This window comes from Tribolium madens, unplaced genomic scaffold, assembly GCF_015345945.1.
Source record: "Tribolium madens isolate multiple individuals breed KSU strain unplaced genomic scaffold, Tmad_KSU_1.1 Scaffold_3;HRSCAF=73;Tcas5.2_LG2, whole genome shotgun sequence".
Taxonomy (NCBI): Eukaryota; Metazoa; Arthropoda; class Insecta; order Coleoptera; family Tenebrionidae; genus Tribolium; species Tribolium madens.
In genome coordinates, this window is record NW_025401006.1 from 6,174,357 (window position 1) to 6,246,445 (window position 72,089).

The 72,089-nt window shown below is 36.7% G+C and overlaps 1 protein-coding gene across 1 annotated transcript; it reads right to left on the reverse strand.

Annotated features, from left to right (window-relative positions):
• Positions 1-3,097: 3,097 nt before the first annotated feature.
• LOC123006949 (transducin-like enhancer protein 4) lies at positions 3,098-56,890 on the reverse strand. Its single transcript, XM_044401903.1, has 13 exons — positions 56,651-56,890; positions 43,159-43,256; positions 42,733-42,796; positions 38,762-38,806; positions 29,126-29,263; positions 23,488-23,725; positions 19,534-19,559; positions 9,574-9,675; positions 7,499-7,844; positions 7,272-7,449; positions 5,140-5,389; positions 4,463-5,086; positions 3,098-4,161 (listed from the first exon to the last, which is right to left on the reverse strand). Exons 1-13 carry the CDS (start codon positions 56,711-56,713, stop codon positions 4,054-4,056), a joined length of 2,280 nt encoding a protein of 759 aa, XP_044257838.1. The 5' UTR covers positions 56,714-56,890; the 3' UTR covers positions 3,098-4,053.
• Between the last annotated feature and the right edge of the window lie 15,199 nt (positions 56,891-72,089).

Consider the following 72,089-nt stretch of genomic DNA (forward strand, 5'->3'; position numbering starts at 1 on the left):
AATGTTTTTAGAAATTTGCCGACAAAAGTGTATAAGGTAAAGAGGTAACTTAATTATACTACCTGAAAGTTAGTCGCCAGTTTGGTCTAAAAATAAAATTTCTCAAATGGAAAAATAGCAATTAATTTGACAAGATCTGGTAAACAACAATGAATATTTAGAATTTCGACACCGGAAAATGTAATTGTAAGTGACTAATCTGGGTTTAATGAAACCTTGTTAAAATCTAAGTGTCGATAAGAGCGCTCAACTACTGAAATGAATAATTCAAAAATAAAAATTATATACATATTTAAATTGCTGACGAAACCTTCCGGTTAAATTCCTGTAAATGTTTACAGATTTGTTAAAATCAGTGACTTTCAGGACACCTTTAGATCTCAGCTACTTAAGTTGCCTTAAACCCCCCATAAGGCGTTCGAAGAACGAAAGGTAGTAGAAATTCACATAAAATGCTAATTTCAAAATTTTCAAGGAAACCTTTATGGTATTTAACTTCCAGTCTTCAAATTAATTAAATAATTTAGTTATAACCTGTTTCAAATGTTCCAACTTAAGTAGGTATACAGATTTGTGTTGCGTTAGAGAGGCGTGAAAAGTGATTAATATTTGAATGAGAAGATCCGTCATTTCGCTGAAAGCTCTTTGTGCAATTTCCAATACGTTGAAAAATGGTCCCACGTGTCCCCCGAAGAATATCCTCCTCTTTTTGTTGTACAAAAGCTTACAGAAATCCGTAACGCTTCCCCACTAAAATTTCACAAAGAAGTAAACCGAAAAATAATTTTTTTGTTTGTGGAAGGCCAACAACCCTGCATTTTCCCTCATTGTCCTCGCTAAGTACATTGTGGACCAAGTACTTACCTTAGCTCCAGGTAAAAATACGATTTCACAATTCTTTTCATAAAGCTGTCCATTTTATTACCCGAACTTTAGTGAATAGTGGTCTCACAAGATGTAACAAAAGGCATAAATCCTCTCGTAAAACTTTTCCGTTATTCTTTAACGCCGCACTGCAATTAAATTAGCGGCGGTCCAGAGGTGTATTTTATAAATTTACTAATAAATTTTTCGGATATGTTCCAGTAGCGCCACAACGACTGTCATAAAATTAAAATTCTTCAACGCTAAAAATAATGCAGGATTCTAAAGAATTTTTGGCTAGTTTTGTTCTTCGTCCAGGTGGACCTGTGGTTAGTTGTACATTTCATAACTCGAATTAACTGTCTGCAATAAATTGTACGATTCAGCAGTGAAAAATATGCTAAACATGTAAACATTCAAATCGAGTGGAAGGAAACATTTAATAGCAAACATTAAAAAGTTTGCAAGTTGAGTGCCACTCAATTATGGCTATTACGGACCGTCAAACTCATTTTTTATGTTTTTTGATAACACGCAGGGATACAAAATACAACAGAAAGTTAATTGCTATAGCAATTTGAGGACATTGTAGGATGGAGCGCCATCTCTCAGCCAAAAGCTTAAGGTTTATGAAACACTTCACAAATTTCTGTATCAAGATAGCACAACTGCAGTGACTATATTAGACAACTTCGATAAACTTATGGGACCGATAGTTATCGGCTCGATAAAAAATGTTCTAGAAACCTGTCATTATACCACTATTCTTAATTTTATGACTCAATATCTCATAAACTATGCATCGTAGAGTATTCTAACTAGTTGAATCGTGTTCAGCGAGTAATTTTACGTCTAGAAAACCGCATTTCAAGCGTTTTTACGACTTAAAGTAAATTAATCGGCGTTTAAAAATGACTATGCTTATAGCCCTATTCTTGATTTTATTACTCGATATCTCAAAAACTACTCATCGTAGAAGATTTTTAACCTGTTCCAACGTATTCAGCGTGTAATTTCACGTTTAGAATACCATATTTACAGCATTCTTGCGACAAAAAGTTCCTCGACCATTTGCACGTTACAATCTACGAAAACCCAAACGATTTTTATTTAACTCGACCCTACAAGTCCTACAACATTTTGTACACATTTTTTACAGCGTTTTTGCACTTTTCTGAGTCTCTTTGGCCCCTTGGAGAGCATTTGGTTTAAATTCGAAGTTTTTAATTTTTTCAATTTTCTATGAAACTCCCAGTTTCATACTTTCAGTGCTTTCAACTCCCAACTCTTTTCAGAAATCAAAAATTTCTAAATTTCAGACATCAGAAAATAGAAAATCAAAACTCAGAATCCTATTAAAAAGAACTCCCAAAGAAAACGAAATAATATCACATGAGCAACAGAATTGTGATTCAGGGAGGGCCTTGAGAAGTTTTCGCGTATGTCTTCTATTAATTTTGAGTAGTAGAACTACTCGCAATTACTAGCCTGTGAATCTAATTAAGCAATCCACTTTTCTCCATATGTTAAATTTGGTTTAGATCTCGTAATGTCTTCAATTGTGTTAATAATTCATTGTAGATCACCAAATAAGCAACAGGAGTTGTTTTTTTTTTTTCAATTGTGGCCATAAAAAAGTCACAGGGGGTGATATCTTATTACCTCAGAGACCAAATTGTCTCTGTATTTAAACTAATAATGCATCTCTAAAGAATTGCCCAGAAAAGTAATGTTTTTTCACATGTGTCAAAAAGTTACAGTTGAAATAAACTACATATAAAAAACTTATATTTTTTTACTATATACATACTTTATTTTATACTTATACTATGTCAAAAACTTTGAATGCAAAGCTGAAGAAAAAAGTATTGACATTCAATATTTATTGTTGATAAAATTGTAAAAATTTTTTTTAATTAAGGTGCTGCAGAAAGTCTGGTATAAAATAACATATCGCCTTTGATTCTGAAAATTCTACTATGTGTATTTTATGCAACTTTACGTCGATTGTCTTTTTCTATACCTCATGAAATTTTTGCTGTAGATTGCGATAATTCTTGTCATGTTCAGTAGTCAATTATTGTGAAGAAAAAATAAATATTTTTTTAACCACAAACTTTCTTTTGATTCCCACAAATTACAATTTTTTTTACATCTACGTTATTCAGAATACAGTGGTTTACGGTAGTCTGAGGAATAAATGAGACTGGATTGTTGAAATAATACGACGGTATTAAAATGCAAGTAACATAAGTTTTATTTTCAATTGTATGATAAAAATACATTTGTTTGGGCTATTGTTTGCTTGTGTTGAGGTATGAAAAGTTCATGTAGTTGGTCTATTGTAAGTTTGTATCGTGAATGAACACACCATGAATTGACGTGTACATAATAACACGACACGTTAATCTGCGCGATGTTATCTTGTACACGCCACTGAACAACGTATTTATTTAGAAAGGTAAAGCATTACCTATTCGTCTCATATCTAGATATTAAAATTAAGATCTGTATTAAAACAATTGCATGTTAAATATTAAAAAATAAAAAACAATAATATATTTTTCCAATTATCTACAAATCTCTAACATAAATTTTTAGACGTATTAAATGCTATCTAAACGAACCGAAACACATTAATTTACACAAAGGTACTAAGTTTTGCACATGCAAAATTGGAGCAAATTTGTGTAGGCAACACTGAGATACTTTTTAAATTTTATTATCGACACTAGGATTAATTACAAATATATAGATAATATACATTTGTGTTCACGTTTCGTTTTATTCTTCAAGTCATGCTTCCTGCTACATATTAAATAACAAATAAAAAACAAAGTGCACAATGCTCTTATCGGTGCTATTTACAACCTCCTCAACGGAAAACTCTTACAAAATCATAAAAAAATTAAGTATTGATGTCGATTTAACAACATTCTTATTCAACAAGGTAGCTGTAAATCATGTCAAAGAATCGTTATTTACAATGAAGCATGGTTTTATTCAATTGTCATGGAGATCACTGAATCTAAGAATAAAATCTAGTATTTTCACATCAGATCACTAATCTTGCTGTGACTGTTTTCATATGTTTATTACACATAATTATCACATTTTTTTCTTCAATTTAAACTACACGGACTCAGCGTTCGGCACTGAAGTTATAGAAAAAAACTACTGGTTTATTCTTCAATAGATAACTTCGTACACTGTCGCCTTTTTGTCCCCGGATCCGGTCACAATGTACTTATCATCCGCAGAAATGTCACAACTCAGTACACTCGACGACTCTTTCGACTGAAACGAAACAAAGCAAATTAGATTACAATTGGTCAAAATAACAAGATATATACATACGTTGTCAATTAATAAAAGTTATTTCTGACACCGTATATCCGTATATCAAACCTAAACAGTTTGTTTATATTGGCAAAAAAGTGTCGATAATTATTTGACAAAAGTCTTAAAAATAGCCATTTTAATTGTACTTCAACAGTTAGTTAATTTTCAAAGAGTGTTATTTTTTTACTTTGTGAATAAACGGTTTCTGTTATAGTGTTTATCATTATCCAAGTTTTATCTGTGGCAACTTAATTACCTGGAATATGCTGGCCCCATAAGGCGTCCTCCACGCATTCAACAGATTATCCTTCCCGGTCGAGACAAACCACTTCCCGCAAGCGGCAAATCTCAAACTCAACACACAACTCTCGTGCAAATGTAACTGGTATTTGTCCGGTTTGGTGGCATGAAGCACTTCAACGTTCGAATTCTCCATTCCGACCGCCAACCACTCGCCCGTGGGACAATACCCCAATGAGAAAATCTGCGAGCTAAAGTCGTGCTGTTGCAATTGCCTTCCTTCCCTCAAATCCCAACTTCGGACCGTATTATCCAACCCTCCAGTCCACAACTTAGTGCCGTCGGCGGAAATGTCGATACAGGAGGCCCCATCGGTGTGTCCTTGGAACTGGCGAACGAGAGTCTGGTTGTGGAGATCCCACACGGCGATGTGACCATCCGAACAACAGCTGAAGCAGACTTTCGAGTCGGGGCTGATGGCCAGAGCGTAACAAGCCGGAGCACTCGATGTCAGTTCGGCTTTTATCCGGGGTGTGGGGCTAGCCAAGTCCCAAATCGACAAATTGCTGGCTTCGCCCCCCACGATGAGGGTGCGGCCATCGGGGAGAAGTTTCACAGATCGAATGTAATTATCACGTTGCTGCAAATAAATTAAATTACATTAATGATTAAAGACAGTAAGTCTCTACGAACCAAACAATCTAATTGTGATACCGGACTCTTGGATCCAGGCTGACTTATATCCCAGACTTTGACGCAGCCTTTACCACCGGTGTAAACGTATTTCGTTGGGTTGGATATTGTCACTGCACAAACCACTTCGCCATGACTCAAAGTGTTTATCTGGCGGGCGTGACGGGGAATTCCGGGACCTATTAACGCGTCCGGAGGGAACGGAACGGGCTGCATCTGGCCGTCGGCACTAACGTGGAACGAGTAAGCGCTGCAAAAATAATTTTTTGATTTATTGTTACAAAAAAAGAATATCAGATTATTTAAAAAGACAACACCACACTTTTTGCAGTCATACAGCCAACAGTTTTAAAAATTGCATTTTTTAAATGACACACCAAGTGCTTTGTTATGAAAAATAATAATTTTATAAATCTACCTTGACCTTGCTCCTAATTAAATTCTACAAACAAAGTCAGATTTAACAGCATCAAAACCAGAAGTAAAATAATAGTCCATTCAACGACGAAATTATAGAATAAAGGTCGAAAACAGAATTTTTGACTTCAAGATTGTATTTGGATTAGTTATTAAGAAGTAAACATACTCAAAGTCCCCGATCCACTAAAGGTCCCCAGAAAACGGTACGAGTTACGAAAAAAATGTTCAAAGTCTATAAAAATTTTTACAAGATCGTCTTCTCGGGTTTTTGTATCTCAAATTATTTTCGAAATATTCGCTAGTAAATATCGCACTCTAAAACTATTAATGAATTAACGTAAAGATTGCTAAAAAGTTGTAAGCATTGTGATTGGCCAGTTTAAAGTCGGCCATTATAATAATGTAAAAACCCAATCAGTTTAGATTTTTGGATTCATTCAAGAATTTAATGAAGTGATGTGATTGGTCCGTTTGAGGTCGGCCATTATAAAAACGTGAGAAGCCAATCACTTTAGATTTTGGGATTCATTCAAAATGTAGTGAAATTAATTCCGTTTTGCATTCATTCGTAAAAATAGTTAATTACAATTTTTAAAATGTTAGTGTGTGACTGTGTGCCCTTTATGCGCTCTGGGCTCTCTTTTGTGACCATTATGAGTAGGTATATTGTGACGGAAAGTCTGCACCTTACGTTTCATTGAACTGGATGTGGAAATAAACCGAAATATTTGTGTTTTACCCAACCTGTACGCTACAACATAAACTGGCGACGAGGATACAGAAGTGAAAATGTTTTTCGATTATGAACATTTGCAAGAAGTGAAACATAACCTCACTTTTTTGACTTCCTTGGGGCCATATAGGAAGATACGAAAAAACTGTTTTCTACAGTACAATTTGCAATCTGGAACTAATAATCCGTCACAACCCCTTTTCTGTAAACTTGATATTTAAGCACCATGATGCTAAGTGAGACAAAAAAAAGAGTAAGTACCTACGACTTTGCTATAGGATACCTCAAAAACTATTTAATATCGAGAAAAACGTCTTGTAGGAAATTTTATAAACTTTAATTTAGTGTATGACCATTTTTTCGTAACATGCATCGTTTTGAAAATATAAGAGAGAATCTAAGTATAAAACGGATAAGTATACTCTTTTTTATATTAATGTGCATCAATTAGGTTGTAAAAGTCTAAATGCATCTTTAATTTAAAGGCTACTTCATACAAAAAATGTCATTAATGTCATTCAGAACAAATTCAATCACATCAGTAATGACAAATATCTTTAAGTTTGCTACCCTATATTAATTACGCTGTTAATTTTAATAATTTTTTTGCTACCTGAGGTACATTTTTATTTGAAAAAATAATTTTTACGGATGATTGAGGTTAGAGTTGTTTGAATTTTCGCATGGTTGCCACCGTAAAATTATCCCTTTCAACGGTTACTTCGATGCACAGTAATATGAAAACGAGTATAGGTATTTCTGACTTTGCAATTCAAATTTTAAACTACTAAAATAAATATTATAATGGTATTGTAGATTTACTTTCAAACACTTATTTTTCCCCAATTAAAAATGTTACAGTACACCTACTTTGCGAATTTTTTTAGGAACATAATCTTTTTATCTGCATAACTTTATTTCTTTTGTGTTGTCTTTTTCAGTAAAGTACAGTTTACGGAAATGTCTTTTCAAAACTTACGGCTTTCCCCCGGGAATGCCCCCGAGGCCCGGCACCACGGGCGCCCTCATCTGCGAATGTGGATCATAGCCCACTTGCAACGGCGGCCGCGGATAATTATTCAAAGCAGGTGGAAGATTATTATGAAGTCCACTGTAAGCCCCCGCCGCCGCAGCTGCTTGTAGATCATGTGGCGCTCCTGAAACCATCAAATTATGCAAATGGTCACTCTTATACACCTCCATTACCATTCGACATGCCGGCGAGGTACGGCGGGTATTGTCCCAACGCTGGCGGTTTGACCACCGGTTTGAGGCCACTGGCGGCAGACGACGACCCCGCCGCCGACGTGGGAGTAACACTTTTCGAAATGGGAGTCGATGGTTTATCTCCGTCGAGTTTTTTCGTCGAAGGCGTTGAAGCGTTGCTGGAGGTACCCGAGCGCGGACTGTGGGGCCCTGGGTGCTCCTTTTTCGGGACGAGTTTATCGATACCGTTCTCTCGCGGGGACGTTGTGCCGTTAGGGGGCGAAACGGGGTCCTCGGAGGCGTCGTCCACCACCAGATCTTGATCGCTCTTTTCACCGTCGCTGTGCTGCAAGCCCAAACAGAAGTCAAAAACCGAAAATTAACTTGAAAAAATTTCGTGGAGAAATTTTTTCTTCACATTGCTTGTTTTAGTAAATTAGTTTTGGGTTTAGAAAGCCGAAGCTTGTTAAACGACTTTGAAGCATTCCATTTGTCTGTGATACTCGGATTAAAAAGTTAAATGAGAGATGTAGAATTTATAACGGTGGCGTGATATCAAGATATCAAACAGACACTGTAACGGCCTATTATATGGTAAATAGATCGTACTTGTCGCAAAATGTTAAGTAGCCTACGCGTTGTGCAGACGGCTGGCTGCAGGCGGGAGGTGCAGTCGTTGGGACTCCTCACGGACAGTTTTATCGTACTATCACAAATCACACGAATAGCTGCATGTCGTGTACTCCTGTCCTTAAATATACATTCATGAGACGAGAGAAATCACGACCGAGAAACGACTATTTGCTGATTAGAATTCGATTCAGGAAGCTGTCAAATGAGGAGACTTAATTCCAATATAATTTAAGGCCTGACTTCCCTAACTGGAAGACATTAGGTGGCGCCACTACTTATTACTCGCCAAATTAAGCGTTTCGTATACAGAAATGACCAATTATGCTAAACACAGGATTATAGTTTCCGTCGTTTATAACCTACAAGAAAATAAAGTTTCAGATAGAATCACAGAAAGTGATGTTAAGGAAAATTCAAATTTCCCGGCCTCTCAACAAAATAAATAAAATATGTGAAACTAGAGTTTAACCTCGACACTTTTAGATCATGATTCCTGATCTGATAACCAAAATTACAAAAATATGTAGTTTAAAGTAGAAGATTCACTTTACGATATGCCATGAGAAAAGTAAATACGACTCACGATTACATTATAAAAAAATTAATAAAATAAAAAATAAATAAAATTCCACACTCTGTTAACTGGCAGAGGTTAAAAATTTGAGAAAATATTTTTCCAGCTTGTGTCCTTGGTTATTTTGATTAAGTTGATATGAAAATAACAATCTGTGTTCCGCCTTCGCGTCGTCATAAAGTGTAAAAAATAATAATGTGTGAAAATTTTCGTAAAAAGCTTAATTTATTCGCGGCACATTTCAGCCAGCGCCTGAAAAAATCAACACTGTCATAAATAATAATCTTAATGGTTAAAATTATTCCTCTCAAAGTTTATGGTTTGACCATCGTAAAAATCAAAGCCCAACTTGTAATTAATTTCGCGGTGCAAACCTTGACAACATTTACATTTTAATAGCATTTTATATCGTCGTAAATAATTCTTTATTTTCACAAATGCCAAAGAAATTTATATAAAAATAATAGTTTCAATCTCCATTGCGGTAGTGCCATTTCGAGATGTGCAATGCAAGTGCATCTCACTTTTATTATTTAGGTCATGTGGCTTTGTAATTTCGAGATGTACTTTCTTGAAATGCTTGTTAGGCGAGTAGTGGTGACGTCTTTCCTGCAACCGTTTTACATTTTAATAAAACATTGAATGCATTTAGTGCACGTCTCGTTTATTTCATCTTATGTTTATGTCTCAAGCTGGGAACTGCATTACGTAAAAATAGAAACCAAGACTGCAATTTGAAATTTATCTTCGCAAATAAAACCGCGAGCCATCACATGACACTCATTTTTATTTAGCAACTAAATGAAAAATGAAACGTTGAGAAATTTATTAGTAGGTTAAAATTGAAACTACGTACTTTAATACTTACGTGTCCCATGTCTTTCTCCTCTTTCTTCGGTTTCTTGTGTTCAGATTCTTGAGGTGTTCGGGGGCGGTACTTCTCTCGCTCGGCAGGAGATATCGAATTCCGCTGCAAATTCAAACCAGATCTGTTTATAAGTGGTCAAACCAGTTTTGTTTTAACTAGTTATAATGTACTATACAAATTGTAGGAACTAGAAACCGGTTTTGCTAGTTTTGAGAAACTCGCGCCGCATTTGTGCATTATTAGTAAAAGTACCTATTCAATTAATTAACAAAAGCGTCGGAATGGCATTAAAGTAACCGGGAATTGTAGTCGCGAACGTACTGTTAATAATCCAGTAAATGAGGCGTCTGTCGCGATGAAATAGGTCATGGAAGCTTTGGAGTTTTACAACCCCTCTCCGTGTGTTCCGGGCAATTTCTCGTGCGAGCTTCGAGTCGATGAAGCTTTTATTTCCCCTGGGGAATTTGTCCAAGTCGAGAAATGAAACTATACCGAACCGAAACACGTATTTTGTCACCGGGATGTCTGAATCCGATCGAGAAAAAAACAGAGAGAAATGTTCACCTTCGGATCTACCGCATATGTTACCATCAAATATTTGTTCGCCAACTTTTGATATAATGGAAACGGAGATGGCCGTTCCAAACTTCGTAATTGCCAACAAGGATCGATAAAGTGACAAGATTTCTAATAAATATAAATATGGAAACATGATACATCACTGAGAATGGCACCGCGAGACGCCTTTACACCCCTTGAGTGCGGTTTTATACCCTCCCACAAGAGCACCACGTTTTCCAAGGCTTTATGTAACATTCAACTGTCACCTGTACCGCGCCGTCCCCGTAAATACCCCTAGATATATTGCGGAGTATCGCCGGAGAATACGAAAACGTCTGTTGGATATAAATTATGTGTTTATCCTTGTATTACCGATGTTCTTTTTGCATACAAACGTCCAACTTGTAGTTTTATTTCCACGAGATTTACTCAATATGCTGATTCGACTGCCGGCAAAAAACCCTTTCACAGCCAAATGGGTATTAACAACGATTAACATAATCGCCTTCAGTCGCGTAAATCGCTTCCATTCGCTATGTCTGTAAATTGGTTTCATGGCCTTAGCCAGGAGACTGATTATTGTCTTGTCCTCATTCCTGCCGCACAATTAATATGCGCAAATGTTCATTAAGCGTGTATGAGGCTTTTCCGAGTAGCTATTAATTTTTATTATCCCATTCAATGACGATCAAAGCAACTTTAATTCCAGTACTTGCAAGGTTAGATCAGTATTTCACTAAATGTTTAATTAAACGAAGATTAAAGATGTTTTAAATTGGAAACTAATCACGTCGACCTAAAAGTGTCATTTCTAATGAGAGCATACTATTTTAATTTTTGTTGCTGTCACATATCGAAAATTCAATTATTGAATTCGGAATCAAAGAGTAGGTAATTAATCCCGTCATGCGAGTGGTATATCGTTTGATTTGCAAATTCATAAATCATAGCACAATAAATCAATTCGATTAAAACTATAGCAAACACATAATGAACAGGTTTATCAAGCGCAATTTATACCCGTTTCGAGTGGAACCCAACATGTACCCAATGTGTACCAGGTAAATCGCAGCTGCCAACAAACCGTTTTCACGTCTGCAATAATCATTCGGCCGGACCACTGAACCGGAAAGATAGGGTGACGAACCGGCTTTAATACATACAAATATTGTGCGTATAAATTGTAAGTATGTCTCATTTCACTCCACACCGATTCGTAGTGCAGATCGCTTCGCTTATAATTAATCGACGATTTTTATAGTGGGGTTGGACGCGAAGCAGCGGTGAGATGTAAGTGATGGCGCCAATTTAGAATTTTCATTTTGGGTTTTACACCGACAGCTCTATTTCCTTCGAAAAGAGGGCGCTATAAAATGTGAAACTCATTGTCCTCCACCCGAGTGAAAATGTTTAATAGATAAAGATATCCCGGTCATAAAGCCTGAAAGCCGGTAGCAATGTTTATAGCTTTGCTAAAAACATAAACCATAACTTTAATATTTCTGCATATATACCGCAAGATGTAAGAACGTCGCTGAAAATACACACATTATTTTCGCATTCTTATTTTCATCGACATACTTTGTAATCTCCCGTCGGATTCGTGGGAGGAAACATCTACATAATGTAAATATTTTGTGATAAGTTTTAGATGAATTTCCAGACAGGAAATTGTTAATCGTTTCAGGGATAAATCATTTCGGTCAACATTTTAAAATGATGACAATGAATCCATAACAGGGCGCTAAACTAGTAAAGTGCACGACGAATGGGGAAAGCTAACTTTATTGCCGTGGCTGTACAATAGGGGCCATTCAAATGCGAGGCACATATAATAACGTGGACTTTATTGTTTGTAGTGCCATCCTGTTCGCTCTCTCGAGAAAATAAAACTGCCACAAATCTCCTGCTTCGCTCGAGGGTCCCTTCTTTTTCCTCTACACCCTTCACATTATCACGATGTGGAAACGACCAAACTCACGAGAGGCCTAATTCACACCCATCCAAAAAAATTAAAGCATTTCCAAAGTCAAAACATTCATTAAATCAGAAACAGTCGGAGAATATAAAGTGCAGTTTCGCTCGACCGCACAAAAGGTTCGTGATTTGAAACGGCGCTTAATATAGGGACGACGTACAACACACAATATAAAAGGGTCGGAAGCGGCCGGATTTAACAATAGATTAGAGCACGTCACTTTACAACGCGGTCTGCCTCTGGCAGAAGAATGTGCTAGTTTTTCCGCGGCCTGTAAATTGATTAGGGGCTGAAAGCCGGTGCGATTTTTCAGGGATGACTCGATTACTTTAGACGGTGCGTTTGAATGGATGCTATTCATTCTAATTTACTACAAGCAACTTTCCAGCCTGAAACTGAGGAGACTGTAATCGTATTAAGATAAATTAACGAAGGAGACTGACTCATCCACCAACTTACGCCACCAATTAATCTTAAAAATTACACTCCCTTTGAGAACACAATAAATTTTTATCACTCCAAAAATATCACCTAATTGTTGACGAATATTCGCGTATTCGCTTTTTGCCTTAACTCTCGTTGAATATTTAATTTGAAGTTATGTGATGTAAGTATAACGTGTTCGCAATGTCACTTCAGACGCCTTCCTCTGTATAACATATTCTTACAACACACGAGTGCAAGTCGTTTGACTTCGCTCCGTTACATCAAATATTTATGGTTCGTCGGAGCGTTTATATTCCTATGAGATTTTTACTGGAAAATTTACAGATGGTATAAAAACTCATTCATGTTATTACCTTTAAATATTTGGTATCTCTTTATTTCCTCTCGAATATATTCAAGTTTCTCGACGATAAAACATTTTACGGCTACCAATTCGTGTCAATAGTTTTAATGCTGCCATCATCGGAAATCGGTTTTAATTGAGTTTTCGGCGGTATTTTTCGGCGACTAATTGATTCGTTTAAATGGTTAAATATTCGCGTTGGATAAAATCGAGCTAATTAGCACATCGAGGCTGTGTAAAGTTAACAAAGAGCAAGCGTTTGGCATTTCGCGTGAGCGTTGAAAAATCGCAACACTAAGTTTGACATGTTTTAAGCAGACTGTGACCCTGTGTGCAAAAATGACGAGTAAAGTGTCACATTCTCGTGCTGTTTTGTGTACAAAATGAAAAAGCAACCAACTTTTTCAAAAGCCTTTGATCATTCGTACTCTCGACGCGGCACATAGAATGCAGTTCGCGCTCCAGCACATAGGAGGCGACAAATGCTCGCACAGATGAAAGAGCAGAATTCTGAAGGTTCAATTATGCTAACGTAATCACCCAAAAACACACACTTCGTTTTATAATAAGCCAGTGTGGATTATGGAATTCGCTCGCTGGTCGCTTTCAGTTCGCTCGCTCTTAAAGCCAATTTGCGATATGTATTACAAATTGCTTGATTTGGTTGCGTTGGCACTTGGCCAAACGAGATTTTTATGTAGTGTCGTTTAGGAATGTTGCCAGCAGTGCGACTGAATCCCAAAGTTGGGATTATTAGAAATTTCTCTGATAATGTTGAAGATAAAATTGATGACAGTGTGTTTGTGCTTTTAACAATTTTTGTTGAATAGTAAATAACGAAGTGCAGCCATGTCAGCGATAATTTATGGTTTACAAGAGTATTAACTATTATCTTTCAGGGCCCCCCATTAATTGAAAGTAGATAGCATCTATCATAAATTATGACTAAATTGTTATGTGTAAGTTAAAAGTGTTGCGAGTTAATTATACTGAGCGGTAACATAAATGAGTATTCCCGAAACTGATTAATGATAATGTATAGTTTAGTTGCCTCCCTTTAATAATTATCTCCGGTTATCAGGCAACTTGGAGTGGTTTTATTGCTGATAAAAATGCAGTCCGGAATCGGTTAAACAGCAGTTAATAGTCAGCGACACCGTGAGTCAATATTAATTATTCAATGATCTCAAATTGAAAACTGATTTGCGCTTGCGAGGGTTGTGTTTATGCGGTGCGCCCGATCTCTTAATCTCTCTCAATTACCCCCGGCGAGTTTCGCCGCTCCCAGTCATCTCACCCCTTGTTTCGCTCCCGCAACGCCCCCAATTAAAACTTGTTCCGTGCGCACTTTTCCGCCGCTGGTTATGCAACCAGGCATGTTGAGGGTCCCACAGTTTTTACTCGCAAAACACGGATCCATGAATAGTAACATGCGTCAGCAAAACACGCCACGAGAGCGTTATTAGTTATTACAAGGGGACAGGCTGCACCATTAAGCAACATATTGTCCATTATGGGGCATAAGCGAGTCACTTAGGGATGATTCACGCTCACCCTCGATTATGACAACGGCATGGAATTTTTTCTGTGTCGATGAGGAAACAAATTATTTTAATTTTCTCGTTTCACGCCGGAGCCAAATCTCGGCCGAGCCACCCTCCGTCGGGGATTAAAATCGCACCTTTTTATCATCGCTAGTTGTGTAATATTTTTTCATTCCCCCTGTCTGTATCTAATCCATTTAGAGTCCCTATCCGCCCTTGCCGGCTGTCAGCTACGCTTAATGCCGCGCTTTATTTCCATCCGACAAACCCCACAGCAACGGTAAATAAAGAACGAACCGAAGATGCTAGACCTGCACTTTCAATTTACTAAATTGAAACGCCGCATGTTTTCTCGGAGAGAAACGAAAAATACTGATTTCTACTGATAACAACATCACTTCAATATGTCTACAAGCAAAATCATCTGTCGTCGCATAAATAAAACCTACACGACATTTCATATTTTCCTCCTCAAGTTGGCGAAATATTTTTTTCAAAATATGCCAAATCCCCTTACAGTGACAATTGATTTTAGAACATAAAACAGAGTTAAGTATTAAAAATTTATGTAAATACAGTACAAAATTATAAATCGTTCAAAAATTCAGTGACAATTAAAATGCACTTATTGAAAAAAATGTATATTAAAAGTTCGGAGTTTTTGGGGTGGTAGTGTTTGCCTCATCTAAATTGGTGTGAAAAAGAACCATTCCAGAAATTAAACAAAAGACAAGGAAAAATCTGTAAATGGTGACTAAGACTCTTATGTAATCTGTAAAAAATGAATAAAAAGTGTTGGTCTTCTGGAGACCGGTTTCACGCATGGGGACGACAGGAGTTAAATGGTGTGTCGGTGTGAAGTGGAGCGAATAAATCTCTTGTGGCTGGCATAATGCAGCATAAACTATGCATAATAATAAAGGTCCGGATCGCGTCTTGCGTGCGGTATAAAATTTCTTGAAGGAGTTGTTGGTGTCGAGAATCGTCCTTAGCTTTAGGTCTGGCCGCAGCGCAACCGCGAAGCAACTACTCGCAGAGCGACTGTGAACAATTTACCCACTTTGCGAGTAGAAATTAGGACTGGGAAGTGCGACTCCTTTCATAAATTACACAATTACGGCGACGAGGGTGTGAACATCTCGAATGGGGTAAGGCAACGACACCCTCGAGGTGCAATTATACTCCAGATCCTTCAAACAACCCCTTACAAACCCATCTGGCTGCTACGAGCGCTTGGAAGACAAAAGGCCTCGTTACCGGCAAAAAATATTTTCTGGAATTCTAAACTCGAGAGCAGTTTTCTTAATTTAATTAAGGCTGAGTTATGGCAGCGCTCGCGAAGAAGAGGTTTCGTGAAATTTAATTTGGGTAACTTAGTATTGTCACAAGTTTAAATCGTATTCCCCTTCTTTGCGACTGGGGTTAATTTGGTAATTCACTGCGAGAATGCATTAGATTCTAAACTTTCAAATTCATTATTCATTTTACGTACTGTTTCTCATTTACATAAATGCGTTTCTTGCCTCAAATACGAATCGCAACACTCCAACATTCATTTTTATTAGCGCTCCCCAACATCAACAATCTACTCCTTTTTGCAAAAACTAAATTCAATCTTCGATGCTCTATTTGAAAATGAAAAATCAACATTGTTCTAATTACCAATGTACGTGCAATAAAAAAGATTAAATAAAATTCACTCCAGGTGGAAATTTGGACAGTTTCACACGATTGCACATTTATTTAGTTCATTTGATAGAGTCTAGTGTCCGCGGTCGGAGTGGGGGTGGTAGAGTGGGGAAGGTATCGCATACGTACTCGCTTGGTCGACTCCAGATAATTTCGTTCTTTAATTGGGAGAATAGTTGGTTGAAACTCAATATTTGTACGAACAAGTTGGAAGATTCCTGTTAAAATTCAGTTTAGTTGGCGAAATATTTGTGCATCTGAGAGCAAAATGCCGGATGTTTTCGAGAAGGCTGCGAGACGAGGGTGAGAAAACGGGGGTTGTAAGGGTTTAGAGACGTCTTGTGCAGCCGCGAGCACAGTAGAATGTAATTAAAGCAGCACCACTCTCTCGAGGAAGTCACACATTTAATTAACCCGAGTTGGCGCGTAATCGCGATGTTAATGGAGACGAATATTTAATTGCATCGTTATTGCTCTTGATGGATTTCTGTTGGATCGATTTCCGATGAAAAAAAAACGCGATGGTTGATTTTTAAATTTGTTAATCGGTTGTTGGTTTTTGTGTGTCGACTCCACCTGAAATGTAAAACAATATCGCAGCGTTCGGCAAGCAATAAAATCCCCATCGCTGTTTGGTCAATTATACGCACAGAATAATTAACGAATTTACAGGGAGATACCAGTGTAATAACATGTGGGCATGGAATGGTCGAATTGATTACTGCTTTTGTAGTCGATCAGTGTTTCCTGTCGGACCAGAAATTTATGACCCGGTAAATTAGGACCAATGCGCCACATTAACATCTGTCCACGCATATACCACAGCGTGTTTACGAGCCAACCGCATTTTAATGCCTCTTCTTAACGTTAATAATCTAAGCATGCGATCAGACGAAATTTGCTCTATAAAATGCAGGAGATAACGCCCTCTACAAGTAGAGACACATTTAATCACGCGACTTAAACACGAACAGAGTTGAGGAAGTCGCGGTTCTAACTCATTTACAAAGCGATATTAACTCGGGGGCGTGCGTGAGTGGACTTTCCACTCGATAATTACACTGCGTTAAAGTACATATCCATTTATTAATTATTTATAAATATGTAATGAACCGGGAACACGACAACTAATTAATATCAATAATAAATTCAGTTCGTTTAACTAACCTGTGTTTTGTTTCCCTTTCAATTGTAGAATTATACGTTATTTTCTATACCAATAATAATAATTGATCGTTTTCCATTTAACGACGAGAAATTATTGTCTGATCGGGAGTTGCGCAAACTTAAAAATTAATCAAATTTGTCTTTCGCTTTTGCCACGATGTTGCGAACGCTAATTGGACTAATTTAGAACCGTTATTAATGACAGCAGTGGCACTTGTTGAACTGTTACTTTCAACTCCACAGACGGCTCAAGAGATGGTTTATAAGACCTAGAAGTCAATATTTGGTAAGTCAAGATGTGTTTCGCTCGGTAAACATTTCTGTCGTATCCTACAATTTTTCTCAATGTCCAAACGAGAATATGAGTGATGACTCCCCCCACCAGTCTCTGTATAAGCGGACACAAGTCATCAGTTCGGCTTTGGTGCCAAAACCTCTTAACATTTCTGTCAGTATCGTCGGGTTGTCCCGCCGCCCCCAATAAAAATGTAATGTGCTGTGTAAACCGTCCGTAAGCGACGGCGTGGAGTGCAATGAACGGATAGCGCGCCCCCGACCGCAGCGCTCAACCCTAGCTGCGGTCGGGATGTAAACTTGTGTAGCGCCGCGGTCGAGTTGCGGTTTAGGGGAGAAACAAGACACCAGCGCTCAACTCCGCGTAGACAAATCCGGCCGCCGGCAGACGGGGATGTTAATAATTGTGAATGTAAACATCCACCATTCTCGTCCTTCTCTGATCCTCTTCGAAGATGTAGTTTGGGCCGTGATTCCGTGATCGCAAACTCTCACGGATGGATGTAGCTTGTTGCCTCGAGATTGGTGTGTTTTAGCATACAGATGTATGTAATATGTATACGTCTGTGCGGAAATCGTTCGGGTTGGGATTCGAATGGAATGCATATTAGAAGGAAGGTTTCCCAGAGCGGCAAGGCGACGATTTGAATGACCTTGGACGGTCCCCACTCCTAACACTCCCCCTATTGCATTATTAAAGTATAAAAAGATCAGCATCGGTGAGAAGCAATCAGTTTTGGAGTTTGTTTTGGTTCGGGGATTAATCCCCCCAATAAACCTCACCATCAATAATCCCGATACGCGGAATAAAAAGTCAATCAATAACCGTTCTCGCATCCTTCACTAACACGAACATAATGAACCATAAAACGTTCCTGCGGCCCAAATAAACTAAAATATAAAACCGGCAATATGTCTGTCGGTATATTGATACTATGGGAATCATCGTAAAACTTGAATGGCCTTATTCACTTTAACAATATGAAAAAGGGGGAAAAAGTGGTCGACAGTAAACCAGGGAGCCGAAACACGTAGCACGACAGCTGTAGAGGAGTGTGGGGCAGCCATGCCTTAGGGTTGTTAATGTTGTAATCGAGATCCAAGGGTGTGATTGCACGTGTCGAGGGTCGGCGCGGAAAGGGGATATTACGATCTGTCACTTGTCCAACCCTCCGAGGGCTAATTTGATCCCGAATTCAGGATAGCCTTTGTGTACATAATAGTTTCAAACCAGTGTAAATATTGAAACAACTCTTAGCTACCTCAGAACCGAAAAAAGTTTTCAAAGAAAAAAACCGTCGGATGTGAATAGGAAATGACTGAACGCTAGTTCAGTAAATTGTTTCAAGTCAATCGACACTGTCACCGATCATGCAACTCTCGAGGGTGGAAACTAGGGAATACTTCAATAAGGGGTGACAAATCACTGGCGGGATTACAAGCGAACGCGCTTCCAAGATTAAGCCCCCAGTCATTCGAGAAGATTACGATAGCGGTGGAACATCCAATAAAGAGTGTTACTTCAAATCTTCTCATAACTTTTTAAATTTGTTTTTCATATAATTAATTCATACAAAAAACACTTTCAAAGCTAACAGCGAAAACACTTTACGGAGAGATTGTCACGTTATAAATTTTTTAGCTTATGACCAATCATATTCTTCTGCAAATTTGGATTGTGAATAATTAATCCACTAATGCATCGACTAGAGTTTCAGTTTTTAAAATGCGAATTGAAGCGATCCCAGCGAATGAAAGCGATAATCGTTGACTCTTTATTTGAAATGTTTCTATAGTAAAACGGGGGAAGTGGTGGCGCCGCCCCCAGTCGTGCATGCTAAATAAATAAAAGCGTATCGCTCCAGATGTCTGTATAATGCAAAAAAGCGTGGCAAAAAGCGTAATATAATGAAATTACGTATTCAATTGGTACTCACGTGACGCTCTTCGGCGGAGTTGATACCTGCAGGATCCATGGCAACAGCATCCAACAGCAAGCATCGTCCAATCGGCAGCAACATGGAACAATCGAGACGAAAACAATTGAGATAAAATGTACAGAACGTGTCGGTGTTTTTATAGCGCGGTGCATCTGTGAGCTTGTCGGATCTATGCTTTTGTGATTTGTACAAAAAGTACGTGACATGGAAAATGCATGGGAGATTCTTTTATTTGCGCGCGCTGCGGATGCGGTGAAAATAGACGCGAAACTTTACAAATTAAAATGCATTAAGCTGCGGATCATGAATAATAAATAATGTAAGTGCACGATGGGAAGCTCGTAAAGCCTCGACGATTTTTCGCGGAAAATAATCACGATAATGATTTTAATCGTCATTAGGAGAGGGATCAAAGAAGTGCCTTGCGTGACGTTTCGTGTATGTGTGTGAGCGAAGATCAAAGGCTGCAACCTCGGTCGGTAATTAGTAGGAAGAACAATGCATCCGTGAAGACAAAGAGGTAGGCAGTTGACAAGCTCTTAACTTTATTAGAGAATAAAACATCAACAAGATTAAGCAAACATCTTATTGCAAGAGTTGCACCTGCCATAATGAAGATGTAGATTAAAACAAAGCTCCCAAGTCACAATCCAAATTAATTAGTAGTTCTGCAGTTACAAAGCTGCCGTAACTTAATTCTCAATTAGGAGCCGGTTACGCCTGGCAAATCTATGAGCGAATGAACTCGTCTTTATACGGGCGAGGGAAAATAAGGTGTACGTCTGCACCCTCGCATTTCATGATTATTCTTCGAAAGCGGTGCATTGGGGCGGAATGAGACGCTCCTTACAATATCTGGTTGGCATGACAACACAGGCTGGATCTCTTTTCGCTTGCTTGCTTCCACTACATCATTTATGATTATGACGGAATCGAGACGGATGCACCACTTTTTATCTTAACAAATTGTTACACTAATACCAAACAACAATAAATAAAACGAGAAAATAAAATATTAAGTCAACCGAGCGAGTACAACACCTTCCTCACTCGCTGCTCAACTCCATTCCTCCCAACGCTACAAACACTATAAGAAGTGCGGTGCGGTGTCACAACACATGGCAGTTAATGGTTCTCCTAAATAACATAATTTTTATAAAAAAAAAACATTATTTAGTGTGTTTAATGCTTTATTTTTAATTCAAAAATTTAGTAAATTTACCTTAATAACTTTAATAGTACTAAATTCTATTAACTGTACTGGCATTAAATATGTAATAAATTTGTTAAAATCAAAAATAAAACGTTTCAAATTTATTTCGTTATTTTATTTCATTTAAATCTACAATTCGGATATGATTAAAAATGATGATAGAGGAGCTTGTTGTTTGTTTAATTTCTTCCAGCACTGATGAGATTTTATGTACAATTTAGCCAACAAGATTTAAAGACAATCTATTGTCGGTAATTTTTCAAAGGGTTAAATAAAAAAAAATGTGCTCCTATTTCCGTGAATGAGTCCTCACAATCTGCTTGTTCATGGCTTAGAAAGTCTTTGCGCCCCTATTGAAGCCGCAAGGCGAAGATTGAATGGGACTCGGGAAGATCTGCAAACCACCCCTTCTGACATAAAAAGTGTTTTCGATCTTTGTCCGTTTCTCAACAAGTGCGTCGTTCCGTCCTTTGCGAGCCCTCTCAAAGTAAAGAAGAGCTGAAGAATCCGTCGGAGTGTCGGTAATAGAGGACTCTGCCTAACTACCGTACACAAACGTTCCAAAGACGGCGCCTTTCAATGCAAATAAATTACTTCCATGCGAGCTCCGTATGCTCGATGACTTATCAGATTCTTTGATCTCGTCCGGAAATCCCTTAAAATGTAAATTCGAAAGTTTCCCCAGTCTTACTTTGACTCGTATTTATTAAATTCGGGGGAGATCTAACCGCGATCCGATCATCCGCACGTTTAATAGTGTTAAATATGAAAGTAATAAAACATCAATAATATTTACCGGCAACAAAATCCCGAATCCAATTTCATTTTCCGCCCTTGCTAAAAACTCCGCCGTCAACCCTTATCCCATAATATATTCCGTCTGATTTGGGGTTGTCGGTATAAAACCACCCGTTCGTAACCCGAGATGGAAATTCTAAAAATAATGCAAAATGCTCTTCGTTTCGCAGCCGAAATCTGGAGTGGAAACAGAGAAAGAGAGGGAATAAGCCCGAACGAGCGGAATTTATAGACACATTAGGTAACTTCAGAGCTTGATTTGGAAGCACATAAATTCACCACACAAAATTAAACTTTTTCACTTCTTCACATTCTCCAAGGACTCATTCATAAATCATGTAAAAGAAATATCGGTATTTTACACGATACTCTTATTAGTTTCCGGCGTTCCCAATGCAGGAACATTTCCTATTTATTATTTATGACACAATTTAACTTTTACTACTCTTCATACGGCCACAATTTCAAAAAAATCGTCTTGACACTAGAAGTCTAGCCCGGCGCATCCACCAATTTTAACTCTACTACTACTATTATTTTAAGTCTATAGTCCATATGTTTTGTATACCGACTCAAGTGCAAAAATTGTTAATTTATTTATATACTCTGTATACATTTCTCAGCGTTAATAATAAATCGTAATAACGAGTCGTCTAATGATTTAACAATTTCTCCTCGCCTCGAGATGAGCAAAGGTTCCGTAAAGTTATTAAAATAAACTGTGCTGATGGCAATATTGAACCAAAGGGTGAAACTTAAATAAGGAAATATGGCGATAATAACGATCATTAGCATGATAAATATTTATCATGCAAACATGACCAGCCAAGGAAGCAATTATTAATTTCCTAGCTTAATAACCTGTTTATTCATCTTCCGCTTCGTTCAATTAAACTCGAATGGAATCCAAAAACCCGAATGGTGAGAGTAAAGAAAGCGAGTAAAAAGTGTCGTTATTGATCGGTTCAATAAAAGAGACGACGAGTTAAAGAACACCCCAACATATTTGCTGACTCGCGCCGCCAAGTAGCCTTGTTGAGGATGAAATTAAAATCTCAAGAGCGGTGGAACATCAAGTGGGAGATGGGGAAGTATTTTGAAGGGTATTTTCATGAAGCATTTGCAAGCGAGAGACCCCGGTAGTCATTCCCTCATATCTAATTACAGCGCTGTTGGAAGCGACTTGTAAAATAATGGAAAGCGACACCCCGTTGCGACATAAAACATTTTTATTACTTTTTCTATTCGCTTATTCTTTAATAAGATTGCGAGGGTTTATTACATTTTAATAATAACGCAATTAAACGAAAGCTGTTTAAGGAAGTCATAAACTAGTCAACTATATGGATTTTATAACACGCCATTATCTCATTAACGACGAAAATAAATTACACCGAGATTTATTGAGACATAAAAGCATCGTCGATGCAACAAATACTCATAATTGAGCGTTATCAAAAAACGCCTGACCTATTTTTCCCGAGCATATTTTCCGGATGTTTCAAGTAGTGCATGAGCCTCATCAAACCTGAAACGTTACAACGATATAAAAGAGTACTTTATCAAGCTTCCCATTGAAACTTTTCACACCAAAGCTTCAAAGACCTAGATCATTAAAATCTCACAGCTTACGCGCACAAAAACCCCGACTTTTTTCCCCCAATACGAAAACTAGCGATGTCTTCCAACATAACGCGATTTGTATCGCATGATAAATCATATTTACGATGAGCAAATCAATAGAGTAAAAGCTCTACGAAAAAGAAACGAAACATTTCAATATATCTTTTTTCCTGTGACAAACGTTCCCGTCTTGTTTTATTACTTGAACCACGGTTCACAAACCATAAAACCCGGTCGAATTTTGTAAGAAAATAGTTTCGCGCTAGTGCTCTATTTGAATAATTTTATGCCTGATGGAAGCCGCTTAATATACTAACCGCTGTTCGATTTCACGTCGTCGGGACGATGTAGGTCAGGCTTGGAGGCGAGCATCGAAAGGGGATGCTGGCCAGGAGCTCCCAAAGCCCCCGAAAGCCCAAGAAGACTAGCTGCTGTGCTTGGAGGTGCTCCGGCGAGCCCGGGGTGAGGCATCATGGGAATGGGGGGCGCCGCATGGGCCGGCAACTGCTGGGCATGCATCTGCTGGAGCAGCCGAGGAAGGTCCGGCCTCTGTTGCTAAAAAAAACAAAAATTAAGAGTGAATAAAAGAGTTAATATCAGTTATAATTTTTTGCAAAAAAAAGACCTTCAGGCAACTGCCCCTAATACGGGATAAACATTTCATTTCATTTTCGTAGTATGTCAAAGGATCTGCTAAGTCGGCACACACGCGGATGTGACATTCAGAGGGGATCAGAAATCGGCTTATCTGCTCACTCGACTTTGCGGGTGACTGCGTCTGAAATCTGGCGGATAAAGCGGTTAGAGTCACGTAAAGAAAGAGCGTTACTCTTTTGCCTCTCAAAGTTTTTATCTCGAACAATTGAGCTTGCATTTGGCAAATTAAAATCAATGTTAATGGTTAAAGAGAGTTTGAAGACGGTTTTTAATGAACAGTGTCGATTCGGAAAGAGCGAAAAAACGCTATTAGAATCGTAAAATATATCCAATCCAATTACAAAAACTAAGGGCTGATTGATCGTAAACGGAAGAAATGGTAGTTAGGAAGTCGTCGTAAAACAAAAGCGGCGATTTGAATCTTCAAAACGTACCGATGTTAAAGTAGCTCGTGAAGCGAGGATTGTGAGGGATGAGAGCTCCAGAGGGGTGGAATGATGGCTTCGCCTTTTTATAAACCCCACAGTACGCAGCGCTGCATGAATAACAAAAGATTCTCTTCGGGGAGCCGACAATCCGCTTCCAGAGTTTTGTGCAAATTTTAAACGTAAGAACACTACAACCAAATTTCGCCTGCGGGCACTTCTAATACTAATCTCCATCCCCATTACCATTTTTATGCAAAACGTACTTTTAACCCTCTCTGATCAATCGCACAACGACATCGTTTCCCAATTAAGCCAAAAACGCCTTTATTTATTCATACCCTCCGTATCATAACATTATTAAAAGCGGCGTTAAAAAGAACTTTTTTTTTCAGTTAATTAAACATCAGCTCAACGTTGGAAAAATGTAATTATAATGAAATCCATCAGCCCCAACCGGCGCAACCGCCTACAGAGAAGAGGAAAGAGGGTGCCAAAGAAATCAATTTGCAAGCTCTCAGCAATGCGAATTTTAAATAATGGCTGCTGCAGTCAGCCAGATAAGTGGATTGCTTGTGGCCAGAAAAGAATAAGGAAAAACCGCTTGGTCGAACACGTTTCTCCCTCGATAAAAATATAACTTCTTGTCACGTGTCTCGGATCCATTCTGCTCAATTTAAAGTTGAAGCTGTGTTTACACTACATTTGCAGCTCACGAGTACTTCACCCCCTTGAGCTCAGCGTCGACGAGACGGATTACGGCATTAGGCGACGTCACCCTCTCACGAGATGCCTTTCTAATTACTGCTAAATAATTAATGGATACGATGGGGAGCTAAATAATACCGCCAATTAAATATAAATCTGAAGGATCTTATTAATCACAAATTACTTACTTTGATTTTAACCATTATTCAGACAGTTTTCCCCCGCTTCAAGAAGACGATCATAATTAATTATATTCCGAAAATTCCTTCACAAATCTCACAGCTCTCACCTTTGACGAACCCTCGACTCCCTCAAAAACCATAGAAAAATAAAGACAAAGTGTTCAAAGAGACTTTACAAAGGAATTTTATGCAACCACAAACCGCAACACACTCCAGAATATTTAAGCAAGCTTTTGGAAAGATAACACTGTTAGCTCTACACATGCCGAGTTTCTCTATTCCTCGCCACTAAAAACGAGGAAAAGTAATATTTTATTACCCCGTCTTTTCGTTCTGCATCAGAATTAGTTAAATTTTCTTAAAATCATTTCGTAACTCCTCGAATCGGTATATGAGTGGCAAATAGTATTTAAAATCTTCGCTGTAAAAGGACAAAAACTGGCACTCAATTTTTAATCCGTTCGAACCGTTGGACTGGTTTGTTTGAAGCACAAAGGGAGCTGCCAGATGATGCCGCTATAAAAAGCACCAACCAGCGGGACCATCATAATCCAATTAGCATTCAATGTGAGTGACGCGACTCGCTACCGACAAGAGTGAACTTTTTAAATTAAAAGTCCTCGGGCTGCATGGGGAGCCCTGAGCTGACTGCATTAATGGGATTGTTGTTTCATGTTTGAGCTATTGATTAACGCTCGGCAATTTTTTTGCCAAAGGGTGTCCAATTTGCGCCCGAAGCAATCGTAAATTGCAATGATGCAAATCAGTGCACCCTCAAGACATGATGCAATTATGTAAACGTCTGGACGGGGCTTTATCGGTGATGACAGGCGACGTGGCATCAGCGGAAACTGCTCTACATCATGTTTCTCTTCCTGCTGAAGTGATAGAGATGCAAATACCCTGCGGTGAATCGCCAATGCATGCCTTTATTTGGTACGCGAGCGCCATCGTAAGCAAGGCACTTTCTTCGCTCTCCAGAGAGGTTCCGGGATACATTGATATGCAGGAGAGAGATTTCTATATCAGGTTTGCGAATTTTTGTTTTGCTGCATTACGACGGCACTGCTTGCCGCATCGAAAAATATCGTCAGAATAAAATAAGTCATGTTAAATGCAGAAGCTGGAAAACCCCAAAAACAATCTATTGTAGCAAATGTAGTTTTCCATTTCATTGCACACATAATCGCTTCTAGCTCAACGTCAATCAAAACGCTAAAAATTATTATTTTATTTGTGTCAGTCTCGGCTAAATATGTGAATCATAAAATTTTAGAAGGGTATATATTTGGAGTAAACATTTGAGTGGAGCGTCGAATTGATGTGAAAATTGCTACAAAGTACACGACACTTATGATAGAAAAGCCCGCAGAACTAAATTCTGATAAAAAGTCAATAAAAAGGTTGTTGTAAAACAGCAATGTAGCAAGTTTATGATCTTTTTGAACGCTTCCACCGTACTTCAACTTTATAAGACTTTTACGATAAACTTATGAAAGCTATAAAATATTAATATACTTTTTCCACCCTTGAGAAGGGCGAATCCCCAAGACATTCTTCTCTCTTCTCCACCTAATCAACATTCCAATCACCTTTAGACTTTATCGGGCGGAGGCCCGGCAATTCCCGCCAGGAAAATTAAGTGGAGTCGAGAAATTTCATCCCCCAGACACATGAGGGTTGGGAAAATCTTATTTTACGCTGCAATCGATCGGAATATATTGCAGACATGTAAGCCAGATGCTTTTCTGAATTCGATAGAAAAAAAAAACGAAGTGTACGATATGGCTGGAAACAACAAGCCAACAAATATCACCGAACTGTGCCAAAACAGGGGTTACTACACATAAACCCGCGCAATTAATCCTTCAACGACACAATCAAATTCTCTGCTCACAGAAAACGCTGCCCATTTATTTCTAGCCAATACAAATCACTAGCTACGTTCTAACAAGAATATTATTATTGACAAAAATTATCGTTTATGTGATATACGACTTTTAAAAAAATATGTAAAGTACCGTTGAAGAAAATTCTTTCGCCTACAGTAAACAAAAAAGTAAAAAATCACAATGTAGACTGTAAAAACCCCTTTCAATTTTTTGTACGTATAGAGAAAAAAAATGTTTTAGAAGTTAAAAGTTTTATTACTACCTGTATAATACCTTTTTGTACCAAAAGCAATAAAAAGCGATTCACCTAAATGATGAATTAATTAGAGGGCTAAATGCAAGAACATACCTATGTTACAACTTTTTTCTAAAAAGAGTAGTTTAGTCCAACTATTTAGATTATGATACGAGTATTCTACAATTTTGTGGCTGATTTGGTTAGTTAATTTTCCTTTTCAAAACCTAAAACTTTCTAGGCCCTTCAGGCAAAAACTTTACAGATCATTTCCAAGAATCATTTAAAGGATTTAGAACCTTGAAGAGCCTTTCTAGAACTTTGTGAAAATAATTACTGCCGTATTGGTAAAAAAACGAGTTTTCTCGTTCTGTGCAAATAAATCCTTTAATTCCTCAATCCAAATTATGTATGTTGGAGTAAATAGAGCGAGTTAATCAAAGCCCAGCTACTTCCGAAATATTTTACAATGCCTGTCCAATTTTCTTGTCCAATCTCCGGAGTCGGAGGGGTAAAACAATTTGGAATGTGCGTCCTGAATACAGAATCAGAGCTTACTGGGGATGAGTCGCATAGGAACAGTTGAGCTCCGGGAGATGCTCACATCCACTTACTTCACCACGGAGCGATTGGTCCGTGCTAGTATTTCGCTGCCGACAATCCACTTTCCTTCTTTTCATTCTTATCATAAGTTTGCACCGCAGACGTGCATGAAATATTTATATTTGCATTTTCACAACGTAATGAGAGAGCAAATCTTCGATGATATTTGCATTTCTCCTCACGAAAACATCTCGAATATTTCATCATAATATCGTGGCGTGTCAATCCACGGCCGGATAATGTTTTTCGATGTTATCCCCTAAGCCGAACTCAATAAGGACGAGCCATTTTGAAAATTCCCAAGAGAGAAAATCCCGCGGTATGGATAAGACGGCCGCAAAGCTCGACCACGTGCGCTCAACTTCCTCCACGCTTTCCAAAACCTCCTTTGGGGCGGGACGAGATTAAAGGACTGTGTTCTAACTCCTCTCGGAGAATTTCCGCTTCCTGTGCCGCCACCTTAATGGACATAGACTGATTGTTTTACCCTCTGAAACCATCGTCTCGTAAAGCGGAATGTTTTTCCTCTTCTTTTACGAGCTGTGAGAAACGACGCTCGTTCCACCTAATTCTTCTATCTTTGCACGGGTTTTTATATCGATCCGACAAGATCAAAAATCAACAACAGAGATTGTGAACACTCCCCAGTTTAGAAATACATAATTCAATCTACGGATAATCTCCGTCGGGTAAGTAATTCCAAAAAAGGAAAAAAAGTTTCCTGAGGATCACGTTAAAGTAGTTTTAAAATTGCAGTGCAGGCAAATTTTCAGGCGTATAATGAGCGATGTGCTAAACATCCATTTTAGCGCCTACATGCAATCTAAACAATGTTTACCCGCACCTCCGACTACGAGAAACCCAGAATGAGTCTAACGAATTAAGACAATTAGCGGTTTAACTTTGAGATGTTGGGAAGTGTTGAAACGTAGCCAGCGCGAAATTATCGAAAAGGTTCGATGTTAATTAGGAAAAAAGTTTGAGCGAAAAGTGCTCAATAATTCGTGTTTACTTGTCAGTTTCTTAGAATATGGGTTAGTTTTATGTTTGAGTAAACATAGAAGTAGTAAAATTGAAGTACAAACAAACACCAGCTTTGCTTAAAATATATTTTCTATTTACTATTCGTTTTTATTGAAAGTTTGTTCTTTTTATAAACACTGGCAATTTGTTGTACAAACGTTGTCCCTTTTAGTTGAGAAAAAATGGAATTATTCCGGTAGCGAGATTGTCATCTGTAACGAAATACTTACTCCTATTATGGCATTGAGTTCTGTCATGGTAACTTGTTTTGCTCTTTCAACAGCGGTTGCGACTTGTTGTTGATGTTCTTGTGACAAGAAAGGGAGTATTTGTGCGATGATGGCGTTCAGTCTCTTGGCGATTTCAGTCTGAAAAAGAGGAAAAAAACTAATTTAATAATGAATAAAAAGAAAAAAATATAATACAAGCAAATGTCAACACGTTTTATACGATTCAAAGTCGATGATGCATCTGCGAGTTCTGCGATCCTTGAAAAATAAATACGCCTGGCTATTGTAACTTTTTCTACTTTTTTCCCCAACTCCGAGCTTTCGCTGACGAGTGTTTACTTAGCTTTGTACAAACATTGTGTTCTCTGTTTGTTTTTCCAGTTCAGTGCAAGTCTGATTCCGCGTTTACAATATGCTGCTTTCCCGATATAATTGACAATTAGTTCGACAATCGCATCTTCCATTATAAATTATTTCGCACCTTTAAATCACCATCGACACATCAAATAACTGATAGATGTGTTTATTATGCATCGACTGAAACTATTACAAATGCATTATGTCAAATTGCTGGGGAACTACATATGTTAATGTTAATATGACCACAAACCGCAGGCCAGCGGTCAACCACGATGTGACGTCACTGTTGTCGCGGTTCGCCATCACGACCACATGCCCATCCCGGCCCCTTAACCACCGATGCAACTGCAGAATACATGATGCGTATCGGAAATGCGCCATTTCGACATTAATTGTATCGATTGCCCGCAAATAAATTAAACCGGTGAAAAACCCAAATAAACAGGTTGACCCGCCGAGGATTTCAGCGGGCTGTATCGTATGTAATTTCATAATTAAAAATGAAAAAAAAAAACACCTCTATAATTATGTATAATTATTTTATTCACTACAAACAATATGTGATAGTATACAATATTTTATAAATGACTTCATGAAATGCCGCATTTAAAAAAAATGTAAAGTATCAATCAGTCATCAAAAAATACCTTTTTGATGTAATAATGTAGTCTTCTATGTTAACAATATACACTTTTGACCCTTCTTAAATTTAAAATTTTTTTAAACATCAAAAATTTTTGTTACAAATGCAATCATGTAGAACAGTTTTTTTTTTCAAAAGCTTTTTAAATGTGGGAATTTTGCTGAAGGATTTTTTAATCTAGGTTTATTTTAAAATTAAATTTTATAGTTGGTCTTGCCTATTTTTCAGTCTTTTATAACATTTTTTTTAACCATTTCTTAAAATCGAAAATTTCTTTCTGTATAATTTTTTGCTATTAGGAATTGTTACCTATCTTACCTACCTCTCTGACTCTTTTACAAAAAAAGGCACAATATCAGGAAGAAAAAAACATAACTGTCATTTATTAAAAACTTTTTTGTCCATCTATAAAATGTATAAAAGAAAGAATGTGTGTGTTAAATGTAAATGCAATTGATTTATTTGTGTAAAAATCTTGAAGCATTGGTTCTAGAGAGAATCTGCTTTGGCACCTATTCTATCCCGGACTTTACGAAATAGAGCACCTTCGTATGGCGTAAATCCGGTTTTGATGACACCGTTGAAGGCAAGAGGAACGTCCTTGCGTGATATGTTTGTCAGGTTTTATCGGATCAAGTGGGTCTGGAGCGCAAGGGGTGGTTTCGGGTCGCTTCGTGACGTCTCCCGATAAGCCTTGCCATTGATATCGCAATCTTTTTTTCGTTACACGTTGACAGGTGAGAGAGAGAAAGACGCATACGTCGTAAGTTCAGTTGTTTGTAGATAAACGAGCCACATTTTCATCACAGATAATACTGAGGGTAAACACGAGGCCGTTAGTTTTGTTAGTTCAGCAACTCAAATAATTTACCCAATAGAGAACTGCAGCCGGTAGTTTGTTCAGGGTTGCTAGCTGGAAAAGCGGGAAGGGGACGACGCGACAGAATGTGTACCGACCACGAAGTGTCAATATTTGGTCATATAGAATGACGGCTGTTATTAGGACACAAGCGATGTGACTCGCATCTCCAAACCGACAAAGAAGGGAAGAAAGCGGATCAATCACGAAGATCACAGAATTAACGAGAGATCAATCGGGACATGTGGAATTTTAATCAGACGAGGGAACGAGTTTTACCTAAATTGTCCGCTGGGAACGAGCAGGTTTTTATCCAAAGGAAACTCTCACGAGATTTGTCATACATGCACCATCTGCACGCAGCATTCTCTTCGCTCTCAGGCATTTTCAAAATATTTCAAAAACATGTAGTCCATGTACCTACATTCAACAAATGTACAAAATAACCCGAATCAGAAGTCGTTCAAGAGTGATGGCTCTGGTTAGAGCAATTTGATTTTAATCAGAATTTTCGATTGATTCCGAGTATTTCCGAGGGATCGAACTTTTGTATTGATATATTTATCAATTTATTTGGCTTTGCACGTGATTAAGGCGAATTCCTCGTGCGTGAAAGTTGGGATCCATCTATAATTCATTGTGAAAGGGGTGGGTTTTTGAATCCCTCCGAGTGCGTTGTATTCAGTTGTATCTTGCATGGTGTTGGAAAATGTATTCACCCCAGGTTGGCAACTGCACGATTCGCTTCGGTCGTGTTTGGAATTCGTCAGTGGGGTCGAAATTGGCAGCCTAACCACGTCCTGAGCCCATTACGATCGGGGTTGCAACGGCTGCTTGATTATCGTATTATCAGGGTGTAGTGTAGCGCACTTAATGCTGCGAAACAGACTTTGTTTGTTCATGTGTGTTTTATTAAAGAGGGGAGGATTTTTTGTGACACCTCCGCCGTAATAAATCCCTCCCAAAATAATTACGGAGCACTTACATCGACAATTACGTAGCGAATCCGAGTTACAAGGCTACTTTACAAACGGCACGGGGGTTGTAAATCTTGGCGGATCTCTGTGAGTAACCGCACTGTAAACTTCCTCGCAACTCCCGGAAACGACTCCGGTTCCGGTCGCCAAGTCGCTACCGGAACTTTTATACCCCGGCGCGTTTATCAACTGTGCGCGATTGTTTGGAACACGAAAACTTTTTCAGACTTTGATTCTTGCGGACGCATTTTAACCGACCGTAATAAAATGGAACAAAAAAACACAAGTATTCGATGTCGTGCAAACAGTTATCGGACTTTCATCAAGGGCGGGCTTTAATCAAGCCATTATTATGGCGCTTTCGCCAAGGCTGCCATCAATTTTAACCTTTAGCCGTCACGAGACACCGAATTAAGCCCTTTTTCACCCGCCAACACGCGCACGAAATATCAAGATCCTTGTTTCAGTCTGTTTTTTTTTTTTTAATTCAGCCTTTCGTCATTTTCATAGTAATGACTACAAAAGGACTGTAGATCTTATCATTTGGGGAAAAAAAGTGGTTTGCCGTAGGTGCATTTCCCCTGTTTAATACTTTTCGGTGGCAGTTTGCGTCAGCCGCACGTATTCGTTAAAGTTATTATTGGTTGAAAAACTTCTTGGAGGGTGAATTCGTCGCTAATCCGTGTCGGGGTGGATGCGGGCATAATGATAGGTCACGTTTTGATGCTCGATAAGCCTCCCTCGTCGAGGGTTGCCTTACACCCCATCTAAATAACCCCTCAACATTTGTTGTGTTTCTCTCTCAACCCTATTCAACGACCCTCGATATTTACATATACGCGTATTTGAGTGCTCTGCGGTTAATAAAATTGCTGTTTTGCGTTATGACCTAACGCACGTACAAATCGCGTGTATTTAGACCGAAAGAGATGTTTATTTCGACAAAATTTCAAGAATTTGGATGAGAGAAGAGTGTCACCTGCTAAAACACCTGGTATATCAGATAACCGGAAACCGGTAATATATTCAGGGAGTGATCTTTCCAGCTGACGAAACAACTTTCGACAACCCCCATTTCTGACCCTTCAGAAGTATTTAATGGAACTATTGTGTTCACATATCGCTTAATCTGGCCATTGTATAATTGAAAGAGGGACATGCGGGGATGACACCCTTTAAATTTTATTACCTCGGTTTTGCCACCCTTTTTCAAACAAAGTTATTCTAATTTTTCACGTCACTCTTTCAAATCTCAATCTCGAACGAATAGACTTTTTCCATTCAGGAATTTCTTATCGGTGTGAATTGGATTTCGTGCTATTCGGAAAAATGAGTGCACGTGTCATTTTTCTGGGGTTTAACCCTCGCTGCTTTATTGCCGGAGCTGAAGTGGTATTTGGAAAGCATTTTATATGCTAGGATAGCCATTTTTTTGGCAAGAAATGGAGCACTTTGACACCCTAACCATGCCGTAAAAAAGAATACAAACAATGACCGCCCTTATACAGGGTGACCCTTGTACGAAACCTCGACTAATAAAATTATTAAACCCCCAAATCGTGTTTACAAATACACAATATCCACATTAAGCTGGCGTGATTTACACGAAATCGTATGTAAATTCGGTGGACTTTTTTCGGTCCGGCATGAAAATATTTCGGATGTGATTGCGTGAGGTCATAAAACAGGTTTCCGGTAAGTGATTAGGAGTTGGAAGGCCGGAAAAGTGCGAATAAGCAGAGTAATAAATCAACACCATTGTATCGCCGGACTTTGTCACGCTAGTTGCGCCCCCACAATATGTGCCAAACGATGACATGAAGCGGTGGCGGCGGTTACGACCCCTAACCTCTGATTGCGGGGCGAAAAAACGATACGAAAAACATTCGACGGGAACTAACGAGATTGTTCGCCGTGTTATGAAAGCGGACGAAATTTAATTGTCTGGTGGTGATTGGCCGGCAGGAAGAAAGCCAATTAAAATGTGCGAAGTACTGCGAACTAATGAGTTTCAGACAGATTTTCCGATTTTATGTAAATATGTGCTTTTTTGATATCTTTAATTGATAAACTTATGAACTAGTTATCTTGTAAGTTGAGTGGTGGTGTCGTGTAGATCTCTGCGTCATCTTTCGACTGGTTTTTTGTTGCTGTGACCTGTATTGATCTTTTCTGATTCTTTTTGTTATTTCATCCTTTTAATTTTCCCCTCTCCAAATATTTATTTTTTCTATCATCGCGTCCACCCCGAGATTAAACCCGAACACGTTCTTTGTTGACGTATTCTTTTTTCAAATGTTTCGTGTTTGTTCAGGTCTTGTCATATTGATGGAGTGCAATAGCTTAATTTGCTTCTGGTTTTCTTGGGTGTGAAAATAAATTTCAGGTTAAAATCTGTAGAGACTGAATGAGAACAAAACTCTAATTGAGATTTTAATTACTCTTGCTTAAACTCACACCGCGAACCGGCCTGTAATTGGCTGTCTAATTATCATGCAGCCCTGGTAGCAACGCTACTTCTCAAGCAGAAACCGCCTCTGAGCCAGTTTATTTTTTCTCACTCTCTTCCGTTATCAAAAGCACTGTTTACTGCAACTAACACAAGCTCGTTAGCTGATTCCTTGTAATGAACAAACGAACTACATAATTTATGGGGACTTTTCGCTTTTTAGAAACAAACAACTTAACTACTCGTTGTATAAATCAAACAAGACTTAATTGCGCTTCTTAGACGACGTTTTATTCGACTGTTTTTAATTTTTCAAAGAGATTTAAAGTTGAATAACGTAGTGGTGGCTAATCCGCGGTCTCATCTGGATTAAGTCCAATATTAGCACTAGCAATAACAGTAACCAAGGAGACCGCACATAGCAATCGCTTCCGATTCGGAATTAGAGCTTGTTTATTTAACGTCTGTTTGAAAAGGCGCTGAATGATGATAGCACTCTTCATTGCATTTCGTCCCGTATGTACCTTGGCTCGAATATCCTCCACTCTAGAGCTCTTAATGTCGTTCACTTTTTTCCTTAAATTTCAAGCGTCCAATAAAACCAAAGTAGTAATTTTTAATAGATTAGTCGGTAACGTGAGTAGATGCGGGGTTTAAGCGGGTTTAAAATGGCGAAATTTATTAAGTAAACTGGCGAAGGGGTGTGTTTATAAAAGCTTAATTATACCAGCGTAACGTTGCCACCCGTTAACAAGCGGTTCAATTATCTAAGCTTTTAGTGCGTCGACAGCGTCGAGACGTCTGTTTGTTCAGCGCGCCACTTCACAACCGCACGAAGAGCCCCACTCAAAGAAATTGGCTACATAAACAACACATAAATGTATGTAGGGCGTCGCGGCGTTTCTCTGATTGCATTTTTATGGAACTCGATGAAGTGTTAAAAATTTTCGAGAAAATTACACGAACGTGGGTGGGAAAATGCGGTCGGGTTAATTGACGACGACGGACGGAGCGCCGCTGGACGTCGGTTGTGGCGTCGAGGCGGCCGCGCATGTATAATTCAGCCGATCACCGTGGAGCAGATTAACTCGGCCGCAGCCCAGAACTTTATCTAATTACATCCATATATCTCCCCTGCGGTTTTGTCTTCGGCCGACGCTGTTCTGCGGTAATTCTATTCTGTTTTGCTACACTATTTTAGCCATTGTTGTGAACATACAGAGGCGGAGGCGCCGCCGAAACAAACTGGGGTTGCGCATCATCACCTCTCAAATCTAATTAATTACAAACTAAAATTCTTTTAATAAAATTCGCCTCAAATACTAATTGATACCAAAGCTTGTCAGAAATCCCTATTTTAAGCCTATCTTGTCATAAAACTATGAATTCCACAAAAAGTAATAAAAACTTTGCAAAACGTATTTGCCTTAAGCCAATAATTCGCCAATTATCGGTCATAGACCTAGCGGAGTATAGAATGAGCAAAGTATCATCAATCATCATAAAATGAGTAAAATAGTTGATTAAAATATTTTTTTATTTATTTTTCACTTTTTTTATTGATAATAGTGTTGTTTTTTTTTAATTTTATCAAAAATTGGTGTAGCAAAGACCTACTGTGCAAATCGCATACAAAACATAGGCCTTTCTGCTAACAGCGCTTGTCAAACATTGCCTTTCCCTTTCGATATTTTATTGGTAGAAATCGATTTCTTGAAGCGTGAGTAGAGGACTCTTGAGCGTCGGTCGCCAGTGGCGTCCTTTTTTTTTGTTTTCTTTTTTCAATCAAAAACGGGTCGTTATCTCCCCCTGCCACCTCTTCGTTCGAGGCAACGTTCCGGTGCTATGTGCCCCGTTAATAGGACGCAACGTTCGGCAAAGTGGCCCCCATATTAGCCAGTGTAACGTTTTGATCCGTTCCACGCCACTGGTCACCCCCAACCAAAAGGGATAGAGAAACCTTTGTGTAACGCCGAGCCCGCAGCCTCGGGGAAAGTGGCCACTGATGTGATCACGAGCCGTGCAAATCGATGTTCGTTTCACCCCTCGACCCCAGTCAAGTCGTCGGCGCGATTCTCGCCGAAATAAACCCACCCCTCATTTTTATCGCACGTTCGGGAGGATCACGAGAGGCTGTCTTTAATGGACGCAATTAATTTAAATGGATATCGATTATTTGACGATTTATGACATCGCCGGGCCAATTCTGGATTTACATTCAAGGGTTGGGGAGAGAAGTGGGTGGATGTGATGATTCGAAATATAGTTTTCAAGGAAATGAATGAGTTTTTACAATTTCGAAGATAAATACGACAACAAAGTTGATTAAATCGTCGATTACAGATTGGGGAGGAAAGAGCGAAGGAAGGATTTTAAAGCGATTTCAGTAGGGGTGGCTTCCGCCGCTTTATCTTGCGATTCTGGAGTTCTTCCAGAACCAATTTTACTTATTTCATCGATTGGGCTTTCTTAGACAGCTTTATAATCCACTCACGGCAATACCCACTTTCTACACAAACTGATCCAGAATTATTTAACATATGTTATAACAAATATTCAATGTGATGTTTTTTCTTAAATATCTCAAACAATAATAGTCATAACAGAATTAAAAGGACCTTAAGGGAATGTTGGTTTAGAATGTGAACGAGTTCATAGTACATAATCAACACATTCTAAAAACATTTAATTCAATGTTTCATCGATTGTAAAACTGGTTCAAAATGTGTATAAAATTAAATACGAAAACCTTTTTATTGAGATATAAACAGTTTTTCTATTTGTTTCAATTTATTATGACTTTAAAATCATTTCGATCTTTGCTTGACCTTTGCCTATTTGTTACGTTATTTTGTGTTTACCCTTTCATATCAATTTTTTAATTAATGTATTCATGACTTTATTTTTATAAATGTCGCTTCCCTTGTTCTTTTTTATGATTTCATTATTGTTTCTTTTTTGTTGGCATAAATATCATTATTTTTATAATATTTACATCTTATTCAATAACTTTTTTCACTTTTTTCCATTTCCTATTTGTTATTCTTTTTGACTCTACATTTTTTTTTGTAGGTATTTTTAAAGTTTGTAAGTTTCAGAATTTATTTATTTATTTAAAATATAATTCTAAAATAATAATAATTGTAAAATTAATTAATTTATTTTGTGTATTTATTTAGCGTAAAATTTCTTTTTTAATAGTTTCTTATTTTCTCACTTTTTTTGTGTATTTTTCAATATTCTTACTCTAAAGAAAGCGGCAAAACTTATTTCTTCCTCTGTATAAAAGAAAACCAACTGCTTTCCAGTTTAATTTTTCTAATAAATCTTGACTTTCTGGAATGAGACGACTGTGTAACCATCTGTTTATTCCGTTACACCAAAGGAAATATTAGACACGTTATCGTTCAATAAACACTAAATTGATTAGTTTTGGTGCACCCCAGCCAAAGAAATGTCTTAGGGTGCCAGATGTTGAAAAACGTGTCAAATTTTTGAAATACCGTGAATAAAAAAACATAAATTATTCTTCTTGATTCTTTATTAAATTGTTACAAATAATTCATACATGTCATGAAAATAATAAATCAGGAGCAATATCAAGAAAACAAAATTAATTAACACTTTTGAATGAATTTCTTCCAAAAAAACTAGTTGCAATTTTGTAAACTTTCGATTTAGGACGGATTTCTGGTCTAAAGCTTTGCAAGGCGAAATCAAGGATCGCCCTTTTATCCTAGCTCAAGCTGTTCGAGTAAACAACGCATGATGCTTACATATGCAAACATAAAGTGGGGAACAGTCGACAGCGACCGTACCGCTGGCAATTAACACACCCTCAATATTGCCGACCCTCCTCAAACAACCCAACCCCATACTCTACATCACACATGGAACGGACCCTCGCGCTATATAGCTTGATTTCAAATTCAAATAATTTTATTACTCAAGGGTTTCCTCCCGACATTTCCATATCTACAAAGTTTTATGCTTGTTATTTCGACACATTGCCTCGGAAAAAGCGAGCGTCCGGTTAAATCATCATGCGAATTTTTTATTCAAATGGAAAATGGAAACTGTATTTCGCTTCTAAATTGTATGACATAAACACAAGATAAAATATTTAACGTGAAGTAGTGGCTGTGTGCATTTGCCGATTATTAAAACAAGCGGAGATTACTCCAAAAAGTGGAAATTCATGTCGAGATTTAACAGCCGTACAATGGAAAATAATAATGCTGTTTCGCAAAACTAATGCACAGATTAAAATTTTACATTATTCTTCAAAAGGAAAATACGTGGAGAGATGAAAAGATAAACCTAATTTTTATAAGAATAAAATCCTTACCTGTTTGTGCATTTCGACGTTCAGTCCGTACGACATTTCGTAGTACTGAAACAGAAAAAAATCGAATTAAATTCCCCTAAAATCAAGACGTACATAAAAACAGAAATGTACCCAACAAACGACCGACATAATTGGTTTAATTAAAGTAAAAATAAAGCAGCCAGTAAACGACATAAACCGAATTCCTAAAAGTGAGCAAAAAAGTCAGTAATCCATTCCAAAATAGGTGGTCTAGTTAGTCTCTCCAGAAGAAGGAATGTGAATCTATTAGCATTAACACGACTCGGGACGTTTTTATTGATATACTTGTTTCTGCCGTTTTACATTCCGTCGGCACAAGAAATTTTCACAAATAAAAACTTGATCATTTTATAACAGCGATATTTGAAATTCCACTTGCCCAACGGGCTCCATAAATTTTCTCAAATTACCTCCGATGCACTCCAATGCAGGCGCACTTTAAAATGTTTTCATACACATACACGCGAATGAAAAATGTTCCAAAACGTCGCGACATAAAATTTCAATAAAACAACAATAAAATCAACATTTACAAACTCGTCAACACCATAAAATGGCGCAGGTTTGGAGAAAGTCCTATTCTATTTTTCTCTAATGGTACTGTTAGACCTGTCGACGTGTGGTTAGTCAGCAAACACTTGTCTTGTTTTTTTTAAACGGAAAATAGCGTGATAATAAACCATTACGGCTATAAATAACGATAATAACTTGTAGTGCAGGAAATAATTCAACTAGATTCTATCAAGGCAAGTTTTTAACAAATGTTGGTTTCAGCTGCATTCTTTTATCTTATCGTAACTGCATATTAGCATTCATTACCTTTTAGCACATACACATTAGCCAGAGGAAAATAAAATGACTAATGCTAATGATTCCACGGATATTAAACGTTCACTTATAACACACACCTGATAGCTTTTGGATGACAACCCGCATTCCAGGATCATTATATAGATCCGGTAACCGGAAAATACACTCACAAAGACCCAAAAACGACCATCCTTACAATCATTCAAAAAAAAAACAATAAAATATTGACTAACAAGATCAAATTTTTGCCAAGTTAATTACCTACTGAAATTAAAAATCGAAAGAGAAAAAAATATTTACTTGTTTATGTTGCAGATATTCAATTATAGTAGAACGATTGTTAATTTTTGATTCAATGATTTTTAACTCTTTTGTCAACAAAGTCAACAAAGAGAAACAAAACTTTAAATACATTCTAAAATAAATAATCAAAATCAGAATTAAAAGTGCAAAGACCTGAAGTAGTTAAAATAAGATAATTTTTTCGCTAGTGTGTCCTCCGCCGGTTAATTACGACTTAAAATTCTGTTGAAGTTCCCAACTACCGTTAAATTAGCTCCAGTGTAGCTAATTACCGCACCATTTTGTCGTAAATCCGTGTTTGTTTTATTTTCCCAAGTCAATTATCCACAAACAGAGCATCGCTCACCAGTTATAATAACCGGCACGAAAATTAAAAAATTTCATCGTTTAACGAGCAAACAGAGCTTGACTGAAATCAGAATAGGATCCGGCGAAAATCGTGAGCAATCCTGCTAAGACAATTTATCTGCGGTGCTAATTGCGGTGTTAAAACGGTAGCTAGTAAATCAATTAGAAATATTCAACGTCAAATTTCACAGTAATGCACTGACAATTATGGCCAATTACTTGTATACAATTTAGTAGACGTGCGTGTAATGAGGTGTTTCATCCAACAAGAGGCATGCAGTGAAACTAGCCGGAGTTGTTGAACGGAAACTTTAAGTTAGATGGCGCGTGAAGGACTCTAAATGCGTCTGATGGCTGATCATGAATACGGTGTAATGACCCCGGCGATTATTACACTTTCATGTAACTAATTGATTATACCGACCGGCAATTTAATTGTACATAAATTCGCCAAAATCCAAACAAAAGGATGAATTACAAACAACATCCATTTGCGATGTTTACAACGATACAAGAAAAAAATATTATAATTGCATCGTGTTGTAGGTAATCTAATAACCAGATAAATTACCAGACAACACGATTTTTTTTTAATTAATTTACAATGTCGTACTCGGATCGCTGAATTATTGTATTCGCAGCATGTATTTAGTGGTTTTGATAAATAAATCATTATGTTAAGTTTATTAAACCGCAAACGTTTTGTACAAGGACTGCGTGTTACACTGTTATTTACCGTTGCACTTCGATTTGCATTAATGGAGATACTAAAAAATTATGGTTTTTGCACAGACTTATTCCTGCTGAGCAGGAATGCAAGAAGTGAAGGGCACACTTGAAAAAAGTTTAATAGGTAGAAAAGTCAAGGAAAGAAGAAATACGAATCACTCAGAACACGACAAAAATGTAATATGTAAAAATTCCTGCTGAGCAAGAATAAAAAAATCTTTCTTAATAAAATTTTCAATTTAAATGGTAACAATTAAAACTAAAATTCGCAAAAAAAACACGGCAATAAATACTTTTGAGCAAATTCCTGCTTGCATAAGAAGTTAAAATGATTTTAAAACTCCCTCATTTTTTTGGTAGTAAATTAAATTTATTCATGTTTTGGAATAAAAGTTTTGTTTGGATTAAGCTTCTCTGAACTTTACGAGATTATAAAATCGAATCAAAGCTTTTGATCGAATTTAATTCCTGCTGCGTAAGAAAATGAGAAAACTCAAAACTGTTAAAAAGACAAATTTTAAGATGATGAAAAAAATATATTTAAAACATGTGATGGTGATAGGTCAAAGTTTATCCTAAAGACCACGTCCGTTGATTGCAAAACTCCCAAATTTTTACAACCAAGATATAAAATTAAAACATATTAGTTTCCAAGTCGAGTGAGTTTACTGACACTACATTTTTCCCAAAGACATTTATTAACGTCTTCTTGGAATGATTTGTCTACCTACGTTTTTGTCGTTTGATAACTTCCTTTATTGCTTCATTGATGAGTTTTTATTTTCGCAATTAATAATTTTCTTTTATTCGTCTTGGTGTATCCGGCGAGAAGTAATGATAAATAATGTCATCACTGATAAATAGCTACTGCCATAAATTTAATAATTGTATCATCCAGTAATAAAGCGTAGTCATCACTGCCATATCAACTAGGAATATATAATATTAATGTGTGAACTCATTAATTTTTATTATCAATAAATCGCCGGTTTATTTTATTAGAACGTCCGTTAAAATAAAATCAATTTTTATTGTTTTGAATTTAATTAGGGTCTCGGAAAAACAGAATAACGCATGCTAATAAATTCTATTTTATCAGGAAGAAAAACCAATAAAACTGCAAAACACTAACTAGCACAACTGGTAAATAAAATACGGCAAAAGTATCCTGTAAAATGTAAATAAAATAGATGGAAATTCCGAATTTGTGCATGGCGCAGTGCCCCCTAAAAAACGTGATAAATCCAAAGTGAGCTCCCTCATGCATAAATAAATCCTGTTATATTACAGATAATGGAAATTAAAATATGTTTTTCAATTAAAACTGCATCGACCAGTGATTGGAAGCGAAAATTTAAAATGCAATAAATTTACTCGAAATGCAAAATTTTAGTTAGCATTTATGAAAGCAAATGAATAGCCATTATTTCGTGCCCGTATTGTTGTGAAATACAATAACCAAATGTTGGAATTATAATTAAAACACGTAACTAGCAGTATTCGCATCGATTTCGGACGTTAATACAAGCATGAACTCATTACAAATAATTGCATTATCATGAAATAGCTTGTGACAGCAGGTGCATGTTCAAAATTAAAATTTATTGCGAATTCTTCCACCAGAAAATACCCAACATAAAGCTGCTATAAACACGACCGTTCAACGAATTTAATGAAACGCCGTTTTCAAATAAAGTGGGCTCAGTTTTAGCTTTATACAATTTGCAACTACATCAATTGACAGAAAAAAACAAACCTACCATCACGTAATGTCGCTGGATTTCGATTTTCTCACTCGCCAGTTTTTCGCACTCCAGTTTTAAACTGAAACAAAAATTTGCATAAATAACACTAATTGGTTTATTAATTAAGAAAAGAACAATAGCTGAAACTGGAGAATCGGTAGCTTGTAAGAAATGTTATCTTAAACGAGACGATTTGATGGCCATTTTTATGTTTTTGAAAGTGGAAATACAAGTTCTACTAGACAAGTAACCAAATACAAGTAGATAATTTTAATGGATGGAGTCGGATTGCCGAAAGCTCGAATATATTTAAGAAGCAATCACAATTTTTTCTGAATAAATATAAATTAGAGGAATTTAAAAGCATTCCTGAGATATTTACTCATAACTCAATGCTCCAATTCCCAAATCTCGTCTCGTTATGCAAATGATTTTACTTACTTGTGATACTGAGCTTGTAGAAAGTTAAACTCTTCTTTAATCCTGTCGCAGGATTCTCCTACTGTAAATTTGAACGGCTGCCCAGGCTGCGGGGGCCCCTGAAAATTCATAATTAAAACATGATATAATATGGATTTAATTAGTACACGCGGTCAAAATACATTTATGTTAAATACGACCCGATAAAACAAACACATGTTAAAATGAACCCCAACCGAATTGTTAATTGCAGATGATCGCTGCGATACATTCAAGCATCCAAATCAATCAATTCAAACTCTGTTATCATTAAATTGCATTCCCTATCCAAAACATAAATGAACAGCGAACGAGCGTCGAAATGAATTTAAATGCGAAAAAGGCAAAAGAGACTAGATGAGTTATAATAATTCAAAATTTTTGCCAAATCGAAATTTTTTATTATAGAAAAATATTAAATCATTTTTGTTTGGGTCCTCTCCCTTGGTTCACTCTGTATAATAAAACATCTCCATCTGCGCAGCTGCCTTATAAACGATATCTTTACAGCGAATTGTGATGCAAGTGCTGTCGTTGGCTCCTTTACAAAACCTGATAATTATTAACATTTGGCAGTTGTGGCTCCCAAATTGTACAGCTCGAAACACCTGTCTCGAATGAAAATGTGAGCGAATGTAGCGCTTAGTTTACGATAATTCGAGAATAATAATCCCGTGTGAAAAATGAAAAAATCCCGTCCGGATCGAAAGTAAGACATTAATAGTTGTGCGATTTGGTGTGACTGAAATCTAGAAGATTAAAGCGAAATAGCTGCCGGATATTACGTCACTGTATATTTATTTACTCGAGTAAATATTAGCATTCGCCCATTCATCAGGTGTGTACACAGGCTGCATATCATTTCCTTACAAATATTCGGGGCTTTCTGGAATAAATATTGATTTTGGAAGTAGTTTACACTTGGACAGTCATTTCGCCTGAAGCCCGAACCTCAATAAATTATTCATTAAAAAAAGCTGCATCGCTACAAATGTAGACAGCTAATTAAACATCGGAATTATTTTAAAATCGATGACAAATCAATTTCGTTCAACAAGTAATTAATTTCAACCTGCATATATTGGCCATTAAGTCATTACTTAAGTACCTCAGACTCTCAATTAAAACGACTCATTACCGACGAGCATCTGGTCAATGATGTAATGATAGTTCTCAAGAAAACCTATAATTTAAACGCAGTTCACTAACCCATCATATCACCTGGCATTAATTACACCAATTATTACTCATCAGACTTTCACGTACGACCAAAAGTGGCACTGATTTTACTCCTCCAATATTTGCATTCCAACAATGAGATAGATAAGCACACAAGTGACCATTAATTAAAATTATAATTACAGCCGTAAAAACTGTAATTATTGTTACAAATAGCATGATTAAAACTCATGTTCTAAATAATTAATGAAAACGTATAGAGAATGTTTATAATGCTATTAATTTTTTATTTCTCTTTTAATGAATCTCTCTTCTGGCGTAATGATCCGACTGTCATAATTTATTTACTACCCGGTGGGTAGATTGATAACGCAACAATGCTTTTTTCTTGTTCAAAATTACAATTTCAAAATTCAAGTTGCTTAAATAGCTCTAAATGGTTAGTCTGTTATTTTTTCTCTTTATTTATTTCATAAAGTTCCACGTTTAGCGTCCTTATCTAACACAACTCAATTCAAATCATCATAGCTTCTAAAAACTATCTCAACTTAATTTAAATTCTATGCTTGGCAGTAAGTGAGGCTGTGGTGCCCTCATGCATTGTGAAATAGTGTGTTGTGTGTTTTCAATTGTGTTGATGTGCGTGGCCATTGGTGTATTTCCTTGAACAAGAGCCGAATAAATTTGCATAGAAAGAAAGGAGTCGGCTGACAAAAACGTTAATAACACCGTTGATGGCGGTCTGTCATTCTAGCTTGTTCTCAGAAGTTGTTACACGTTCAATTAATTACAGATGAATAATGCATTTCGATTGTAACGTAATGCGGCAAATCGTGTTTTTATAATTCCTATTTACACACTCGGCCGATAGGATCTCGCCTTTTGGCCGGCATGAAAACTTTTTCGATTTATCACAAAACCCTCGAAACATGTCTCCGGAATGTTTTATGTCGCATGCGAGACTTTATCCTCGCCACTATCAATATTAGCGGAGTAAACGGCACAAACGGCCCTTCTAGACCATTGTTACCAATCTCAACCACGCACATGCACGCACACACATTTACATCCCAAGTCACGCCATTTCGGATTATCACCTACTTTGTTATTACGGCTGCGACTAATAATGGCTGACGACTTTATTTTTTTTAAGGCGAAAAGTACACGCGAACCCCGCATAAATACCACGACGAATGTTTACATAGATTGAAACGCGAGATAGAAATGAGACGACTGAACTTTACAAAGAATGATCCAAAAAAGTCATGAAACATTGTTAGACAAAGACGCATTCATACAAAACTTCATTAGGTAAACAAATATAGCGAAAATACCAATCTAATCCACTGTGATGAACGTCTCCTAAACTACTGGCGTGTCGTAACAAAACGCGTGGTTGTGGTCTTTCGTAAATTGCGTGAAGAACGTACAGATGTCTTGGCATAGAACACGGTGCAGAAGTTGTCGTCTCTGCCTACCATTGTATGCTAATATCGTCCCCTCTTCATATCCAGGCACAATCATGTTTGTACGTTTTACATAAATGATTCAGGATATGTTGTTGGTTAAATGTTGGCAGCGTGTTTATTTAAGCGATTTTGCGGTCGACGAAGCCAAATGAACGATTGCGTTATATTAACGACAAGAACTAATGAATTTAAATTGGCATGACAAGTATAGGTATCGACGAAATTCCACTCGAAATGTAGTCATGCAAATCTGACAAGACGTTCGAGCCAGATTTATTTAATTAAATCTGTTTGATTTTAAGGACGGTAATTTAGCACCTATTCGGATTAATTAATCATTGGAAACCTGTTATTAAACTGGACGATTTTTAATTTAAAATCGACGTGGAAAATCATAACGTAAAATAAGAGAATGTAATAGGTGTTTGTGCAATAATACCCGTAATTACGATATAATTGTGCAATTTAATCATGGAAAAAATTTAAATTAACATTCGAAAGCCATCACATTATTCGCTTAATTGGTTACTACGAATCAAATTTTCTATTTATTATTATTGGCCAAGCGGCTATAACACTAAATTCTTATTAATATTTTTTAATTTATGATGCTTCGAAACTTTTATTATACACGGATCTTTCTAAATCGATTAGTATACAGGAGGGTAAATAGGAAATGCGTGGATGAGGATAATTAACTCATAAATGAATAAATTGTGATTAATTTTAAAAGTATGCATTATTCATTTCGGTCTCAAGTGTCTATCAGTCACGCACTTTCTCGTTTCCTACTTAATAAATCACAATTAAGTACACAAAGCTTATCAATTTTATAAGATACAGCGCTCCCATCTTCAGACTCAGAAATTACCAAACAAATTCCTTTTTGCTTTAAATTTTTTCAAATAAACTTTTCCAAATTGCAACACATTTTGATAAGAATAAAGCAATCAATACTGTAATTAATTGTCATACCTACTTATACAAATAATTCTACTCCAACACGTTTGAACAATTGGGAATAAAAGTAGGTATATTATATATGTATGCACTCGACTCTACTGCAATAATATTTAACTGCAGCAAAAGGAGTTAGTTCTAAGTGATCCAGATTTTTTCAGACTTGCTCTGCTGGATAGGTTTTGAGACGGTGAAGTGTGGCACTCCCTGTTGCGTGGTGTTTACCTGTGATACGATTTGGTGTTCGCTATTGAGGACAAGCGTATCATCTTAATAGGCATGTTAATGTAACAAGCTCTGTTATGCATAGCTTGGAGCTATGAGATGAGATGACAATCACTGGTAGGTAATTACGTGTATGTACAATCTACCACGAATCAGTCGGTGACTAATAGCCAATCAACATGCTGAAACCGTTAACACTAAAACCTGGATGCTGTTACACGACCGAACAGCAGACACAACAGAAATAAATCTCTTTTTACGAAACCCGAGTTGCTATATAAACGCAATATTATCGATTTCGCGAAACTGTAGGAATTTTAATCGTCTCATGAACAATAACGTTGAAAGAAGTTTCTTGCTAGCACAAGTTGATAATTTCATTCGTGTAATTAAGGCGTGTGAAAAAACCTCGAACCTGGTTAAGTGCCTAATATAATTACACGTAATTACTCGAAGAATGTCAACGTTCGAAATAAAATTCGTATTCAAGCCAGCAAAGTACGTGATGAAATGCTGCATAATTATTTTAGTAGAGGAATGTCACGGCTAATTAATTTTCACCGAACGTAATATTCCGACGTTCTGCTTGTATTGGAATTATTCGAATAATTCAGTCGAAAAAACGAATTAAAATATATTTACATATTTTATTCTATGCCGAAACTTATTTCATTTTTCGGTCGAAGCTACCGTTGGTTTTTTAATCCTCGCAACCTTTTCACTTTGTATTTATTTTGTGAGCACAAGTCCAAGTGTACAAACAATCCTTCGCTCTTGTTTTAATTGTAAACGAAAGCATATGCCTTGTGTCGGACCACACCTTGTATTTATTTTATCTTGTTTCCATTCTTGTTCTCGACCGACACTTTTCTTCTTTTTTTAAAGTACGGGTTTTGCGGCAGCATGTGTGGGGGCAACATTATCTTGAGCATGTGTTCAGTTTAGTAGCGTCTCCCAGGTCGTGCCAGTAAATATATCGGCGCGAGCGCTCACGAAACTGCTAAATCAAGATCAAGACAGGTTTTAGGCACTTTCTGATGCACAAAAACAACTCCAACGACAAAGCCAAGCCTCCACACCACGAATTTGCTGCATGTAGATTTTTGCAAAAAAAACTACTATAGCTTTCTACAAATAAAATGAAAATGTGTTCTCTGCTACAAATTAATTTCAGAAAAAGCAGAATCGATTCATCGCTGCCCTACACTAATTTCATTTTCCCGAAACAATTACATTATTGTCATAAAATTAGGATCAATTAGTATTGATTAGTTTGAAAAAGTCGCTTCAAAGTAATTTAGTTTTATTTTATGGTTTTTTGTTATTGTGAGTTGCATACAAAATAATGGTTTGAAGCACGTCTCATTCCATTATCTAATGCACAAAAGTGCAACAAAGGAAGCTAATAAAGCGATGGTTCAAGTCCCATAAGTAACATTTCGTATTCATGCCGTCAGTAATTAAACAGCTACTGTGTAGCCGTATCGAGATTATTCAAATGTAGCCGAGCCTCCTCTACTAATTATCACTTCGCCTATAAAACGCAATTAAGTGATGAATGCCTTCTTCTTTCTCGTCGTAAAGTGAAAAAATCACGTGAGTAGAAAACCGTTTAAATTTGCAGAAGCTCCGGAACTATTTGGCCGGAATTTGTTACGACTCCTCGAAACCTTTTCGGTGAATGCACTTGATATAAACACGATCCCTTGCGGGTTGCAAAGCGACGTTGGGAGCCACCTGGCCCCTCGACCCTAAATTACAAGAGGAAATAGCTGTTCACGATCTGCCTCGCCTCTGGAGCAATTCAATTCGGACCGCCTAGCCGTTCTGCTGCGGCTTATTTACGGTCACATCTACCAAATGTCGTTCGATATTACCTGCCCTACGCCCCATTTCTCGCCCGAAGGGAAAAAATATCCAATTTTAATTAACTGAGAACGGTGGGTAAAAGCACGACTCGCGATTTTTCAATTCCGGGAAAATAATCCGGTAAAGAAACACGGATCATTCGAAGGAGATAAGTCAACCGCAACCATTCTTCGAAGAGGATTCCCGACTTTATCGGCCAATTAAATCAAATCGAAGCACTTCAACAGCATCCATACATCAAAGATCGCAGATACGAGATATTCAAAAGAATACAATGGATTTAGGATTGCCTCAAGCTACAACCGCAAATCCGGTAAATGTTGGATGGAATTTATCTGATTGTTCAAGACTGCTGAAACAATCTCGAGTGCCGCAAGAAGATATACGATGCGAGGGCAGATGAGAAGAAAGGGAAAGAGGGGCTAATGATGGGTTTAATCCGAAAGTGAAACTAAACAACGTTGCGCAACTTTTCCAACCGTTTCTCATCAACAAACTGAAAAAATCTCCTTATATGTAGCTTCCAAATATTATTTTTCACACTTAAATAAATATTTAACAGCCGACTGTTAAACAAAGATACATTAATACAAATTTCATTAGGGAGAGAAAACAACAGCACTTTTTTGTTATTGCTACGGCAGTGGAGTGCAGTGATGTTGGCGCAGTCCGAGGCCGCCGGTGGTCCAAAGAGAAATCTAATTGGTCAATCAAATTAAGTCACTTCCTGAGAAACTCCGACATTGTTTCTGTTCAATGAGATTGATAATTGTATTCGTGTACACTTTCACTGATGCGGCCATTAGAACAATCTTGAACGTAACCATCAGAAGCAGTGATAGTGTGAAACGAGGTGTATTTCCTCGCTCCAGCACTCCGTGACTAATTTGATACTTATTTTTCTTTGCAGAGATATCGTTTACATGCAACCGTGGAACTTGGTCATCAAAAATTACACAACATTTTGACGTTTTAACTCGTGTTTATTTTTCATTGCACCACCAAATAAGTTTGTTTATCTTTCGTTCTGTTTGTATATTTACTCGGAGAACATTTGCTTAACTATTAAAACACATCATAAATCCGTTCGAGACGTATTGCGGGTTGCGCACCGGTTCAAAATTCCTGCGACAGCAGGATTTAAGCCGATAATTAATATGGGGAAGATGATATAACAATGTGTAATGGTCGAGAATGGGTTCACTTCGTAGATAACATTCTAAAGCAGTTGTTTAGGAGTTTAAGCACCGTCCTGTATGATTAACTGTTCCAGCGGCCCACTAATCGTGGGAACATGGCGAACACCGTAATCTACTTAGCTACCGGATTACGAATATCAACCGGATTCCATCTGAGCAGAACGACGAATGACTCACGTTCCGATTACACTCTTCTCTTTAGGGATGCGATTTCATACTTCTTTAAATTCATGAATCACACTATCTCATTTTTCATCAACAAATACCCCAAGATTATCTAAATTACTTTGTCACGGTTATTCCTTCTAAATAACCCTTTAACGACCACGCGCTGATATCCATCTAATCTCGGTGAATATTTAAATCAGATTAGGATGGTTACAAAGTGAAAAGCTTGAGATTTTTTATTTGGAACACATTAATTATTGTCGACGAGTCGCCCCTGCGCGAGAAATAAAAGCCACCTGCAGGATTTTACAGCAAGAGCAATAACAATAATGAACAATATAACGATTGTAGGTAGGCGTCTGAAGAATTTAACGATTTTACAAATATGAAGAAGCAATAAAAGAGCTATTAGTCTGAAATACCTCAAATAAAATAACGAATTTCACTGCGGCTTTCGCCGAGAAATTACGACTCTCGTCTATTCGAACTTTATATCATTTCGGTATATTATAAGAGGGAAATAAACTCTCATCATCTTAATTGAATCGTGTTGGTCGGTAATGAAATCCGTCGAGTCAAAGGTTATTGCCATTTTAACAATGCACGATTAAGTTAAAAGTGTGAATTCTAACACAAAACTTGTCCCCGTTTTTGAATATAAGGTGCGAAAAGATTTTCTCAGAACTCGTGAAAATATTGACGCTAATTAAGTCAATTGTTGACTTACGCACATTTTCTTGCGAATATGTACTTAACAACGTTCCTACTTATTCTCTAAAACGTATTGACATTACCTAGTTGTTCAAGTGCTGGTTAAATATTGATCGATGAATCAAGGAATTTTTTCTGTTTTTGACAGATTATATGTTAAGCAAATAACATGCTAATACACTGGACAAACATTTAAAGTAATCTGTTATAAAGATAAAACAATTTACACTTTTAAAAGATAATATTCCGTATTGACTGTTCTTTAATTTATTTTACGGCGTCATACGATCGCGATTATTTACATACAGCAAATACTTTGTACATATTTGGTCGTTGTGTTTATCTAATAAGATTTATCGTACCATTTCGGAATATCTCCCTCTTATAACTCAACGACTTGAAGAGCCACAACACCCACCATATCTCAACCTTGAGAAACTCATATTCGCACCCTCGGGTCACTCGGAGTCTTAAAACTTGACGGATATAAATTTAAATGGCTTCAGTTTATGACCGGATAATATTACCGGTGGTCGAAGCCCTTACAAAAATATTTTTATTATGTTACCCGAACTTGGTTAAATCGTCACCACAAGCTTGACTCACTAGCCGCGATTCCAAAAATTAATTTCGAGGATATTGAGGTTTATTTATTTCCCGTCTCTACCATATCCTCGATTTTATCAACCGAAAAATTTACATTAAAATGACAAACGAGTCCCTGAAAGCATTAAAAGTTGCGCCGTAAATTCCTCGAAAGTGCATTAAAACGTTGATTGTGAAGAATAATCCCACGTTTGATAAGACTTGACAATATCTTGCTGAGTACTGTATTTAGAGTAGCAATATAATATTTCATCCTCTTGTAATCTTGGTATACGTGCTTTCTATATAAAGCAAAAACAACACAGACGCGACACTAGATCGTTCTCAAAAATAAAACACACGCTTGTAAGCCACCGGATTTCTTCTCGGAACGATAGGACATCCACTATTTACCAGCAGGTGAATCTTGTGTTGGCTTATCGACCAAGAAGAGCAGGTAAACGTGTGAATTCCTTGAAGAACTAATTGAAATTCCAACAGAACAGTTGGTCTTTTTATTTCCAAGGTGGTAGAAAAATGCAAATGTGATTAGCAAGCGACAAAAGCATAACCTCAAGCTTGTCACGTGATCGCATTGGACGAACCAAGCACGGCCACGTTGACTTGTCACTAATGGAATTCCTTCTTTGTTGGAAAATCAGTTTTTCCAGAGGAAGTGTGCATATGTGCATGAAGAGTTTAGAAATAATAACTGCTGTAATTAGTAATTACAAGCTGTCAGAATCTTATTAAAAGAATTATGACAATGCAGGAACAGTAATTAACTTTTTAAATAACCGGCAATTAGTTTATTCATGGAAGCTGGTATCTACAATTCAGCATCTGCTATCTTCGCAGGAAAAATCGGATGATATTTGAGGTCGTGTGTTAAAACTCGAATGATGTATCGATTAGTCATTAAGTGTTTGGTCGGTTAATGATAAAACTGATGGAGTCTATTGACTCTGATATTAATTTATATAATGATAATAAAATAAACAAGGTCATGAGTTAATTTATAGTGTTTACTGGACCATAATACTCGCGACTGCAAAAAACCGTTCCACTTTTACGAGTAACATGCTATTATGAACATCGATCTAAATTATCCTACGTGACTACAATATTACTGACATTTAAATAAATGGGTGTTGTAAATGATAGAGGCAAAAAGAATAATTCTATATTTTCGTCTCGTAATCTCTCGATATTTTCCTCATTAGTTGCGTAACGTCCCCGAGAATTAAAATTGTAGTTATTAAAATAATTTCAAGCATTTTTGATGTGAGCAAATAATAATAATAAACAAATCGCGTATTCATGTTGCACGCTCAGATGAGTTCGACTCCGTTGGAAAACCGCCACGGAACTTTTGCGCTAATTGAACACGCTGTCGTAATCGACCGGAATGTTAACACAGAGAGGAATCAAACGCTTCACTCCGGGAATAAAAGAGACGGTCTTGAAACCCGTCCAAGTGACACCACTTGAAAATAAAACGTCTCATCATTAGTTGACGTATTTATGGATTCGACTTAAGTATGTTTTGGCGTCTTCTTTCCGTCGTTAACTTAATGTTTTACGGACCGTTTGATGTTTTTATTTACGGAATTTCGATTTATAATTTGTCGACACCCACGCGTTTAGCACCACCTGGAGTTGGAGCGGAATGAAATTTCTAATCGGCTTTTCTCTTGAATCTTCCATCAAAGGACTATTTTGACACGCCTTCGATAATTTAAACCGCACATAATAGTCACTACGACCTTGTATTCAACCACGAAAAAAAAACATAATAAACAAATTTTATTATGTATGTGGCAATAATTAAATACGTTTGAATGGATTTCTTTATGCGGCCTAATTGCTTTAAACTTTCTATTAAGTCGGATCAATTAGCAGATGTTGTGAACCATTAGACTCTATATGTTAATAATAGAGTAATAAATAGAACTCAAATTGGACATAAAGCCGACCACTGTTTCTTCCTCGTTCTTTTTGGCCCTCTTCCACATAAACACATAACACCCTAATTATATTTTTAACAATGGAATTCTGTGCCAACTTTTACATCCGATAGCGCGTTAACTTTAAAAGCAACACAACACTACAATTTATTCGGAACTGTTTAGATTGCGACCATATGGCATACGCAAATGAACTAAATAAATATTTACAGTGCCGTCATTACAAACCTGAAACATTTTTTTTCACCACCTCGGTTCCTGATAAAGACTCCAGACACAATATTTAAGTACACACTTTATCATTTTTATCGGCCGTTGAGTGGCAAACTGTTAAAACCTCACATTTCCGTAAACAATTGTTTAATACCGAAATTTTTAAAACTAAACTATGTACAAACTTTTATCAACAATATAAAACAACATGTTTTACGTCCAAACAAATATCTAATGCTGATAAAATATTTACTCGATAAACAAAGTCGTTACTTAATTGAATATCTTCTTCCTGAAACGTTCCGGAAAAATTCAACCGGCTATACAGAATTCAACCAATTGGGAAAGTAATTAAGTTGCATAATTTATATCACAATTCTTAGAAGCAAGCACACAAGCAATCAATAGAAGAAACATCTTAAATTATTAAATACTTAAAATCAAACTATAACAAATGTTTTTGAAATCCTTTGAATTTATTTCGAAAATTAGCGAAATAAATAAATTAGTGTTGATATCGGTGAACATGCAAGCTAGTCGAAGTCGGTTCGTGTATTTGTAAAAGTTGACGGTTGTATTTTGCAAGTTACAAGAGTATGCAGTCATGAGTGGTTGATTTACAAAGTAATAACGAAGTGGTAAGGTCTGGGTTAATGTTGGAAATTCGTCGGCGATGATTAATCAAATTGAAAACGCCAACGCATGTAGATAACCGTAAAATCGTAAAGCGGCCGGTTGTAAAATTACACATCACGCTAGAAGAGGTAACAAAAATAGGTAATAGAAAAGAAAAGCCGTGAATAAATTACATAAACGTGTAACATTCAACACGCAAGCAATTTTGCCTACGCGTATAGAGGGCAGCTCGGGTTTACAAGAAGTCATTACTCAAAAGAATAATATTGTGGAGTTATGCTGCGTCGGCATTCTTTGAAGAGCGAGGAATTGGATATACCGCGAAATGCAATTTGTTGTTTATTGTGTTTGGTCTGATTTATGTTAAAATGATTGCACGTTTGTGAGATTAAAAAATCATAGGGTGGGAGATAATAAAAACAAACTTGGGGTGCTAATACCCATTATAACAATACACGACGGGACCCCTCGTTCAAGATGTGGGGAGTTTATAATTGTAAAGGCACATTCCCACCCTGAATTAAAGCTAAGCTCAGCGAGAGGCAGATTATGGGACGACCCCTACAATAAATAGCAGCTGATATGAATACATGCTCAAATACAAAGCGAACAGACAGCCTTTCTAATAGCAGGTATACAAACTCGGAAAAGAAAGTTTGACGTGGCCAACTCGGACATAATAAGACCAATTTCGAGGAAACTACACAAAGCAAAACTGATCTTTAGTGACTCTAATGACAAACGACATACTTATTAATTATTTCACGACGGTGCATTACCTCGTGCATATTTTATCTAAATTACAACGGACACAAAACGTTTTTCAATATTCTTACAATGTTGTAATTACAAGTCGGTACTCGAAAATTTAATAATTAATTACTCCTTCAAGTTTGATAACGACGTTATTGCCGGGACCAATACAACAACCGTGTAATTTCGGATAATAACAATAATTAGACAAGAAAACGGGATAGTGACGCCAGATGTCATTAGCTCAGGTTAGGGAGAAGCTTAATAATATAGGGCTTAACAAATAGGGGCGGTAACCCCTCGTCTTCCAACCCTAAAGAAAAGACCCATCGAGGAAGCGTATTTGGATTTAAGAGCCGATACTACGACGCTTATTACTCACTCAACACCCCTATACACTACACGAAAAATCACATAACCTGACTTGACTAGACTGTTTATTTCATTTTAATACAAAGAAAGACACCCAAAAAGCACCCCAGCTAAGATAATGAACAAAAGCAATACTTTGAAATAAACGCCTAATAAAATACTAGTATAAATGTCAATTGTTTGTTGTTTCGTGGAAAAATCACTTACATTCTATCATCTATCTTTGTCAGTTGTTACAAGAGAAATGTAATTTTACTCTAGGGGTTTTACTCAGAAGTGGATAGGATTCGTCACAATTCGTCGGTATACGCTGTCATTCGTGAATTACATTGATATTATTTCTTATTGTTATGCCTTTTTACTGCCTTTATTCTTAGTTTGTGTGAACTCAAATAATGTCGTGTAATCGTTTAATTGCAGCTACAATTAAAAATTTTTACTTTGTCATTATTGTTTTCAATTCCATAAATTACATAAAGACCGCAAAGGTCTTAGGTGGGGCACTGTACAAAATGGAAATAATTTTTTCATTCAAGTAATTTTACTTTTTATAAAATTATTTGATATTTTTGATTTGTCTGTAAGAGCTGTCCCAAGTTGGTAGGTAAAAAATGGAATTGGATATTCGGATATAGGTTTATTGTTATTCCATCGCCGCCCCCCTGTCCGGCTCGCATCCGTCGTCAATAAAAAGTTGGGTCTAACGACTTTACGTGTTAATCTTTGTAATGGTTTTCGTGAGCGTTGTCGTATCGGCACCACGGGCGGGTGTTTGTATCCAGTGAAGCACAACACGTCTATTAGCGTCGCTTGTCAAAGTATGCATTTCGCCTTGGAGCATATTCGGTCCGATCTTTAGAAAATCGCATGTCAAAGTATAAAGAGGTCCGTGAAGCGTGATATCCAAGAAGCCGTAAAATAATCTCAGCCGTGTTGTAGATAGAACAAGCACGAAAAACTCGATTACGGTAAAAGTAAAGTAAAACGTGTGAATTGCGTCTCGCACCCACGAAAGACGCTCATTACGGGGAATCCCGCGAGCGTCGACCCCGCGCGCATTGCGATGCTAAAATAGTCGTCGCTGAACGCCGCGCCGGCGAGAATAAATTTGCGGTTAATTACGGCCCGAATCCGGGAAGTCCAGGACTCCCGGAGTCACATGTCTTACCGGATGGCGCGCGGCTGCAACCGCTGCTGCTGCCGCCGCGTTCATTCCTGTACTTGGGTACATCTTACGTCAGCAACACATGGTACACTACCATTGGGCACCGTAATCCCGAAATGGGCACTCTTCACACACACTCACAGCACTCGCGGCCGTCGAGCTTCCCAGATTTGGTATTCACAAACTGGAACGACGTAGAATCAACAGCAACACCAACACGTCCGCTCGCTGCCGCGGTCCGCAAACGACTGACTCGGTTTCCCCCACCAGCGGCGCCCCCAAAACCGCTAACACACCCCACACTCCCTTACAAAAAGCCTACAACCCCTGAAAATACCGGCAGCTCGTACACTCCGCACGAAAAGGACTTCTCCGACAAATTGATCGGCCTGAAACGCACTAATTAGCGCCCTGGATTATTAAAAGTGGGTAATGAGCCAGTAACGGCCCACCACATATGAAACTTTACAACGGCCGTAAAAGACGCGAATTAATTCTTATGTGCAGAAATAACGACTCGTAAAATCGAATACTTAAGTCGGTCACAAACTGGGTCATGTTTTAATTGGCAGGACTGTGATTGCAATTAGCGTGAATGTAATACGGGTAAACTGTCGCGGCTTGTTGTGTATTCCCACATCGCCCGACCGGTGGTCACTCCACCTGCCCCCACTTTTACATTTGCTTGTACTCACACCCTAAAATGATCCGTACATGTTCGCAACAAAAAATACGAAAAAAAAATAAAAAACAAAAAACTACCCTCAAAATGGCTGCCTGGCAGAAAGCATCTCATTTTAGCTGAAACAGGGGTCGAATCCGTCCTTGTCCCACCCGCGTGATTTCACTTCAGCCCCTTTCACCCTTATAAATATGGCGCCCTGATTGCCAGTATACCAAGCTGGTCGCGAGTCCACGTTGACTCACCCGGCTCAGGATCCGTCCACCAATCCTCGTCTCTAAAACTCGCCACTTGCCCAATCGCCTCCCGAATTCCATAAACCCCACCTATTTTAAACGAGCCGGCTGCTCTGAGCCGTTCACAACCAATCGTTTCACGGTCTGAACCAATCAGCGGCCAGCCTTGCTCGTTCGTTGCCATGCAACAAGGCGACAGCTCTACTCAAGTCCACGTGGACTGCCGAGGTGCCAGTACATGGCTTGCAGGATCTGTACGCAGCGGGCAAACCAGCAAAAATAAGAGCCGACCAAAAAAAATATATATGAGTGCCGATAAAATCTAGTGGGTCGGGGTGCGGGCTCCATCCTAGCAGAACAAAAGCCGAGCCCGGCCTACCAGTTATTAGAGAGAGGCAGGTTTACAAAGGTCAAACTTTATGGCCGAATTACACTCGAAAAAAACGAGAAAACTACCATAACCTACAATTCACCCAGTCTAGTTTTACATGAAGTTTTACATAATATCATGTCATAAATAGTATTCACAAAATGGAAAGTAATACGTTTGTACCAAAATTAGAAATGTTACATCTATAAGCACTTTTTGACTAGCAGTACTACATGTAATTGTAGCACAGTTATATGTATGTTCTGTATTTATTTTGTAAAATTACACACATATGAAGTAAATGTAAAATTACATGATGCATTTTTGGGTGTAAGTAATTAGCTCTCTCCGCGCCGATTGATTATCGGGATTAAGGGAAAACTGGAATTTCTGGAACGCCTCCAGATACCGAGTCAATATTGGTGAGTGACAAGTCGCAAATCAGATAAGCCGCCGCCGTAGTGGTCGCTGCTATTCCCTGGATCTTCCTTTCCCGTTTCACTACATAAACGCTTCAACCTTCCACTTATCGCGACCAGTAAACAATATTACATCACGCTGCCGACAAATACCGTTCACGTTAATCTTCTCATACTTGTCATTTTTAGACAACGTTTGCTCTCGACGATTCCGTCACACTTTAATCGACAAAAAATTCGACATCACCTGGATGGTCATCAAAAACGACCATTTTCTTAGAAAATTTCAACAATAAAAGCTTCACGAAATACCAAAGAGTTTATCTCCAACAATAAAAATGTAGGTAATGACTTCCAAACAGCAAAAATTACACTAAGATTATTGAATTTATTGTAAGCAATGGGTCCCAGACGCTCTTTATTGCCCATATGGATAGTGACCAGTCGACCTTCGCCACCATGCACTCAAATTCGTAATCTTAATTTGTTGCTTGAGAGGCTTTAGCAATGGTTTTTCGTGGAAAACATACAGCGGTACAACCTGAAGTAACAAAAGCACATTGGACATTTTTATTGAGATTCTAATTTACAAGCTACTCACCGCAAAAATGCTTGCAAATATTGCACTTTTTTACTTTTTAATAATCAGACAGTTGAACTCTGGATGAATAAACAGTAATTATCTTAAAATGTGTTATTTTTTGTAAAAACAACAAAATGACTAAATCAAAATAACGGCAACAATAACGATTCTATTTTGAAAGACATCTCTAAAATATCAAAATAAAATGCATTGGCTTACATTTTGTAAACTTGTTGCTCCGTTCTCTGTACTCGATCATGTTTTACAATTTTAAGATTAAAATGTCTAATTATCAATTACCTTAATTTATTCTTTGTAATGTTATCGTTTTCGTCGTCGATTTTTATTAAAATATACTTACAGAATCGTAAAAAAATATAAAAATCTCAATGGCTGTTGAACGAAAAAACATTTTGAAGCAAAAATGAAGAAATTTGTGTTGTTTTATATAATTCTCACCGCAGACCAACAAAATAAATGAGGTTCTTTCAGTAACGAAATGAATAATAACTTCTGTAATCAAATAAAAGCTGCCCAATTTTTCACATTTATCAGTTTGAGTGTAAAACCGGATCCTTCACCAGATTATAAACAAAATTAATTGCACAAAATAATGTGGATTTATCTCCAGAATTTACTTTTTCAAAGAATCTAAAAATACTCGACTTTGTCTTGAAAAAACTTTGCAGAAATTTGTCTAGTCTGGAGCGGTTGTTATTTGAGTCCTAATGGGAAAACATTGAAACATTTAATAAGGTATCTCGAGAGCAAAAAGCGACGTCTCCTCCGAATTTGTTTTATTCATTCCGATCTAGTGAATAAGTAAGTGAGTGAATGATTAACGAAAACTCGTGCGCTACCTGCAGTAAAACACAAATAAATGTTTCTCGTTGCAACATTAAATACATCGTATTAAAATATTTAATCACGTCTGAAGTGAAATGCGGACTAGTTGAAGTCATTTGAGAAAAATAAATATGAAAGAGCGGCGGCAACGCCTCCTTCCACTCCGCCGTGTCTTGGGGCAAACTTTTAAATTACAAAATAAGAAGACAAGGAGAAAAATAAGCAGCTCTAGCCCAGTCTGCTAAATATTTAACATCGACTTTATTATGGCATCCAGGGAGGCTGCAACTGAAGAAAAACCCTCCGACGTCTCTAATATTCCGAAGCCGTTTCATTTGGGAATAATAAAACATCGGAAAATGAAAATGGACCGAAAATTCTTTTTAATTTATTTACATTCACACGCGTTACGCAACGCTTCAAAAATCGTGACTTTTCGGGTCATTATGACACCAATCGCCGCGATAAGAATAAATAATAATGATCTTTGACATTGAATGTTTTCGGATCGTTTAGTTTCTCCTTACGTTCATGTAAAAATTCTAAACGGTTTACTTTTAATTAAAACGCAGTCGCAGAAATAATTTATGGTAATAACAGTTGACGTGGCCGATGTAAATCCACGTTATCGTAATTATTGGCTGGATTAAAACCTGGAAAGAGAACAGTGATACGGTTTACCTGACAAAAAGCAATTTTCTCGATAATTTCGTGTAATTGGAGTGAAGGATGGGAAAATGTCGGCTGGTTAGTTGTCCTTAAAAATCACACTCGGATAAGGAATAAGATTTCTTGTAAATATTCAAACATAATGATACGCCATTCCGTTGATGTATTCAATGGGTGTAATAGAAATTATAAAACTGCAAACTTATAATTAGGAATTCACGTGCAGAAATAATCACGATCTTAAAACATGTGGTTAGACTAATAACATCGTTGTAAAGTTAGCGGAAAGACGTGGCGTAGACTTACCTTTAAATATACACCGATGTATTTGTAGTGTTTCGGTGCCAGAAATCGTGTGCTAGCTGATCTAATGAGATTCCGCGTTTACTATCTATAGACGTGTCACACCTCACAGCTGTAGCAATTAGCTGATTCTCGGATTAAATATTCAATAAGTTGCCATAAATCATCAACTTTTGCCACATAACAAATGGACGGTAATTGTATATCTAGATCTATGTTTCAATCTGATAGCCATTTTTAAACGATGATTTATTCGAAATACGCCATAGAAAATTGACCAAAATTTAGCAAAACTTCAAAATTGGACTGACATTAAAACCCAGGTAGAAAGCGAATATACCTGCATTTTCAAACTGCAATAAAAATTATTTGTTTATGTCGGTAGATAAGTATGTACAAAACAAAATTTCAAGTTTTACCTAGAAAAAGTCCAAAAAGGCCGTTTCTTTGAAATTAACAAGTCAAGTATTTTAAATTAAAACATTTATAAATTTATACTTGAGTTATATGTTGCCAATAATTATAGTTGGATGTAGATAAAGTTCCAGTGGTTCTGGTACCTAAGCCAAATGTTATAGTGATCTTTATATCCCGTATGTTTCACAATTATTTACCATTAATATTCTAGAATTATATTAAAAATATAAAAGAGAAAGGTCAAAGCTTGAGATTAATTCACATAAACAATGTCAATGTTACAATTTTTTGAAAAATATGTTGCTTAAAAGATAATAAAAGCAAGGGTTTAATTAATTCACAAAAATGTTTCTCAATTATTCAAGAACACAATCGTACAATGTTTGTGAAATTTGTTAATTGGTTTTAGTAAAATTCTAATATTTTTAGTATAAGTAGGTTAATTATCTTCTGAGGTTTTCAGAAAAAAAAAACTATAACTTATATATAGAAACAGTTTCTCAACTTACTGAATGTATATCTGTGTTATGTTTCTTTAGGGCTAAATTTATGCGAATTTATTTATACAGGGTGCTCCGTTTATATTGTTACAAATTTAAGCAGGTGATAGAGTATTCAATTTTAAGTTTCTTATGAACATGTATCGAAAAATATTAAATAAGAGAACTACATCTCCTGAATGAGGTGCATCTTTTAATAGATTTTTTCCAATATTTCAGCAACCATTGTACATAAAGCTACAAAATTTGGTACAACTAATAACCTTTATACACCTAAACGAATTCAAAGATAAAATGTCGAAATTTTTACTCATCAGGGGCGATCTAAACTGTGGGGGTTTAAGGTAAAAAAGAACCCTAACTATTTTGGCTGTCGGTTCTTGCCACTTTCAGCCACTAAATTCTAAATTCCATAGTTTTTCACAAAAAGAGGTCTCTTGTGTTTTTTTTGATACAACTTACTGTTTTTGAGTCAAATCAGTTTACAATTTGTCTTACAAACCATAAAGAGGATAAAAATTAAATTTATTTCACCGTTTAAGACGCCCGTGATTAAAAATGTCGACAATTGATCTTTAAATTCGTTCAGGTGTTTAAAAGTTATCAGCTGTACCAACTTTTGTAATTTTATCTATTCTACAATAGTGGGAAAACCCCATTAAAAACGCATCTCTTTCAGGAGGTGTAGCTCGCTTACGTAACATTTTTTGATACATGTTCATACGAAACTTTTGTCTTAAAATTGAATATTCTATCACCTGTTTAAATTTGTAACAGTAAAAACAAACACACTGTATTCTATACAAAATAATACATTATTTACAAAATTTAAAGGAATTTAAAATTTTATTGTGTCCATTGAGGAGAGGGAATTCAGGTGGGCAAAAAACTAATAATGTAAAGCAATAAAATAGTGGTGTTAGAGTCGGTTTTGCGTTAAAACAATGCATATTTAATGTGTAAATCGAGCGTATAGACACCTTATTAAAAGATATTTATTGCACGAATGGGTTAATAACAAGAATCCGGTTTGTTAAACATTTCCCCGTCGAGCTGGAAACGCAAGAATTTTGATTTGTCGTTGTAGAAATAATTTAACAAATTAAATCGGCCATAAGAATGAATAAATCACTGCATTCAAAACGTATGATACCTGTACCATTAGGTTAATACCTAAAAATTTCCATAATTTGTTGTTTTTTTTTGGTTGAAGCTGAGGCACTTTTGGTGTTAGTGGCTAACATCGCGTGTAGATTTAATCTCTTACGGAATGTAGCATGTTTATTTCGTATATTTATCTTGATAACCGCAGTTGATTATAAACAAGCATTCGTGGATTAAGCTGACATTTAAAATACAGGGTGCTGACAATCAATTTAAAATTTAATTACACGAAAAATCTCCCGGTTTTCTTTGATAGTGTATCGTTGTTCGGATCGAATTCTACCAGCAATTATTATAAATTATGCACGCGCCCCCGCATTAATTAACCTCGACTTGTAAAAGTCGCCTTAATTTATTCGAATACGCGGCGAAAATACCGATCGAGAACCGATTCATTTTTATCATTCCCCATAATGGGATTTAATCTCGTTGGCGATTTCACGGCGAGCCTTATAAGTGTTTCGGTCACATATAATTGCACCTTTTAATTAACGGACTTATCGAGCAATTTTTCGCATAAACAATTTGTTACACTGCATAATTAAAATGTTCAACAATGGAGACGCGCGCTGAGAATGTTTAACGGTAAACAATCACTTTCGGTTTTCGTGATGTGCCTTTTTCCGACGTCATTCACGGCTATTTTCTTCCTTTTAGAGCTCCATTGTATTCAATGACTAATACGAAATTAAAGGCCGCCTCTAAAAAAATATCATCCTTCTAATCTCGAACTGGCATTGTGTTAAATTGGTTGTACTGCACAGAACCGACTTAATGCCGTCATTATCAGCATACTCGAGGCGGACAAAAGTCAATAACCACGCCAATTTTTTCCCACTGAAATTAAACTAATTCCAAAAAATACCCACCAATTATATGAGACAATTCTTCCACAATTAACCTTTTTTAATAAAAATAAATCGCAGTTGTATACATAAAATATAAATAGGTATAATACAGAGTATGCGGATAATGACAAAGGTCTTTAAGTAGGTATCATTTATTAGAAAAAAAGAGAGGCGAGTTTGAATTCCGAACGCGTTAATAGCAGAATATCTAGAAATAAAAAAACATAATTGTTCACAATACATAATATGAAACTTCCAATACTTGTATTTTTTTTAAAAACTAACGAGATATTAAAATTGTTCCATTTTTATATTTCACAATATTCTTATCACTTTGTTATTTTACTTTTTCGAAGCGATTGCAAAATTTAAACGGCAATTGCAACATAATTTTTAGACGTTTTAATTAAAATCATTAAAGTTTGAAATCATTTTAAAAGTCGTTCACTAATATCGGTTTGAAGTAAGACAATTGGAAATGTCCAATATTGACACACTAGTGAAACACCATTTGTTTCTCCTGTTTCTTTATTTAGATACATTAAATAAAAAATCATGAGAGTTTACCAAAAAGTATCACAAGAATAGAACAAACAGATACATATTTCAGAGCTAAAAATCAAAAAAATATTCTAGCAGTTTTTAACTCTCTGGAACTTTTAAAAAGTCATCTTCCTTTCTTCTAACACCTGACAATTCTCCTGCCATAAGTTCATTTCTAAAGGCACTTTTTTCTGATGTAGAGAGTGGCAGCTTTCGATCGTTCAAATAAGCAGTGAGTAATTTAATTTATGGCTAATGTGTGCCATTATAATTCGCTCTTTAATAACGCTTGTATTCCCCGTAATGGCACTGCAGTAAGCAAGTTTTCTCTTCAAAGGTGCAATTTTCGTCCCGGTAAAAAACCTCAACCAATAATGTAACATAAAGTGATACAACACACGCAGTGGGAACAATTTTAAAGCTAGTGTTAAGCTCGCCACAATACTCATTATGCCCGACCTTAATGGCACGTTTCTCATATTTGCCATATCTGCCTTGAGGATCTTACATGGCGAATGTCATAATACCATCGTTCTAACTACACAATCTGCATTGTTAATCCGTTAGTGCGGTGGAACAGGTCGTCCTTTTATCTCTCTCACCTTGCGCTTCGCTTAGATAATTAGAAGGTGGCTGACGTTTAGATATGCTGCGGGCTTTCTTAGCGGATTGCATACAGGGATAAATCTGTAACTATGAATAGGGGGAGAAGAGGATGAGATGAAAGGGGGGCGCATTGTTGGAATGTTGCACTTATGTTCAACATTTGTACACGAACGGTGTTGTAATGAATCGTTTGCCTGTCATAGACCGACATCTCCTACCGGATTCAATTTGCATAAGACCGAATTTAGATGTCCGAGATAAACCGACGCTCAACTATTTAATAACGTTATTCCATCCGCAAGACCTGAGATGCCTCTCCTTCAAGCAATCCTCTTTGTGTCACACTCTAGACTCTAGCTTTGATTTTTCCGAAATGATTCAAGTGTCGGTCATCATCATAGAGGGTATCATGCGGACGCTTTGTATAGTGACCAAGTGGCGCACTTGGTCTGACCAAGCACCGCTAACTGAGACCGCTTCGGTTCTCTGCGGCTTGGCTATTAAACAAGGGTTCACTCTCGAGCGCCACCGCTGCATTCCCAAGCGACCGCAAGACCCAACTTGCCTCTTCTATATCCAATTAGTAACTTAATTAATATTGATGCCGCATAAAGAATCTCTCTAGGAGGTTTATCATATTAACGACTACAAGGCGTTACAACTTCGAGTTTCTGAATTTTTAACGCGCCATCAAGAACTAAATTACTTCACATGTGCGACACGAGAACGCCGAAACTTTGTAAAAAATAAAAACCTCATTCGTAAGGCTTAAAGAGTTGAGTTACAACAATGTTTGTAGAAGAGCAACATTCCGACTTCTTTACTCAAGAAAAACATATTGCAACTCTTATTGTATTTAAACGTGAACGTCTCGGTATAACCGTAACTTCACTATTGATACAAGTGACCTGAGTCTGAAATTAAGTTGGCAACATAGAAAAATAAAGAGAGAGAGAGACATACAACAGAAAGTATGATACCTAAAAGACAGATTTTTATATCTGGGTTGGCAACTTTAAATTATTAAAGTGGAAACTTGAGTGACATATTCAAAAACACAATTTTAAATTCTAAAATCATACTTTTGCACTAAAATTCCAGAATCAGAGCCCTTACATGAAATATACAGAGATAATTAATAGAAAATTCGTCGTTAGATTTATTTAATATAGTCATTTATAGTCCCCACCAGGTGACTGAGTTGGCAACAGTATAAAAAACATTTTTTATTCGTTTTTTGTGCAAGATTAGTAGTCACATATGTTTTTGCTGAATGCAGTTTGAAGTGTCAAAACTGAAAATCATTTCAAACGTTACTCCAGTTGTACCAATCAAAAATGAAATTCAATATTGGCAACTTAAACAGTTCATTCTTAATCACCCGATATGAACTATAACAAACTAATTTTCTTTGCATTAAGATAGAGCCAGAATACAAAGAAATAGAAAACTTCAACTTGTTGTATAGATATGATAGCCACTCTGTATTATCGCTTTAATTAAGCTCAAAGTTTTTGGCGCGAATGGAACACATGGAATTTTGTATGTTTGTTTGTTTTAACACTTGTGATTTTTTTGGAGAAAATCTATTGAATCAATAACAATCACCACTTGATCCGAATTTTTATCATTATTGCAATCAATAATTTGTGGATTTATTGAATTAGAGGTTGATCCCAGCTGTGGAATGTGACATTTGATAAAAAAGGATCAGTTCTATGTACCTACCTACAGTTTGAATAAAGCAGGTAGTAAATAAATGTGTACCTAATGAAACAGAATGTTGATACAAACCTATCATATAATTTATAGTTATTGATGACATGTAAAGATAAGAAATAACATTAAATATTATCATTATCATTAGTATTTAGTATTTAGAGACGATAATATGTATCACTGTAAAGTGTTGTAAACCCACTTGAAACGAAAATGTCTACTTCCATTAAATTCATTAATAATTTATTTAAATTTCTCAATCATGCACTCAACGATAAGTGCAATAAATAATACTGAAACTCAGTAATCATTCTCAGAATTATGAATTATTGCTGGTATAGACCGCATGTTTTTGTTTTGCGGTTGGTATTAATGGTCGGAATTTTTTCCCAAGTAAATGTGGTTTCTGAAGATACCAAATTACACCAAACAAAAAATTTTAATTCGATCCGGGAAGTGTCGTTTCTGACATTTGGTAACTCTGTTGAGAATTTTTCCATGCACTTGATAAACTTGAAATGATCAAAGACAAAAGCATTTTGTAATAACAGCAATCTCATAAATCTAAAAACGTGTCATTACAAAATTTCGAATGAAGTGTCATAATCTATATTGAACAACACTTGAGTGATAATAGGTTTATTATTTGTCTTTTCTATATTTGATTGCTGACTAAAATTGAAAAAAATTGTGTACACTGGGTGGTAATAAAAATGTCCGCTGTAGTATGAAACATGAAGTGAGCATTTTGCGCGATTAAAACGCTCGTAAAGGCAAATCACTTTTCTTGTTTATTGTCCCAGGTGTACTTTCGATAAATGAATAATGTCATCAAAAAGATCCCTTTCGTGGCCGCGAATTGTAAACGAGTTTATCGAGTGTTCCGGATTGAAAAGTAAATAGCAAATTTGTAAAGCGTAAAAGCATAACCAACAGTGCATTATAAATTTCGTACATTCACAAACAGTTTAATTACAAGGTTGTTAAAATCAACTAGCAAAAAGTTCATCGACCTTGGCGCGCCTTTATATACTCTTAGTGGGTACCTGAACAAATAAAACTGAACAAACATCGGTATTTGCTTTGCATAATTGATTGTTCAAGATACTTATCAAGTTATTGATTATTTATTGTTTGTACAACTCGGCCGTGTTTGTAATTTTTGTTTTCAAATATTGGGAGTTATTCTACAATTAGCACAACGGACCTTGGAATGATAAACACCAGGGTGGTCAACACCATGTCATGATACTGATAAGCCACAAGTGTCACACTTCACGCTATCGCACACCAGAAAAGGGCAGATTTCTTATCATTTATCACCATAATACATTCATTGATTTCGATATTTGACTACTCTTTCCGGAAACTGATGACGCAAGGACAAATCCCGTGATTCCATAATCTAGATGAAAAAAAATCAATTGATCGAAAGTGCATCAAATATGCAAACATTTGTAGACCTTATCACACAATAAACCGTCAACGATACAACGTATTCGTAATTTTATAAACTATCGCATTGTAATCCATCATAGAACAAAAGTACTCATACTCATATTATAATACGTAAACAGCTTTTTTTATTTTGTACTGTCTATAACGTCCTTATTACAGATTTGCTTCCTTCTACGTTTTTTTTAAAGAAAATATTTTAGGGATTATAATAGAAGTAGATATTCTAGTAGATTTTTTGACCTTATGTTATAAGTTATTAATTTTATGTTTCTCTTTGTTACTTTTATGCTTTATGTCTGTTTTGAACTTTGATTGTGAATGTTTCTGTTAACCATTTTTTGAGTGAACGTCCAGACTGCAATAAAGGTTTTAATTTTAGAACTTCGAAAACATTTTATGCTGATTTTTTTATCTAAAATATAATTTTGCTACTTGTCATGTAAACTCTTCAACTGAAATAGCAATTATGTGTTTTTATAAGTCTGTAAAACTTTTAGTACGTTCCATTTTTCAACATTTGCGTAAAAATGTGTCTTCGTTGAAGGTTAAATAAATAGAATTAACAGTAAGTTGAAAAAAAAACAGTTAAAGATTTAAACTTTGTTTATTACGTCTCTAGTACACAGAATAGGTAAACATGCCGATAAGTAATGTACATATATGTATATATTTAAAATAGATAACTGAAGCACATTAGTTTAACCAATAGATTTATTTAAAGTTTAAAGTAACTGTTTATATTTTACGGGAAAGTTTGTATGTGTATTTTTACAAACTCATATTTTGAGCTTCACATAGGGTAATTAGTCAATTAGTAGTATTGTAATCATAGTGTAAAATGTCCTTAGATGTTTGCGTCGTGTGAAGAGATTAGTCTAAATCTCGCATTTATTAAATTAAAATAAATGCTTGCTTCACGGTTAGTAATTAATTAAAAACTTGTCATTATCTCGAGCGCATTTATACGGTGTGCTTCAGTGGAGCGAGACGTTTTGGTTTGTGGATGGGAGTGTACCCTTAGGAAACATATAAATTCCCTTCGCCTCCCCCTTCGATGCCCCCTGTATAAGTATACGCTTGGACTGTCTTGAAAAGATGAGAATCGTACTGCGAATTCCAGTTCCTTAAGATTATCGTTCCGTCTCCGTCGCACACATCCGTCCATAAAGTCGTCCTTTTTGTACGGTGCGCTCTTTATAAACCGAGACAGCATTATGGCCTCATGAAAGTGGAAAGTGAGAAAGATTAAATCCGCAGTCAACGTGGACATGACAAGCGACTGTCGGCGCAACGCACCAATGGCAATTCACCGACACGCCCATTTACTTAAGGGATAAAGAGCGACACTTTACATTAGAACGATAAGGAAGAGCGATGGCTCTCTCTCACGCCCACATGAGCAGCATACTGCCTTCTTTGTCGGCGAGTAGCTACTATAATAGCACCGGTTTAATGTGTATGTAGGTATACAGTACCAGACCTAACCTTACCTCACTACTTACATCCACCAGCATGTGTAAGGTACAGTGTCAACACACATGTACGAGCCATGTGTGAACGTACACTCGACGATGCTACAGGCTATTGTTAATTCCGACTGTACCGAGTTAATTATAGCCTCTATGCTATACCTAAATAAACGAAAATGTGACTACGTTTTATCTAATTATGAAAGATATGTACATCCGCGGTGAAATGTTTTGTTTTGAAAGCACTTGCAATTAAGTGCTCAAGTGTTGCGCGCGTCTTGTGTATTATTACACTCTATTCACGGACGGGGAAAAACACCCCAACCCTTCCCTAATCGAGTTTCAGGGGCACAACGATATCATAAAACAATTTACCACCGCTTTGACCCATTTTTTACTTCAACCCAACTGTCAAAATGAAAAAATACCTACTCGTACACTAAACGTAGCCCTAGGGCAACTTTGCAAAAATTCTAAGGACTTTCATAATCGAGAGATTTTAAAGTCGCGGGAACGACAATTGTTCAGAATTTTAATTGCCGATTAACAAACAAGTTGACTGTAATACCTAATTCTACATATCTGATTTCAAAATTGCATTCTACAATCTTTTTATATTTTAAATCAATGAAATCATTGACACTCAAGCCTTTTTGTGCCAGACCCTAGGATTTGAATCACCTTGCACCTTAATAACATCGATAAATATTATACGAATAAAACCGAAGTACAAAGTACGTGAAAATTTTAATTATTAGCCATACTGGAAATGGTTTAATATTCGCTGTATCTGTAATAGCACTCATTTGAGTTTTACCATATTTTTTACAAAATAAGAAGGTGTATTACAGTTTTTGCTTTACTTTAAAGGATTTTTACTTTCGTTAACAATAATAATCAAAGCCATAAAGTAGTTAGTACTCTAAATAAAGTCTTACCTAAAATTCTATTGTTGGAATTTATTTCATAATTCTCAACAAAACACCACTAATATTAAGTAATAATTTAATGAGTTTTATTGAATTTTATTTAGCACTACTTTTATGCTGTGTTTCAAAATAAAGTTTCACAATATTATCTACTACGTTGTTTCTGACCAAAAAGAAGAAAAACACTCTTAAAAATAAATTCCCAGTTTTGATTAGCTTTTTAGAGTCTTGTTTTTAGCTAAAAACTTATTATTATTATTACGTTAATGTAAAACACAAGTACAAGGAAAAATTGCGGTATGATAATTACGCTAATGCCCATTTATACACAATTGTTGAAATGCCAACTGTCAGTACACTCAATTAGTTTTTACTTTTGCAACTGTAAGGCGTGTCACGCAATTGTAGCCAACTTAAAAAAAATAAAATATAACGTGACAACTGGCGATTAGTGTTTAGAAATTGATTAGTACTTGCATTAACGACTTTATAAAAGTCTGTAAAAGTTTATAAATAATTATAAATTAAAGCCAATTTATTGGTTGCCAGTCATCTGTTTTTATTATAAATTATAAATCATGATTTCTTTTGATTGAAACCGATTAAAATATTGTTGCAACGGTTGGTAAATAAGTCAAGGTCCAAGGTAATCAATTTTTATCAATGTTTCAATTAAAGGAGAAGAAATATTTATATCAGATAAAGTAATAAAAAGGAAAAAACATAAATGTGCAATTTGATGAGTGAATGCAGGCAACCCAAAATACATCATTAGTATTTATTTAGTGTTTGTTATCGGAACTTTCATGTATATTTTATTTGCTGAAATAAAAATGTGTTTGTTCAGTTGAAACGGCTGTTTAATTTAAGAGCTTTTTTGTGGCGATTTACTGACATAAGTTAAAATGATAATTTATGAAAGATTCAAGCATTTTCTTTGCCGTAACTATCTGAAATCGATCAGCTCAAGTTCAATCATAAATAAAATAACTCGCATTGCCAATAACAATAGAAAAGAAATCATCAGTTATTCTCGATGTCAAACAGGATTTGTCGATGATAAGAAAGCTCTTGGGCTGTTTGTCCATGTTCCACGTCTACTTATCGATAAAAATAAAACTTGAAACTTGAATTAGCATTAAAAACAGATACGACTGAAACTCATCAAACTCGATTTTTTCCGTAGATATATATTGTATTAATCAGAGCAGGAAAAAACACAACCGCTTTGTTTATCCTTAACGAATACGAAATTAATTTTAAAGATTTAAAAGCTAAAACCCGCCTCTGCAAAAAATGGAATACGTAATGAAAAAGATGTCTGGATGAAATTTTTCGCACGAACGCGAGTGGACTTCTAAGCGTCGATTTAAAAGCTTGAAATTTTTAACGATGAATTAATTCTATCGCCATGTTTTGGCTTTTTCATTTGAAATTTCAGTCGCGTCCCGAATTTCTTTTTAACTCAAAACTTAATTATACCCGATTTCGGCTCCATGCGACGCTCAAGGTCATCCTGTGACGCAACGACAAACCCTCGAAGAACGAAGGCATAAAGGAGCCGCTGATCTCGTATAAAAATGGTGGCACACTAAGTAATCGATAAATCCAGACTAATTCTGAGCTTATTGCTGCACTCCCCTCTGACTTCCCGTTTCATCCACGACAGGCGGCATTTATA

Bases quoted from the DNA above. Each gene is read 5' to 3' on its own strand.
- LOC123006949 (XM_044401903.1), bottom strand. From the start codon at position 56,713: ATGTACCCAAGTACAGGAATGAACGCGGCGGCAGCAGCAGCGGTTGCA. The intron at 23,726-29,125 runs GTAAGTATTTCG...TGTTTTTTTTAG, and splicing joins AACTCAATGCCATAATAGGA to CAACAGAGGCCGGACCTTCC. The intron at 9,676-19,533 runs GTGAGTACCAAT...TTGAATTTGCAG, and splicing joins ACTCCGCCGAAGAGCGTCAC to CGGAATTCGATATCTCCTGC.